We start from the raw sequence: 63,178 nt of genomic DNA on the forward strand, positions 1-63,178 counted from the left end.
GATCATATGATAATCGCCTTTCTCTGATTGACATATTTAGGTTAGCTTAATACCCTCTAGTTCCACCCATTTCCTTGACAATGGCATGATTTCATTTTTTGATAGCTGCATAATGTTCATACACACACACACACAACGCACACACATATATATCATATCTTCTTTATCCATTCATCTATCAATGGACATCTGGGCTCTTTCCATAGTCTGGCTGTTGCAGACATTGCTGTTATAAACATTGGGGTCCATGTGCCCTTTTGGATCATTACATTTGTATCTTTAGGGTAAATACTTAGTAGTGCAATTGCTGGGTCATAGGGTAGCTCTATTTTCAACTGTTTCAGGAACCTCCATGCTGTTTTCCAGAGTGGCTGCACCAGCTTGCATTCCCACCAACAGGGTAGGAGGGTTTCCCTTTCTCTGTATCTTCACCAACACCTGTTGTTTACTGACTTGTTAATTTTAGCCATTTTGACTGGTGTGAGGTGGTATCTCACTGTACCTTTGATTTGTATTTCCCTGACGCCAAGTGATGTTAAGCATTTTTTTCATGTGTCTATTGCCCATTTGGATGTTTTCCTGGCAGAAATATCTGTTCATGTCTTCTGCCCATTTCTTGACTGGGTTATTTATTCTTTGGGTGTTGAGTGTGATAAGTTTTTTATAGATTTTGGATACTAACCCTTTATCTGATATGTCATTTGCAAATATCTTTTCCCATTCTGTCACTTATCTTTTGGTTTAGTTGACTGTTTCTTTTGCTGGGCAAAACCTTTTTATCTTGATGAAGGCCGAAGATTTCATTTTTGCCCTTGCTTCCCTTGCCTTTGGCAATGTTTCTTTGGCTTTTTTTTTTTAAGTTTTATTTATTTGACACAAAGAGATAGAGTACAGGTAGGCAGAGCAACAGGCAGAGGGAGAGGGAGAAGCAGGCTGTCTGCTGGGCAGGGAGCCCGATGTGGGCCTCTATGTGGGGCTTGATGTGGGGCTCAATCACAGGATCTGGGATTATGATCAGAGCTGAACCCACTTGCCTTTGGCAATGTTTCTAGGAAGAAGTTGCTGCAGCTGAGGTTGAAGAGGTTGCTGCCTGTGTTCTCCTCAAGGGTTTTGATGATTCCTGTCTCACATTGAGGTCTTTCATCCATTTTGAGTCTATTTTTGTGTGTGATGTAAGGAAATGGTCCATTTTCACTCTTCTGCTTGTGGCTGCCCATATTTCCAACACCATTTGTTGAAGAGAGTCTTTTTTCCATTGGATATTCTTTGCTCTTTGTTGAAGATTAGTTGACCATATAGGTAAGGGCCCATTTCTGACTGCTCTATTCCATTCCATCGATCTATATGTCTGTTTTTGTGCCAGAACCATACTGTATTGGTGATTACTGCCTGTAATAGAGCTTGAAGTCCAGAATTGTGATGCTACCAGCTTTGGTTTTTTTTTCCCCCAACATTCCTCAGGCTACCTGGGGTATTTTCTGGTTCCATACAAATTTTAGGATTATTTGTTCTGGTTCTGTGAAAAAGGTTGATGGAATTTTGATAGGGTTTGCATGGAATGTGTAAATTGCTCTAGGTAGCATAGACATTTTCACAATATTTTTTTTTCTTTCAGTCTATGAACATGGAATGATTTTCCATTTCTTTGTGTCTTCCTCAATTTCTTTCATGAGTGTGCTATAGTTTTCTGCACAAAGATTCTTTGCCTCTTTGGTTAAATTTATTCCCAGGTATCTTATGATTTTGGGTGCAATGTAAATGGGAGCAATTCTGTAATTTCTCTTTCTTTTTTCTTATTTTTATTGTATGGAAATGCAACTGATTTCCATGCATTGATTTTATATCCTGCCATTTTACTGAATTCCTGTATGAATTCCACAAATTTTGGGGTGGAGTCTTTTGGTTTTTCCACATACAGTATCACATCATCTGCAAACAGTGAGAGTTTGACTTCTATGCTAATATGGGTGCCTTTTTTTTTTCCTGTCCAGTTGCTGAGGCTTGGACTTCTAGTACTATGTTGGAACAGCAATGGTGATAATGGACATCCCTGATATGTTCGTGGCCTTAGGAGAAAATTCTCATTTTTTTCTCCATTAAGAAGAGATTCACTGTGGTTTTCTCATAAATGGCTTTTATGATATTGAAGTATGTATACTCTGTCCCTCCACTGTGAAGAGTTTTAATCAAGAAAGGATGCTGTACCTTGCAAATGCTTTTTCAGCATCTATTCAGAGTATCATATAGTTCTGGTTCTTCCTTTTTTTAATGTAGTGTATCACATTTGTTGATCTGTGGATGTTGAACCAACCTTGCAGACCAGGAATAAATCCTACTTGGTCGTGGTGAAGCATCCTTTTAATGTACTGTTGGATCCTATTGGCTTGTATTTTGGTGAGAATTTTTGTATCCATGTTCATCAGCGATATTGGTCTCTAATTCTTCTTTTTGGTGGGTTCTTCATCTGGTTTTGAGATCAAGGTAATGCTGGCCTCATAAAATGAGTTTGGAGGTTTTTCTTCCATTTTGATTTTTGGAAACAGCTTCCGAAGAATATGTAGCAATCCTTCTTTAAATGTCTGGAAGAATTCCCCTTGGAAACTATCTGGCCATGGGCTCTTGCTTTTTGGGAGATTTTTTGATGACTGTTTCAATTTCCTTGTTAGTTATGGGTCTGTTCAAGTTTTCTATTTCTTCCTGTTTCAGTTGTGGTAGTGTATATGTCTCTAGTAATGCATCCATTTCTTCCAGATTGTTTAATTTGTTGGCATATAGTTAGTTGCTCCTAAAATGTTCTTATAATTGTTCATATTTCCTTGGTGTTGGTTATGATCTCTCCTCTTTCATTCATGATTTTATTAATTTGGGTTTTTTCTCTTTTCTTTTCGATAAGTCTGGCCAGGGGTATATCAATCTTATTAATTTTTTAAAGGATCAGCTCCTAGTTTTGTTGACCTGTTCTACTGTTCCTTTGGTTTCTACTTCACTGATTTCTGCTTTAATGTTTATTATTTCTCTTCTCTTGTTGGGTTTAAGCTCTATTTGCTGTTCTTCCTCCTGCTCCTTTAGGTATAGGGCTGGTTGTGTATTTGAGACCTTTCTTGTTTCTAGAGAAAGGTTTGTATTGCTTTATACTTCTCTCTTAGGACTGCCTTTGCTGCATCCCAAAGATTTTGAACAGTTATGTTTTCATTTCCATTTGTTTCTATATATTGTTTATTCTTCTTTAATTTCCTGGTTGACTCATTCATTCTTTAGTAGGATGCTCTTTAGCCTCCATGTGTTTGAGTTCTTTCCACCTTTCCTCTCATGGTTGAGTTCCAGTTTCAAAGCATTGCAGTGTGAAAATATGCAGGGAATGATCTCAGTCTTTTGGTACTTGTTGAGACCTGATCTGTGACCCAGGATATGATCTGTTTTGGAGAATGTTCCATGTGCACTGGAGAAGAATGTGTATTCTGTTGTTTGTGGATGGAATGTTCTGAATATATCTGTGAAGTCTATCTGGTCCAACGTGTCATTTAAAGCCCTTATTTTCTTGTGGATCTTTTCTTAGATAATCTGTCCACTTCTTTGAGGGGGTGTTAAAATCCCCTGCTATTATTGTATTATTGTTGATGTGTTTCTTTGATTTTATTATTAATTGGCATATATAATTAGCTACTCCCATGTTAGGGGCATAAATATTTACAATTGTTAGATTTTGTTGGACAGATCCTTTAAGTCTGATATAGTGTCCTTCATCATCTCTTATTATAGTCTTTGGTTTAAAATCTAATTTTCTGATATGAGGATTGCCACCCAGCATTCTTTTGATGTCCATTTACATGATAAATGGTATTCCACACCCTCAATTTCAATTTGGAGGTGTCTGGGTCTAAAATGAGTCTCTTGCAGACAGCATATCAATGGGTCTTGCCTTTTTGTCCAATCTAATACCCTGTGTATTTTGATTGGGGGCATTTAGCCCATTTACATTCAGGGTAATTATTGGAAGATACAGATTTAGTGCCATTGAATTGCATTAAGGTGACTATTACTGTCTATTGTCTCTGTTCCTTTCTGGTCTATGTTACTTTTGGGCTCTCTCTTTGCTTTGAGGACTGCTTTCAATATTTCTTGTAAGGTTGGTTTGGTGTTTGCAAATTCTTTTAGTTTCTGCTTTCCTGGAAGCTTTGTATCACTTTGCTTTTCAATGACAGCCTCACTGGATATTGTATTCTTGGCTGTATATTTTTCTTGTTTAATATCTTAAATATATCATGCTGGTCCTTTCTGGCCTGCCAGGTCTCTGTGGATAGGGGTCTGCTGTCAATCTATTGTTTCTACTGTGGTAGTTTACAGATCTCTTGTAGTGAGCTGCTTTCTGAGTTTTCTCTTTGTCTCTGAGATTTGTAAGCCTTATTAATAGATGTTGGGGTGCTGACCTATTTTATTGATTTTGAGGGGGTTTCTCTATGCTTCCTCGCTTTTGATGCCTGTTTCCTTCCCCAAATTAGGGAAGTTTTCTATTACAATTTACTTTACCTTATGCCCCCCCCCCTTTTTCTTCTTCTGGGATCCCAATTATTCTAATATTTTTCACTTTATGGTATCACTTATCTTAAATTCTCCACTAGACCTCCATGATCCACTCCCCACCCTGTGATCCAGTAGTTTTTTATCTCTTTTTTTCTCAGCTTCTTTATTCTTTATCATTTGGTCTTCTATATCACTAATTCTCTCTGCCTTATTTATCCTAGCAGTTAGAGTCTCCATTTTTGATTGCACCTCATTAACAGCCTTTTTTATTTCAATTTGGTTACATTTTACTTCTCCACAATGGGATTCTTAGTGTCTTCCATGCTTTTTTCAAACACAGTATCTTTATAATCATTATTCTGAACTTCAGTTCCAACATATTACTAATGTCCATAGTGATTAGGTCTCTGTCAGTTGGTGCTGCCTCTTGTTCTTTTTCTTGAGGTGAGTTTTTCTGCTTTGTCATTTTTGACCAGAGAAGAATAGATGAATGAGAGAACAAAATACTAAAATGATAACAATGACCCCAGAAAAAATATACACTAAGCAAATCAGAAGAAACCTGAAACCTGAGGGAAAAGAAAAAAAAGAATATGATCAGGTTGTTGAATAGAACAGAGCCATACACTAGATTTTTGGGTGTGTTTGGTCTGTTAGAAGAAATTGCCTCCCCAAATTTTAAAGAAAGAAAAACATATATATACAAAAAAATACTGTTAAATACAATTAAGGGATAAAATATGACTGTAAAAATGAATACTTAAAAAGAGTTTTAAAAAGGAACTAATAAAAAGTTGGTTGAAAAAGGAAAGAAGAAAAATTTTAAAAAGAAAAGAAAAAATAAAAAAGAAAATTAAAAATATTAAAGTGGAAAGACTAAAGAATCACGGGGAAAAGCTATGAATTCTATGTGCTATATTCCCTAGTGCTGGATTTTTGCAGTTCTCATTGATCTATAAATTGGTCTTGGCTGGATGTTCTTGCTGATCTTCTGGTGGAGGGGCCTGTTGAATTTATTATCAAATATCTTTGCTCCAGTTGGAGTGGAACTGTCTTTGCTAGGCGCCAAGCTAAGTAGTCTGCTTGGGTTTGCTATCCATAGCTTTTGTTTCCTGAAGTCTTTCTGTGCAGCTTTAGAGGATGAGAATGAAAATAGAATGAAAATGGTGGCCTCCCATCTCTGGTCTGGGGAGATCCAAGAGCTCAGGGCTCCACTCTTCAGTGTGCTTTCAGAGAAGAGCAGTCAATCACTCCTGTATGCCTGGTTTCTCTCTGCACTCCTCAGCCAGTGACCAAGTGTTTCTATCTTGGGCACACCATCCCATTTGGAGAATCCAAACCCAGCAGATTCCTGAGGCCCGCTCCTGTGTCACTCCTCCCAAGGGAGGAAGTGGAGTCTCCCTGGATCTGCTGCTTTTGGGGTCCTTGCACATAGAACTCTAACTGGTTGTGTCTCAGATAATGGTTTATGGTAACCCTGAGCTGAAAGCCCACATCTGGGCTTACTCTTTGCAACTGGCTTTTCTGCTCTAATACCTGGGAGCTCTATTGCACTCAGACACCCCCAGTTTTTCTGTGACCCTAAGGGTCCTGAGACCACTATCCCTCAGCAAGCGTTCCCCCCCTCCCAGCTTAGACACCAGAGAGTGCCCTTCACTAGAACAGACTTCTAAAAGTTTCAATTTTGTTCTTATTTTTGTTTTTTTCTTAAATTTTAATTTAATTTTATTTACTTGAGAGAAAGGGTATGTGTGTGTGTGTGTGAGAGAGAGAGAGAGAGCACAAGCAGGGGGATCTATAGAGGGAGAGGGAGAAGCAGGTTCCCCACCAAGCAGGGAGCCCAATGTGGAGCTTGATCCCAGGATCCTGAGACCATGACCCTGGCGAAAGGCAGACGCTTCACCAAGTGAACCACCCAGGTGCCCCAAATCTTCCAATTTTGTGGTCCTCTGCTCTACCACTTGTGGTAGTGGACTGATGGAGGCTCCCTCCCCCTGCAGTCTGTCTTCCCATATATTGCCTCAGATTCACTTCTGCATACATCCTATCTTCCAAGAAGTGGCAGTTTTTCTGTTCACAGAGTTTTTGCTATTCCTATCTTCTCTCTCCAGTTGAGGTTTAGGTGTTCAGAATGGTTTGATAGCTATCTAGCTGAATTCCTGGGATCGGATGAAATTTAGGTCTCGTACACCTCCACCATCTTGGACCTAGCCTCCTATGTGAAATTCCTTACTGCATCTGGAAATGAGCACAAGGGAGTGGATGTGGTCACTTCTATGTAGAGGGGACAATGAGAAGAAGACCTAAATGGGGTTATGCAGAGCCTCAACATTTAAAGGTTAAGCATAAGAGAGTTTGTGGCAGAGTGGCTGGTGCAGTGGAAAGAACACAGGAACAATGACACATTGGGGGACAGATGTGGTGTTTGCAGGACAGGTGCAGATGATCTGACCTACTAAATGTCCTTGATGCTTGTGCACAACACTTTTCTTGCTAACAATATTGTCAAGATGAGGTCATAGGAAAGATATTTCAATTCCCAAAAGTTAAAAGAACATATCAAGATAGTCATGGAGACCCAAGATATTGTCAAACATACAGATCTTTCAGTGAAAAGCAAAGAGGTAATCTACAGATTGTTGAGTTTGTTTCCATCAATGGTAGAAAAGACAATTTATAGTCCATTGTTTTGATGTAAATAAAAGAAAGCTTCAACCCCATTGAAAAAATTGTCTCAATATTATGAGCTTGAATATATTTTTAAAAGATTTTTATTTATTTATTTGACAGAGATTACAAGTAGACAGGGAGGCAGGCAGAGAGAGTAAGGGAAGCAGGCTTCCTGCTGAGCAGAGAGCCTGACATGGGCTTGATCCCAGGACCCTGGGATCATGACCTGAGCTGAAGGCAGAGGTTTTAACCCACTGAGCCACCCAGGTGCCCCAAGCTTGAATATTTTTAAAATGAGAAATTTTGATATTTTAGGTTCAACACTTTCATTTAATATGTGCTGTCAAATATGTCACATGGACAAAGTTGACTGGGATGCTGTCAGAGTCTCCAGGTTCCTTCTTTGAAGTCTGCAATCTTGTTGCACTGGTTGCCCCACTATCCAACCAGCAAATTGGCCTTGAAGTCAAGGGAGGGCCATGTGGATGCATGACTTCTAGCGATGACATACAGGAGACTGGATGGTGGCTGGCTCTGTCCACTGTGTCTTCACTGCAGTCCAGGCTGAGTCCTGCTAACTGCTCTCTCATTGCCCTGTTACCACATCATGCTGTCGACCATCATCACCTCATCTCTCATTGCCCCACGGCCCTGTCCCCGTGTGCTTTCTCCCTGTAGCCCCATCCTCCGTTATGTTGTCACTACATTACCCCATCATCCCACCACCCCATCATGTCATTGATCCCCTTGTCTCAACATCTCGTCACCCAGTCCCCAAAACACCCCATTGTTCCAAATTCCCATTATCTTTGTCCATTCACCCCCCTCGACCTGTCACCCCATCTACCCATCTTCCAGATGTCCCATCCTCAAGTCTCCTCATCATCCCTGGCGCTATCACCTTGTCACCCCAATGTCCCATCGTCCCATCATCCTATCTTCCCCAAGCCCCACTGCCCCATCACCACATCTGCTATCACCTCATCATCCCTTTATTCCATCACCCTGCACCCCCATTGTTCCATCTTCCCTTCCTCCCAGCTTTCCATTGTGTGCCCTCCTCCCTACACTGAGCCGGTTGAGCCCATGGCATCAGGCGCACACATGACCTCAAAGCTGGAAAGGCCACTGAACACGCTTTCGCTCCAAGTCTCAATTCCCTTCAGGAAACTGATTCTTGCTGACAATGGTCTGGCTGCAGTTTCCGCGTGAAAGCAAGTCTCAGGATCGTGCCCAGCAACTGCAAGGTGCAGGACGCACCCCTGGCTGAAAATGTCCCCAGTGAAAGTGCCCCACAGACGCTACTCAGTGAGGAAGGTGGTGGAAAGGTTGGGTTTGTGTGGACTATGAAAGCCGCAGGGAAGTGGTGCCTGCCAGCCAAGTCAGCCCTGGATCACTAACAGCTGAGGAAAATGACACCCATGTGCTTCCTAGAGAATCACTGACCTCTTTCATGGCCAACCTCATTCGGCTAGTCGCAGGAGCCCAGCTCTGCTGCACCCCTGCCTGCTCCCTCGCTGGGCATCCATAGCCCAGCCTAGAGTGCACAACATCCTCATACTATGAGATAGCTGAAAATTGTCCCCTCTCACACGTGCCTGAAGGACAGAACTTACCTCAGAGTTCCTTGGGAAAGATGGACCATCACCCAAATCCAGAAGACACAAAGCACCTCTTTCCACCACTAGATTCTCCCGCAGGTCTTCAACCTCTTCAGCGCAGACCATAGCCAAGCTGCCTGGAGCCACGCCGCCCTCCAAGACCTCCTCTCCAGCCTTCATCGCTGCCTGGGACACAGGAAGCCCAGGGAAGAAGACAACCCTGTCTGTCTGTGTTTGGGGATTGTGGTCCAGAAGGATTTCCAAAGCATTCATCTCTATTTGAAGGAGAAGAAACATAGCTGCTGTGCCGGGAAGGTTGTCAGAGCGGAAATGGAGAGGCCTTTTTCCTCCTTTCACAATCCACAAGTACAGGAGAAAGTGATAATCAGGCCTCTCCCTAATCAGTGATATTGTTTGCTGAGCCCTCTAAAACATTTTGTGATTAGCAGAAGAAAAAAAAACCCTATATTCCTTTTTTTTTTTTAGTTTTTCATTCATTTTTCCATAGAACAACTATTGTATCTGTTTCTGAGTAAGAGGTATCAATTCTGATTATCATCTGATGAAAAATGAATTATACAACTCACTCATTATTACATTGTTCACATTTTAAGTAAAAATAGACTTTCTCCAACCCAGTGTACATGTTGTGGTCCAGATAGAGGGGAATATAACAAGTCCAATCCTTGGTCTGAATTGTTAAGTTTTGTAGAAAAACCAAACTCCTTGGTGGCTCAGCTGATTAAGGCTCTTCCTTTGATGTGGATCATGATCCCAGAGTGCTGGGATTGAGTCCTGCATCCAACCCCTTGCTCGGCAGGGATTCCACCTCTCCCTTTGCCTGTTGGTCCCCCTGCTTGTGCTCCCTCTTTCAAATAAATAATAAAGTCTTTAAAAAAAACTCTAAGCAATAAACCCATTTACTTAATATGTTATGTTAAATGGTGTAATCAGAAAAGGCAAAAATGGAAATCTCTCAGCAGACTCTGGAAGCAGAATGTACAGAAATAAAAACAAAGCATTAGATAACTCCTACAATTGACTGGTAGACATCTGAGTGCAAACAGATATTTGAATCTGCCATTTATAAGCAGTTCCATCAAATTAAAGCCCAGGATTGGAAGTGGTCACTAGGAAATAGAGTATAGAATAGAAAAGAATTAATTCTCTTATGGTTTCTGTCTGATACTTTTACTTCCAAGTACAAAAGCACAAACTGAAATCAACTTTGTGTGAAAGTTCTAGACCTTTTGGGAACACTCCTAGAAGAGGCCTTGTTCTCTTCTTTTCCTCGTGGTGACTATTTCTGGTTATGAGGGAATTTCCCTGTTACAATGATGCAACAGTTGCTATACTTAAATTGAAATAGAAAGCAGGATAATTTCATTCTGTGGCCTGTCAAATTACTTACTGAGGAAGAGTGCCACCTCCTGTCCAGGTGGACTAAGACTGTGATAAAGTCTGGAGATCTGGCTTGTGTTCTCTGCCTCAGGCTGTCCCTGCAGATTTTTCTCCAGAATGGGGGGAATAAAAACCCAATTTTACCTGGAAAGAACTAACCCTGTTAATGCAGTAAGTTTTTATATATTTTTGGAAAACATACGTTTTTTTTTTAAAAAAGATGTATTTATTTTGGGGAGATCGAGAAGGGCATAGTCTTGGGGAGAGTGGCAGACAGAGAGAATCCTCAAGCAGGCTCCCTGCTGAGTGTGGAGCTCTAGGCGGGCTTGAGCCCACGACCTGGGAGATCATGACCTGAGCCCAAACCAAGAGAGTTATAAACTTAACCAACTGAGCCATCCAGGTGTCCCTGGAAAAACATACTTTTTAAATGAGCAGTGAGTTTCACAGCAAAACTGAGTATAAGATATCAACACTTTTCCCAGTTCCCTGGTTCTGTATTTGCATAGTGTTCCCTTAAATCAACATTCCCCCACCAGAGTTCTTACAATGCTTCCAAGGGTGTAACAGGTAGTTCTTAGGGCTGTGAACCAGTCTTCAATATCATAATGGTCTGTGGCTCTCCAAGCTCAATCTTGGAGCAGTCTAACAAAACCTTCTTCCTTAGTATTTTTATTCGCTCACTGGGATTTCTTGGGTATCACACAAGAAGCATAGACAAGGAATTTGTGGAAGGAACATGAAATGTCTGCAGAGAGTGCAACAGAGATAGGGATGACACGTTGCTGTGATTGGAGGACTTTCTCTCCACCTCTCCTGAATCTCAAGGGCATGCTTGGATGGGTGGTCTTTGCTTACTCTTGAGCTGCCATTGGCTGTCTTCTGAGCTTCATGTGGTGCATGTTTTAGACTGAAACATAAATAGGTTACGATTATGATATATTTCTATAAACCATAGTGAACACATCAGTAATTATATCTAGCGCTAAACAGGAAAAAATATTTTAACAATAACTTGATGCCTATCTAGTCACAGATGGGGTCAAAGATTATTTTCTTACGTAGGTCAACATTACAACTCAGTACACTAAACATAATTCCCTACTAAAAAATTTTACTCATCAATTGCTGTTAATAATTGGAATGATTTTAAATATTCAAATACATTGAATTCATTATTACATGTTTGTAGAAATTGTTCATTTGCATATGTGTATTATATATATGACAAATTATGTAAGTGAATTTAAATTGCGGGTCTCATCAAATTTAGTTAAACCGTTACACATCAATGTTTTAAAATTTGACTTTTAGCTTAAAATTGTTAGTCATTCTTAACCCTGCATAGGTAAGAATAAAAAGAGTAAACTTCACACTTTCTTTTGTATGTACAGGCTCAGATATAAGTACAAAACGTAACTGTATACATACTGTATCCATGCTATTAGCTTTCCTGGAAGTTCAATTAAAAACATCAAAGGAGTCTCTGGGGGCAAGGGCAATCATGAAAAACATGTATACGGAGTTGGGAAACCGTTTGCAAACCCAAGGAGAAAGTGCAGAAAGGAAATCAAAAAGAGAAGCAGAAAGAAAGGGAAACGTTCAGAAATCAAAAATGCGTATGTCCCTACTTAAGCCACATGCACAAGAGAAGATATTCAGAGAACATATAGCCACAGGTCCCAGACGTGCCCACCCCAGCCAGGCCAACAGCACCTGCAGGATCCCCGATGGCCCTGCTCTGCTCCTTCTTGGTGGCCCTGGTAGTGCTCAGCTGCCACTCCCTCGGCTCTCTGGGATGTGACCTGCCTCAGGACCATGGCCTGCTGCACTGGAGGGCCTTGATGCTTCTGCAACAAATGAGGAGACTGTCTGCTAGCTCCTGTGACAACTACACAAATGACTTTGGCTTCCCCCAGGAGGCGTTGGATGGCAAGCAGCTGCAGAAGGCTCAAGTAATCTCTGTCGTCCATTTGACGAACCAGAAGACCTTCTACCTCTTCTGCACAGAGGCCTCACCTACTCCCTGGAACATGACCCTCCTGGAGGAATTGTGCTCGGGACTTTCTGAGCAGCTGGGCCACCTGGAAGCCTGTCCCCTGCAGGAGGCCGGGGTGGGAGAGATGCCCCTGGTGAACGGGGACTCCATCCTGAGGAACTACTTCCAGAGAATCTCCCTCTATCTGCAAGAGAAGCAATACAGTCCTTGTGCCTGGGAGATGGTCCGAGCAGAGATCATGAAACCCTTGTATGCATCAACAGCCTTGCATAAGAGATTGTGGAGCAGAAATTGACACCCCTTTCAAGATGGAAATGATTCTCTCTGAAGAATACTATCACACTCCCATGTGTCCTGTAGTGTCAAAGACTCTCATTTCTGCTGTCATCATGACATGAACTGAATCAATCTGTCACATGTATTCAAGAGTATTAGGCAACTTGAAGTCAATGTTACAAACACCTGTCGCCCTCAGATGACCATGCTCATCTTCCTATTTATCTATTTATTGATTTCACTATAAGATTTAAGTTATTTTTTATTGTATTATATTAGTTTACCTACCCTTTGTGGTTAAGAGAATCGTGTATGTTTTACATATATTAAATTCTTTATTTTCTGTTGATTAATTGTTTCTATAGAAAACTTCTTGCATTTTTTTCTTATTGAAGCAGGAAACAAGTCTGATTACACCTGATGAAAGCACGGATTGTACCACTCTCTCACTCGTGATTTCGTTTTCACATTAGAAGTAATCGCGTCGACTTCCTGGAAGTCACTTTGCATGCTGTCGTCACGGGAAAGGCAGACTTCACAAGTCCAATGCTGTCTCTGTGTCTTGGATTTTGTAGAAAAAATAACCATGGAACAATAATTGTAGTGAACTAATATCAGTTATGTTAAAGGGAAGAGTGAGAAGAAAAGAAAATAGGAATTCTGTAAGTAGAAAAGGAAACAGACATGTCAGGAAATAAAATAAAAAGCACCAGATACATTCCACATCACATGGTAGACACCCAAGTGCGAATATTCATTATGCAATGGATTGTTCAGGGGGCACCTGAGTGTCTCAGTTGGTTAAGTGTCTGCCTTAGGCTCAGGTCATGATGCCGGGGTCTTGGGATCAAGCCCTGTGTCGAGCTCCCTGTTCAGCTGGGAGTCTGCTTCTTCCTCTCAAACTCCCGTGCTTGTGCTTGCTGTCTCTCTGTGTGTCATATAAATCAATAAAATCTTTAAAAAACACATAGCAACACAAACAAAAGGGATCCTTGATCCTGCCATTTAGAAGCCATTCCATTCACATAAAGCCCAGGGAAGGAAGCGGTTGCCTGGGAAGATAGTGTAGAATGAGAAATGGTGCCTCAATCCTCCCCTGGTTAAGGAAGAAAAAAGTTACACTGCAAACAATGGTGGAATGGCCATAAGGCAGTAGCATAAAAGCGAATATTGATTAAAAGTCTATTTCAAAGCCGAGAAAGGTTTCAAGGAATTGCATCATAGCAAAGGATGCATGGAAAGGGTCCATGAAGCCAGGAAGTAGAAGGGTTGTGACCACGGGGACCAGCTGTTTTGATGGAATTACTCACCAGAAACCATACTGGTGGCAGAGGAAAAGCGAGGAACAGAACAGAAGCTAGTGACCATAGAAAGAACATAGATTGGGAGATTTACCTTCTTTGGGTTAATTAAACTTCCATGAAAAAATGAACTAATAATTGAAATGGGAGATGTCTTCAAATGTCTTCTAAGTCATGTAAAGCATATCTAAAGAAAAGCAAAGAAAAACGAAAAGGCATGAAAAGTGTACAGGAACATTCTGCAAATGAAAACTACCCTGTTCTATTGAAGACTCATGAATAGAAAGAACTGAAGATGAATGAGGGGCCAGGGCAGCCCCCACTGGTCCGCCAGGCCACCAGAAGCCCTCAGGTGCAGCGCCCATCCCCTCTGCTGGGCTCCTCCTGGATCCCTGTGGCAGCATCTCAGCTCTGGGCTGTGAGCTGCCTCCTGGCCCTGGGCAGCTTCACAGGAGGACCTGTTGCTTCTGACACAAGAAGGAGCATCTGTTCCTTCCCTGACCCAGGGACGGCTCCTCTGGGACATGGTGCGTGTCCGACAGTTCAAGGAGGCCCGGGCCAACTATGTCCCCCACGAGATGTTCCAGCTGGCTTTCACCCTCTTCCTCACCAGGCACCGCCATTTGAAGCCTGAACCCGACCCTGCTGGGGAAACGCCGCCCAGTGCCCCAGGGGCAGCCAGAGCTCTGGATACCTGTGTGGTACCTGTGACGGGAGTGGGGGAGTCTCCCCTGGGTTTGAGGGGCCTGGCCTGGCATTGAAGATGTGCTTCCAGCAAATCCATCTCCATCTGAGACAGAAGAAACAGAGTGACTGCCTGGAAAGGAGTCTGAGTCAAAATCCGGTGACCATCTCTTCTTTTTTTTTTTTTTTTTTTTTTTAATTTTTTATTTTTGATAAACATATATTTTTATCCCCAGGGGTACAGGTCTGTGAATCAACAGGTTTACACACTTCACAGCACTCACCAAATCACATACCCTCCCCAATGTCCATAATCCCACCCCCTTCTCCCAAACCCCCTGCCCCCGGCAACCCTCAGTTTGTTTTGTGAGATTAAGAGTCACTTATGGTTTGTCTCCCTCCCAATCCCATCTTGTTTCATTTATTCTTCTTCTACCCACTTAAGCCTCCATGTTGTATCACCACTTCCTCATATCAGGGAGATCATATGATAGTTGTCTTTCTCTGCTTGACTTATTTCGCTAAGCATGATACGCTCTAGTTCCATCCATGTTGTCGCAAATGGCAAGATTTCATTTCTTTTGATGGCTGCATAGTATTCCATTGTGTATATATACCACATCTTCTTGATCCATTCATCTGTTGATGGACATCTAGGTTCTTTCCATAGTTTGGCTATTGTGGACATTGCTGCTATAAACATTCGGGTGCATGTGCCCCTTTGGATCACTACATTTGTATCTTTAGGGTAAATACCCAATAGTGCAATTGCTGGGTCATAGGGCAGTTCTATTTTCAACATTTTGAGGAACCGCCATGCTGTTTTCCAGAGTGGCTGCACCAGCTTGCATTCCCACCAACAGTGTAGGAGGGTTCCCCTTTCTCCGCATCCTCGCCAGCATCTGTCATTTCCTGACTTGTTGATTTTAGCCATTCTGACTGGTGTGAGGTGATATCGCATTGTGGTTTTGATTTGTATTTCCCTGATGCCGAGTGATATGGAGCACTTTTTCATGTGTCTGTTCGCCATCTGGATGTCTTCTTTGCAGAAATGTCTGTTCATGTCCTCTGCCCATTTCTTGATTGGATTATTTGTTCTTTGGGTGTTGAGTTTGCTAAGTTCTTTATAGATTCTGGACACTAGTCCTTTATCTGATATGTCGTTTGCAAATATCTTCTCCCATTCTGTCAGTTGTCTTTTGATTTTGTTAACTGTTTCCTTTGCTGTGCAAAAGCTTTTGATCTTGATGAAATCCCAGTAGTTCATTTTTTTCCCTTGCTTCCCTTGCCTTTGGCGTTGTTCCTAGGAAGATGTTGCTGCGGCAGAGGTCGAAGAGGTTGCTGCCCGTGTTCTCAAGGATTTTGATGGATTCCTTTCGTACATTGAGGTCCTTCATCCATTTTGAGTCTATTTTTGTGTGTGGTGTAAGGAAATGGTCCAATTTCATTTTTCTGCATGTGGCTGTCCAATTTTCCCAGCACCATTTATTGAAAAGGCTGTCTTTTTTCCATTGGACATTCTTTCCTGCTTTGTCGAAGATTAGTTGACCATAGATTTGAGGGTCTATTTCTGGGCTCTCTATTCTGTTCCATTGATCTATGTGTCTGTTTTTGTGCCAGTACCATGCTGTCTTGATGATGACAGCTTTGTAATAGAGCTTGAAGTCCGGAATTGTGATGCCACCAACGTTGGCTTTCTTTTTCAATATCCCTTTGGCTATTCGAGGTCTTTTCTGGTTCCATATAAATTTTAGAATTATTTGTTCCATTTCTTTGAAAAAGATGGATGGTACTTTGATAGAATTTGCATTAAATGTGTAGATTGCTTTAGGTAGCATAGACATTTTCACAATATTTATTCTTCCAATCCAGGAGCATGGAACGTTTTTTTTTTCCATTTCTTTGTGTCTTCCTCAATTTCTTTCATGAGTACTTTATAGTTTTCTGAGTATAGATTCTGTGTCTCTTTGGTTAGGTTTATTCCTAGGTATCTTATGGTTTTGGATGCAATTGTAAATGGGATTGACTCCTTAATATCTCTTTCTTCTGTCTTGCTGTTGGTGTAGAGAAATGCAACTGATTTCTGTGCATTGATTTTATATCCTGACACTTTACTGAATTCCTGTATAAGTTCTAGCAGTTTTGGAGTGGAGTCTTTTTTGGGTTTTCCACATATAGTATCATATCATCTGCGAAGAGTGATAATTTGACTTCTTCTTTGCCGATTTGGATGCCTTTAATTTCCTTTTGTTGTCTGATTGCTGAGGCTAGGACCTCTAGTACGATGTTGAATAGCAGTGGTGATAATGGACATCCCTGCCGTGTTCCTGACCTTAGCGGAAAAGCTTTCAGTTTTTCTCCATTGAGAATGATATTTGCGGTGGGTTTTTCATAGATGGCTTTGATGATATTGAGGTATGTGCCCTCTATCCCTACACTTTGAAGAGTTTTGATCAGGAAGGGATGTTGTACTTTGTCAAATGCTTTTTCAGCATCTATTGAGAGTATCATATGGTTCTTGTTCTTACTTTTATTGATGTGTTGTATCACATTGACTGATTTGCGGATGTTGAACCAACCTTGCAGCCCTGGAATAAATCCCACTTGGTCGTGGTGAATAATCTTTTTAATGTACTGTTGAATCCTATTGGCTAGTATTTTGTTGAGTATTTTCGCATCTGTGTTCATCAAGGATATCGGTCTATAGCTCTCTTTTTTGGTGGGATCCTTGTCTGGTTTTGGGATCAAGGTGATGCTGGCTTCATAAAATGAGTTTGGAAGTTTTCCTTCCATTTCTATTTTTTGGAACAGTTTCAGGAGAATAGGAATTAGTTCTTCTTTAAATGTTTGGTAGAATTCCCCCGGGAAGCCGTCTGGCCCTGGGCTTTTGTTTGTTTGGAGATTTTTAATGACTGTTTCAATCTCCTTACTGGTTATGGGTCTGTTCAGGCTTTCTATTTCTTCCTGGTTCAGTTGTGGTAGTTTTTATATGTTTCTAGGAATGCATCCATTTCTTCCAGATTGTCAAATTTATTGCCGTAGAGTTGCTCATAGTATGTTCTTATAATAGTTTGTATTTCTTTGGTGTTAGTTGTGATCTCTCCTCTTTCATTCATGATTTTATTTATTTGGGTCCTTTCTCTTTTCTTTTTGATAAGTCGGGCCAGGGGTTTATCAATTTTATTAATTCTTTCAAAGAACCAGCTCCTAGTTTCGTTGATTTGTTCTATTGTTTTTTTTGCTTTCTATTTCATTGATTTCTGCTCTGATCTTTATGATTTCTCTTCTCCTGCTGGGCTTAGGGTTTCTTTCTTGTTCTTTCTCCAGCTCCTTTAGGTGTAGGGTTAGGTTGTGTACCTGAGACCTTTCTTGTTTCTTGAGAAAGGCTTGTACCGCTATATATTTTCCTCTCAGGACTGCCCTTTGTTGTGTCCCACAGATTTTGAACCGTTGTGTTTTCATTATCATTTGTTTCCATGATTTTTTTTCAATTCTTCTTTAATTTCCCGGTTGACCCATTCATTCTTTAGAAGGATACTGTTTAGTCTCCATGTATTTGGGTTCTTTCCAAACTTCCTTTTGTGGTTGAGTTCTAGCTTTAGAGCATTGTGGTCTGAAAATATGCAGGGAATGATCCCAATCTTTTGATACCGGTTGAGTCCTGATTTAGGACCGAGGATGTGATCTATTCTGGAGAATGTTCCATGTGCACTAGAGAAGAATGTGTATTCTGTTGCTTTGGGATGAAATATTCTGAATATATCTGTGATGTCCATCTGGTCCAATGTGTCATTTAAGGCCTTTATATCCTTGCTGATCTTTTGCTTGGATGACCTGTCCATTTAAGTGAGGGGAGTGTTAAAGTCCCCTACTATCATTGTATTATTGTTGATGTGTTTCTTTGATTTTGTTATTAACTGGTTTATATAGTTGGCTGCGTCCCACATTGGGGGCATAGATATTTAAAATTGTTAAATCTTCTTGTTGGACAGACCCTTTGAGTATGATATAGTGTCCTTCCTCATCTCTTATTATAGTCTTTGGCTTAAAATCTAATTGATCTGATATAAGGATTGCCACTCCTGCTTTCTTCTGATGTCCATTAGCATGGTAAATTCTTTTCCACCCCCTCACTTTAAATCTGGAGGTGTCTTCGGGCTTAAAATGTGTTTCTTGGAGGCAACATATAGATGGGTTTTGTTTTTTTTATCCATTCTGATACCCTGTGTCTTTTGACAGGGGCATTTAGCCCATTCACATTCAGGGTAACTATTGAGAGATATGAATTTAGTGCCATTGTATTGCCTGTAAGGTGACTGTTACTGTATATGGTCTCTGTTCCTTTCTGATCTACCACTTGTAGGCTCTCTCTTTGCTTAGAGGACCCCTTTCAAGATTTCCTGTAGAGCTGGTTTGGTATTTGCAAATTCTTTCAGTTGTTGTTTGTCCTGGAAGCTTTTAATCTCTCCTTCTATTTTCAATGATAGCCTAGCTGGATATAGTATTCTTGGCTGCATGTTTTTTCTCGTTTAGTGCTCTGAAAATATCATGCCAGCTCTTTCTGGCCTGCCAGGTCTCTGTGGATAAGTCAGCTGCCAATCTAATATTTTTACCATTGTATGTTACAGACTTCTTTTCCCGGGCTGCTTTCAGGATTTTCTCTTTGTCATTGAGACTTGTAAATTTTACTATTAGGTGACGGGGGTGTGGGCCTATTCTTATTGATTTTGAGGGGCATTCTCTGAACCTCCTGAATTTTGATGCTCTTTCCCTTTGCCATATTGGGGAAATTCTCCCCAATAATTCTCTCCAGTATACCTTCTGCTCCCCTCTCACTTTCTTCTTCTTCTGGAATCCCAATTATTCTAATGTTGTTTCGTCTTATGGTGTCACTTATCTCTCGAATTCTCCCCTCGTGGTCCAGTAGCTGTTTGTCCCTCTTTTGCTCAGCTTCTTTATTCTCTGTCATTTGGTCTTCTATATCACTAATTCTTTCTTCTGCCTCATTTATCCTAGCAGTGAGAGCCTCCATTTTTGATTGCACCTCATTAATAGCTTTTTTGATTTCACCTTGGTTAGATTTTAGTTCTTTTATTTCTCCAGAAAGGGCTTTTATATCTCTCGAGAGGGTTTCTCTAATATCTTCCATGCCTTTTTCGAGCCCGGCTAGAACCTTGAGAATTGTCATTCTGAACTCTAGATCTGACATATTACCGATGGTGACCATCTCTTCTTATTCAAATGAAGACATAAGGAAAGGGAAATGATAAAAAGGAAGAAAGCAGGAAAGCAGGAAATGGTATTCTTGACCTACAGCACTAAGTCATATGCCCATGAGATCCATCTTTCTAAGGACTCCTCTTTCTGCCTCAGCAATACAACATGTTGAGTTAAGTTACTCAGCATTGTGGGTAAAATGTGTCTGTGACAGGGCTGTCCCTAAGGGCCTCCGTCCACAGGACAGAGCTAGCCTGAAGTTGTTCATGTGTTCACTTATTGCAGGATCCTCTGGTTTCTGGATCAACACTGAACCAGTTGGAACGTTTTTCCTTACGTCACAGCTGCAGCAACAAGAACAAAACCAACAACCACCAATTGCAAGAAGACGGAAAACAACAACTCTTCTTAGATCCACTCACAGCTGAGGTCCCAGGGCCAGTCTCAGCGCTTGTACCAGGAGAAAAAGGAGCACGCAGACAATCATATGTGCCAGGAGCAGGCAGTGATAGAAACTCGAGCTGTTACAGAAACCTGGCTCAAGGCTCTGTGTGCTTCCACTGGGCAGTTACAATGTCCAGTCCTCCCTAGTCAGTGGTGCCCACAGGTTTGTGATTTGTACCTTCGGAATCTCTGCTGGGCTGCCCCTGTGAAGATAGAGGGAAGTCTGCTGGCTTTGCCAGCAGGGAGAGGGGGAAAGCAATCACTCTAGAATAGTCAAGAGTCTACCTCTTCAGACGGTAGATGCCAAGGGGCTCTGTGACCAGGAGCCTGAAGGAGGGAAGTCAGGAAGAGGGAACAGCAGACTTCCCACTGGAGATGCTGGGGTGAGTCTGGACTCTCAAATAATGCACATCCTGGAGACATTAAATCGCAATGTGTCTTGCATATTTTGAAATCAAGGCACGGTGCTGAAAGTCCTTCCGTCTCACGTGAGTGTGAAATGAGAAGATGCCCTAAAGCTTCAGAGTACCTTTGACATTTAAGTCTGAGAAGGAGTAGGGGAGCCTGTCAGGGGCACAGAGATGGGGAAGCCAGTGCAGGTGGGACACAACCAGGAAAGAATGATCTGCAGGAAGTGTGGCAGAAGGGAAGATTCAGAATTTCCCAAGAGGAACCTCAGGCAGGAATTTATGACATGGGCTACAGGACTGTGCCCTGCATCTGAATTCTGCTTTCACCTGGTTGTTTGATCGTGAAAACCTCACTTGAATGCTCTGTAGCTCAGTTTCCCCAAATGTAAAGTGGGGTGTAAATATTCCTAGAGCTGTTGTGATAATGAAATGGCACATTTCAAAGCATCTAGCATCTTCCACTGACTGAGAACTATTATCTTATGTTTTCCCTAAAATTAATTGGCTCTTAGCCTTTTCCTTATAACTGACTGCAAAGGGCTAATCCTCCTAAATATCATTGTGGAAAAAAAAATACCCATTGGGAACAGGTGGCCTATCTGGAGGGTTGGCGGCTCTGGGAACGCATGAGAAACAATAGAAATGACCGCTGGGCCGCCATCTTCCAGTCCCCACCCCCCCGGCCCCCTTTCCTAACCCTTGACTCTCCTGCCATAAGGATGTATACCTAGGTCATGTCTCTACAAGTAACCCGATACCTATGCAAGAAACCGGAACATCAGGACTCCCTCAACATTCCAATCCCTGAATACCAAACCTTATATGGCTGTGAACCTATTCCCTCTCTTAACCCAGATAAAAGACCCACTCGACCCCCTCCCATGGCGACTTCCCTGACTCCTCTTTCCAGAGTCGCAGAACCTCGCATAAGGGTGCACACTTCCTCCTGGCGGGACTTTCCTGGCTCCCCTTCTCCTGAGCCCTGAAACTTCACCAGAGAGCGCCTTAAATAAATCTTGCCTTGTGTCTACCTCCCCTGGTGTCATGTGTATCTCACCTGTCAAACCTTACACTATCCACTGAATGTAATTAGATACACAATAATGTAATATGTATACATATACACTGTACCTTTGTCCGCATACTCTACACGTTCTGGTACAGCACATGTCCCCTTCCACCCTGCTTCCCCAGATCCCATCCTTTCACTCTCCAATCACAGAGTTTCCCTCTCCCCCAGTGGAGAAACCTCCTGTGAGCTCCCCTCCCCACTCCCTCCTCAGGAGCCTCTCCTGCCCATTCACACAGCTGCTTCCTTTTCCTTTGTGGTTTCTGTCTGGCCCTTTTACTTCCAATTACCAAGCCACAAAGAAGAACTCAAGTTGTTTGAAATTTCCAGATTTTTTCAAAACTCTCCTAGCAGAAGCCTTGTTGTTTTTTTTTCTCCTGGTGACTATTGTTGACCTGAGGGAATGTCCCCACTGCAGTGATGTCACAGTGGCAGGAGCAGAGAGGAGATAGGAGCAAGAGGCTGCTGTTCTGTGGCCCGTCACATTCTTTACATGGGAGGCTGCCAGCGAGGGGGCAGGGTGGGCTAGACAGTGACCAGGTGTGCACACGGGCTCGTGTTGTATGTAGAAGTCCGTCCCCTGGTGGGAGATTTTCCTCCAGAGCAAGCAAAGAAACACAAACAACTAAAATGTTTCCTGGAATGAATGGACTCTGCTAGTGTTAAAGCCATGACCTTCAATAAAAATACCTTATTTCTTTTTTCTTTCGACCCTCCTTCTTCTTCTTCTTCTTTTTTTTTTTTTTTAACAAAAACAGCTGATAGGTTCCTAGTAAAAGTGAGCATAAGGTCCAGAGATTTTCCACATCCTTCCTGCTCTGGAGCTTCAAGGTCTCTCCCACATTTCAGCATCCCCCCACCAGAGGGAACACTTGTCCAATTGCTTCCAACAATGTAACAAGTAGTTTGAGGGTTGGGAATAAGGCTTCAACATGCCATGGGCTGTTTTGTCGAAGTTGCTGGTGTTTGAGCCTTGTTTTGATGCCGGCTTTGGAAATCAAATATACATAGATTCTACATAATCATTTAATTCTTCAAAATGTATTCATGGAATCAGGAATTCTATCTGGTACTAAATAGAGAAAATATTTATAATAAATTGTTGAGTATCTAGCATCAGGTGAAGTTAAAAATCATTTTCTCATTGAGGCCATACTAAAATACAGTACAGTAAAAACAAATATCCAATAAATGTTTGAAAAATTCATTGGCTATTAGCAATTTGAAATGATTCTCAGAATCTAGGGACACTGATAGTATTGTCTTTCTAGAAATACTTAATTTGCATTGTACTTTCATATTTCCATTTAAGTAAGAAAAATGTAGAAGTCACTCATCATATTCAGATATCCAGTAAAGAGTAATTAGGTTTAAAATATAGCTTTTAGTTGAAATTTTTCATCCATCTTAATTCTGAATTAAACAGACTAAAATGGACTCTGTCTTTCTTAATCTATAAAGCAGAGCTATCAATACATAACAATATAGAATTTAGATCTGTGTTACCACGTTTTTTTGGAAGGTTCAATTACATAAATATTCGAAATACTGTGACAGGAGGCGGCAATAGGAAAAAGAAACAGTGGAGAAACCGATGCTCTAAACCCCAGAAGAAAGTGTAGAAAGGAAAGCAAAAAGAGAAGTAGAAAGGAAGGGAAATGTTCAGAAATTGAAAACGCCTATGTCCCCTACTTAAGCCACATGCACAAGACAAGAAGTTCAGAGAATCTAGAGCCACAGGTCCCAGACAAGCCCACCCCAGCCAGGCCAACAGCACCTACAGGATCCCCGATGGCCCTGCCCTGCTCCTTCTTAGTGGCCCTGGTGGTGCTCAGCTGCCAGTTGCTCGGCTCTCTGGGATGTGACCTGCATCAGGACCATGGCCTGCTGCACTGGAGGGCCTTGATGCTCCTGCGACAAATGAAGAGACTGTCTGCTAGCTCCTGTGACAAATACACAAATGACTTTGGCTTCCCCCAGGAGGTGTTTGACGGCAAGGCGCTGCACAAGGCTCAAGCCATCTCTGTCCTCCATGTGACGAACCAGAAGACCTTCCACCTCTTCTGCACAGAGGCCTCACCTACTCCCTGGAACATGACCCTCCTGGAGGAATTGTGCTCGGGACTTTCTGAGCAGTTGCGCCGCCTGGAAGCCTGTCCCCTGCAGGAGGCAGGGGTGCAAGAATTGCCCCTGGTGAATCGGGACTCCATCCTGAGGAACTACTTCCAGAGAATCTCCCTCTATCTGCAAGAGAAGCAATACAGTCCTTGTGCCTGGGAGATGGTCCGAGCAGAGATCATGAAACCCTTGTATGTATCAATAGCCTTGCATAAGAGACTAAGGAGTGGCAAGTGAGACCCGTTTCAACATGGAAATGATTCCCTCTGACTAATAACATCACACATTCCGGAGTCCTGCCATCTCAGAGACTCTCATTTCTGTGGTTGCAAAGACATGAACACAGTCAATTTGCCAAGTGTTTTTAGGACATGTCAACTCTACAAGAAATAGTTGCTTACAGATGACCTTGCCTATGCTTATTTATCTATTTAAATATTTATTTACATAAATATCCATAAGATTCAGTTTTTTCATATAATATGATGTACACTTTTACATAGTAGAATATAATAAAATATATTTATAATATGTAATCAGTTTATCATTTTCTTTCTTTATGGAACTTTAAAACAAAAGGGTTTTCAAGGAGGCACACCAGGTATGATTGTGTAACTCCGTTGGAAACTGGACAGCAGAATGCATTTACTGTCACACTGCATTAACACTGGAAATAACAACTCACTTTCTTTAAGACAATTTGCACGTTGACTTTAGGCTATAGGACATAAAAAATACAGATCCTGATATCTACATCTTTGGTTGTAGGGACATATAAATATGGTTGCTATAGGGATGGGATCTAAAAACCTCCAATTTAATGTTTTGACGATGAAGGAAAGGAAGTGACTTCTCTCACCTGCTGCCTGAGCAGAGAGGTAGAAGCACACAGGAAGTGCACACAGAAAATCTGCGGGCCCCTCAACAGGTCACTGACAGACATGGAGACACGTATGTCCAGTGTCGGGGGCAGGTGAGCTGGCAGTTGACAAGAAACGGCACGGCTGAGGTCCACATCTAGCAGGCAAAGACAGAAACAGAGGTGGTCATGCAGGGAGACCGTGTCATGTGAGAAACAGACATAAACTTGATTCGGAGGCTCTTCAACCAATGAAGGGACAGGAGAGAAGAGCCACAAAGGAGACAGTGGACTCTTGGCCATAGCACATGGTAAGGGAGGATGCTGATGAGGGTTTTTGCAGAAGTAAATGTGTTTCAAAGACCATCAGCAGATTCCTGGAAGATGTGGATTGAAACTGCCTGTGATGTCAGAAACACAGAAGCCTTTGCTGACCTTCCTGAGAGTCAGTTTGGTGGAATGCATAAGCAGAGACCACCCTGGAGCAAGTGGGAGCATGAATAAGAGAAGTCAGTGCATTTGTCTTGGAGAAGAATATTGCATGGGTTCTGGGAATAATGGGGTTTGTTATTCTGTGCATCGTTTGTACTTTTATGTCATTTCTTTTTCCCTGAGTGGTTTCATGGATTCTATGTTCCGCAAATCATGTTAATATGTTTAATGTTGTATTTCTTTTTCATCACGACTGAATTTCTGACCGTGATTTATCGTGTCTTGGTTCTTACTTCCTTGCACATCAGCGAGCTGCTCGGCTTTAAGAATTCACTTGGCAGGAATGGATAACTCATTCAATCCTACATCAAATTATCTATTACTATGGATAAGATCATGTTTCCTGGAATTATTTGGCATCATTAATTAGGTTCCTTAACCCCTCCTTGTGACCCTGTTTACTAAAGTGGCATAATATCACATTGCTTTTTCTAGAGAATTTGATGTGGTAAGAATTCTTCTCTGTTGCTCACTGCTAGTATTTCCTCATGTTCGGAATACCACAATGTTTGGTGGATAGCCACATCACGAGATTCTCCTGCACATAAAGACTGACAGACTTTCTTCAAAAATGACGGTGGGAAGCTGGGTCAGGTATTCTCTCTTCTCATATTTACATCAATGAGAAATCATTGGTTGAATGATCTGAAAATACATGAATTATAGAAATCCATGGAGCAATAGTGAGCTGTGTATAATTCAGGAGTACAAACAGGTTTAACAATTAGGACAGAAGAGCATGAATATTCACTGAACTCATGCACTGAAACAAACCTAGCACTGCATCTTCTGTAGGGAACGGCATAAATATGGTAGCAATCGTCTTATTAATTCTGACAACTATATATGGGAATATTGTTTGTCTCCTCTTCCAAAATTCGTGGGAACAGTGGTCCTACACTTCAGTACCTGACTTGTAAAGGAGGCTGCCTCCCAAAGTGGAATTCTGTTGTGACTTCTACGAAAGGCTGACCCATTCATCCCCCATTGGCAAGAAACTTTTTTATTTATCATCAGTGATGAGACGGTGGCTTCTACGAACGTCTGAAAGTTGAGAATAAATATCTAGTTGGAAGTGCAGAAGAACATGCTATTTCCTTAGCCTTCTGGCACCCACGCTGCCCTCTACCCTCCCCCAACCCTCATTCCAGAACACACTCCCCTGTCCTAACAGTTACCTTCCTTGCCAAGGCAGAAGTTTCCCAGCCCCTTGGCATTCACTCTCTTGACCTCTCAGCCTGTTCACACAACAGCTTTCTGTTCTGCTGTCATCTAAGCTTAAAGGTTTTCCAAAGGAGCAGCAGAAGAAAGCAAGTAGACAACAAAAATGCATTGAAATCTCTAGGTTTTGCAGAAGCAACTGCTAGAGAGGTTTTGCTCGGATTTCCAATCAATATGATGGAACAGCAGCTGGGGCTGAAAGGAAACAGAAATCAGGATCAGGTTGAAGGGTGGCCTAGTGAAGCTCGTCTCCTGGAAGACTGCTTCTTGGTGGCCAAATGCGTCAAGGGTGGTGACCAAAATGGGACCTCTTCTGAGAATGTCCCTTCCAGCTACATAAAGCCTACTTGTGGACATCCAGAGATTCTAATGCTGTCATAAACCCGTTTCCTTACTCTGTCTATAACAAAGCTTAAGTCTTGTCCTGATAAACCCTATAGCCATAGTCAGTTTTAATCCCAATGTTCTTGATTATTAAATACTGGAAAGTGTTGGAGAACTAAGCAGCTAAGGCCAAATGCAAGGGGAAGGGGAGTGAGTACCCCTGCCAACATTTTTTTAAAAATTTCATTTCTTTATTTGAGAGAGACAGAGAGGCAGAGCATGAGAGCAGGGAAGGTCAGATGGAGCAGCACACTCCCCACTGAGCAGGTAGCCTAATGTAGGACTCTATCCTAGGACCATGAGATGATGACCTGAGCTCAAGGCAGATGCCTGAAGGACTGAGTCAGTTGTTTTCGGGATGCCAACTTTCCATTCCCAGGCATTGCTATTCAGCCTGCCAGGGGACATAGAGGAGGCAGGGCTCAGGGTTGGGTGCCCAGGGACAGGCTGGGAGACTCACCCTGCCCTATTGGCCACAAGCAGCCAAGGTCTGGCAGTGACAGAAGCCAGAGTGTGCACTTGCCATCCCTCCACCCTCCTGTCAGCTGATTCCTGTGCTGTGGAGTTCAAGGCCCCCAGAAATCCGGTCCCACACAGAAACATGCTAATTCCAGGGCTCCTGCACAAAGAATTCTGGAGCTCAACTGTGCCTGTGTTGTAGCACTCCCCAAGTTCTTGTTACACCAGGAGTAGGACATTCCTTTGCTCAGAAAACCACACTGACATCTGGAAACCTGAAAGTGTTGAAAGTCAGCAGCAGTGTGGGAACCTGGAAGGAGAACAGAAATGGGAAAGTGTCCACTGGATTAATTACTTATCCTCAGGAGGTGGAATAGTAGGACCGTAGGGCAGCATTGAGTCAACTGTATCTCTGTGTCCTTCCTGAGACAGAGAAGGTTCAAGTGGACACTGGGAGCACAGAATTCTTCTAGGCAGATGTGGCCCACGGTAGGGTCCCCACCGTGGTGACCCTGACAGGACAACAGCCTGCAACGTTTGGAAGGGGAAGGTTCAGTCTAGTGCCAGTTGCAAACATCTATCTCATTGGCAGAAAAATCTAATGTCTCATGAGTACTCATTTAATTTTTAATTTTTATTTTTTTAATTAACATAATGTGTTCTAGCCCCATGGGTACAGGTCTGTATTTACACGCTTCACAGCTCTCACTGTAGCACATACCCTCCCCAATGTCCATAACCTCACCTCCGTCTCTCTAACCCCCTTTCCCCCGGCTACCCTCAGTTTCTTTTGTGAGATTAAGAGTCTCTTAATGGTTTGTCTCCCTCCCTATCCCATCTTGTTTCATTTATTCTTTTCCTACTCCCAAACTGCCCATGTTGCTTCTAAACTTCCTCAAATCAGGGAGATTATACGATAATTGTCTTTCTCTCATTGAATTCATTCAATGGGCTTAACCTCTCTAATTCCATCCCATCATTGCAAATGGCAAGTTTTCATTTCTTTTGATGACCGCATAGTATTCTATTTTATATATATACACCACATCTGCTTTATCCATTCATCTGTTGATGACACCTAGGTTCTTTCCGTAGTTTGGTTCTTGTGGACACTGCTGCTTTAAACATTTGGGTGCACGTGCCCCTTCGGAGCACTATATTTGTATCTTTAGGGTAAATACCCACGAGGCCAATAGCTGGGGTGTATGGCAGCTCTATTTTCAACTATTTGAGCAACCTCCATGCTGTTTTCCAGTGTGGTTGCACCAGCTTGCATTCCCACCAACAGTGTATGCAGGTTCCCCTTTCTCCCCATCCTACCCCGCTTCTGTCATTTCCTGACTTGTTAATTTTAGCAATTCTGACTGGTGTGAGCTGGTATCTCATTGTGGTTTTGATTTGTATTTCCCTGATGCCGAGTGAAGTGGAGCACTTTTTCATGTGTCTGTTGGCCATCAGATGTCTTCTTTGTGGAATTGCCTGTTCATGTCCTTTGCCCATTTCTTGATTCGATTACCTGTTCTTTGGGTGTTGGGTTTTCTAAGTCTTTATAGATTTTGGATATTAGCCCTTTAATTGATATGTCATTTGCAAATATTTTTCCCATCCTGCCAGTTGTCTTTTGGATTTGTTAGCTGTTTCCTTTGCTGTGCTGAAGCTTTTGATCTTGATGAAGTCCCAACAGTTCATTTTTTTGCCCTTGCTTCCCTTTCCTTTGGTGATGTTCCTAGGAAGTAGTTGCTGTGGCTAAAGGTCAAAGAGGTTGCTGCCTGTGTTCTCCTCAAGGATTTTGATGGATTCCTTTCTCACATTGAGGTCCTTCATCCAGTTTGCTCTATTTTCGTGTGTGGTGTAAGGAAATGATCCAGCTTCATTTCTCTGCTTGTGGCTGTCCAATTTTCCCAACACCATTTGTGGAAGAGGCTGTCTTTTTCCATTGGGCATTCTCTCCTGCTTTGTCAAAGATTAGTTGGCCATAAAGTCGAGAGTCTGTTTCTGGGCTCTCTATTCTGTTCCAATGATCTGTGTGTCTGTTTTTGGGCCAGTACCATACTCTCTTGATGATGACAGCTTTGCAATAGAGTTTGAGGTCTGGAATTGTGATGCCACCGATTTTGGCTTTCTTGTTCAGTATTCCTCCAGCTATTCAAGGTCTCTTCTGGTTCCATATAAATTGTAGGATTTTTTGTTTCATTTCTTTGAAAAAATGGATGGGCTTTTGATAGGGATTGCATCAAATGTGTAGATTGCTTTAGGTAGCATAGACATTTTCACAATATTTTTTCTTCCAATCCATGAGCGTCGACCATTTTTCCATTTCTTTGTGTCTTCCTCAATTTCTTTCATGAGTACTTTATAGTTTTCTGAGTAAGAATTCTTTGCTGCTTTGGTTAGGTTTCTTCCTATGTATCTTATGTATTTGGGTGCAGTTGTAAATGGAATTGATTCCTTAATTTCTCTTTCTTCTGTCTTGTTTTGGTGTAAAGAAATGCAACTGTATTCTGTGCATCGAATTTATATCCTCATGCTTTACTGCATTCCTATACAAATTCTAGCAGATTTGGATAGGTGTCTGTTGGGTTTTCCACATATAGTATCATATCATCTGCAAAGCGTGATAATTTGGCTTCTTCTTTGCTGATTTGGATGCCTTTAATTTCTTTTTGTTTCCTGATTGCTGAGGCTAGGACTTCTACTACTATGTTCAATGGCAGTGGTGGTAATAGACATCCCTGCCATGTTCCCTGACCTTATTGGAAAAACTCTCAGTTTTTCTCCACTTAGAATGATGTTTGCAGTTGATTTTTCATGGTGGGCTTTGATGATATTGAGGTATGTACCCTCTATCCCTACATTTTGAAGAGTTTTGAACAGGAAAGGGTGCTGTACTTTGTCCAATGCTTTTTCAGCATCTATTGAGATTCTCATATGGTTCTTGTTCTTTCATTGAGTAATATATTGTATCACATTGATTGAATTTCAGATATTGAGCCAACCTTGCAGCCCTGGAATAAATCCCACTTGGTCGTGGTGAATCATTCTTTTAATATACTGTTGGATCCTTTTGGATAGAATTTTGGTGAGAAATTTTGCATCTGTGTTCATCAAGGATATTGGTCTGTAATTCTCTTTTCTGATAGGAACCTTGTCTGGTTTGGGGATCAAGCTAATGCTGGCCTCATAAAATGAGTTTGGAAGGTTGCCTTCCATTTCTATGTTTTGGAACAATTTCAGGAGAATAGGAATTAATTCTTTTTTAAATATTATGTAGAATTCCCCCGGGAAACCACCTGGCCCTGGGCTCTTGTTTGTTTGAGGTTTTTTGATGACTGTTTCAATGTCCTTACTGGTTATGGGTCTGTTTAGGTTTTCTCTTTCTTCTTGGGTCAGTTGTTGTAGTGTATATGTCTCTAGAAATGCATCCATTTCTTCCAGATTGTCAAATTTACTGGCATATATTTGCTCAAAATATTTTCTTATAATTGTTTGTATTTGTTTCGTGTTGGTTGTGATCTATCCTATTTAATTCATGATTTTATTTATTTGGGTCCTTCTTGTTTTCTTTTTTTAAGGCTGGCCATGGGGTTATCAATCTTATTCATTCTTTCAGAGAACCCGCTCCTAGTTTCATTGATTTGTTCTATTGATTTTTTTGGTTTCTATTTCTTTGATGTCTGCTCTGATCTTTAATATTTCTCTTCTCCTGCTGGGTTTAGGCTTTCCTTGTTGTTCTTTCTTCAGGTCCTTTATGTGTAGGGTTAGGTCGTATATGTGAGACCTTTCTTGTTTCTTGAGAAAGGCTTGTATCGCTATATATTTTCCTCTCAGGACTGCTTTTGCTGTGTCCCACAGATTTTGAACCATTGTGTTTTCATCATCATTTGTTTCCATAAATTTTTTAATTCTAATTTCCTCGTTCCATTCATTCTTTAGAAGGATGCAGTTTAGTCCCCATGTATTTGGGTTCTTTCCAAATTTCATCTTGTGATGGAGTTCTAGCTCAGAGCATTGTGGTTTAAAAGTGTGCAGGGAATGATCCCAAGGTGAGATACCAGGTGAGACCTGATTTAGGACCCAGGATGTGATGTATTCTGGAGAATGTTCCAATTGCACTGGAGAAGAATGTGTTTTCTGTTGCTTTGGGATGGAGTGTTAAGAATCTTTTATGTCCCTCTGGTCCAATGTGTCACTCAAGGCCTTTATTTCCTTGTTGATCTTTTGCTTGGATGATCTGTCCATTTCAGTGAAAGGAGTGTTAAGTCCCCTACTATTATTGTATTCTTGTCACTGTGTTTCTTTGATTTTGTTAATAATTGATTTATATAATTGGCTGCTCCCATGTTAGGGGCATAGATACTTACAATTGTTTGATCTTCTTGTTGGACAAACCTTTTGAGTATGATACAGTGTCCTTCCTCATCTCCTATTAGAGTATTTGTTTTGAAATCTAATTGATCTGATATAAGGATTGCCACCCCAACTTTCTTTTGATGTCCATTAGCATGATAAATTTTTTCCACCCCCTTTATATCTGGAGGTGTCTTCGTGTCTAAAATTAGTTTCTTGCAGGCAGCATATTGATGGTTTTTTTTTTTTTTTCCATTCTGATACCCTGTGTCATTTGCTTGGGGTTTTCACCCCATGTACATTCAGGGTAACTATTGATAAATATGAATTTAGTGTCATTGTATTGCCTGTAAGGTGACTCTTACTTTATATTGTCTCTGTTCCTTTCTGGTCTACTACTTTTGGGCTCTCTCTTTGCTTAGAAGACCTCTTTCAATATTTCCTGTAGAGCTGGTTTCCTGTTTACAAATTGTTTTTGTTTTTGTTTGTCCTGGGAGATTTTTATCTCTCCTTCTATTTTCAATGATAGCCTAGCTGGATATAGTATTCTTGGCTGCATGTTTCTCTCTCTTAGTGCTCTGAATATATCACACCAGTTCTTTCTGGCCTGCTATGTCTCTGTGGATAAGTCTGTTGCCAATCTAATATTTTTACCATTGTAGTTACAGATTTGTTGTCCCGGGATGCTTTCAGGATTTTCTCTTTGTCGCTAAGACTTGTCAATTTTACTATTAGCTGATGGGGTGTGGACCTATTCTTATTGATTTTGAGGGGGTTTCTCTGTGCCTCCTGGATTTTGATGCTTGTTCCCTTTGCCATATTAGGGAAATTCTCTATAATAATTCTCTCCAATATACCTGCTGATCCCCAATCTCTCCCTTCTTCTTCTGGAATCCCAATTACTCTAATGTTGTTTTGTCTTATGGTATCACTTATCTCTTGAATTCTCCCCTCAAGGTCCAGTAGTTGTTTGCCTCTATTTTGCTCAGCTTCTTTATTCTGTGTCATCTGGTCTTCTATATCACTAATTCTCTCTTCTGTCTCATATATCCTAGCAGTAAGAGTCTCTAGTTTTGATTGTACCTCATTAATAGCTTTTTTTGTTTCAACTTGGTAAGATTTTAGTTCCTTTATTTCTCCAGAAAGGGCTTTTATTTCTCCAGACAGGGTTTCTCTAATATCTTCCATGCCTTTTTTTTTGAGCCCAGTTAGCACCTTGAGGAACATCATTCTGAACTCTAGACTGAGATATTATGAAAGTCCATATTGATTAGGTCCCTAGCCTTTGGTACTGCCTCTTCTTTATTTTTCTTTTTTTTTTTTTTTTTTTTTTTTTTTTTGGTAGTGCATTTTTCCACCTTGTCATTTTATCCAGATAAGAATATATGAAGGAGTGAATAAAATTCTAAAAGGGTGGCTAGGACCCCAGGAAAATGTGCTCTAACCAAATCAGGAGAGACCCCTAATCATGGAGGGAAGATACAGGGAAAACAGGAGTTCAGCAAAAAAAATTAAATAAAAAAATATAAAAAAGAAAATATATATATTGGATTGGTGACTAGAACAGAGTCACACACTTATTTTGGGAGTATTTTGGTCTCTTAAAATAAACTATCTCCCCAAATTTTAAAGAATGAAAAATACACACACACACACACATACATACATACACTAAGGATAAACAAGATGAAGGGATGGAATATGACTATAAAGATGAATGTTTTAAAAAACAATTTCTAAAAAAGGAGTTGATAAGTGGAGAGAATTTGTTCAGGCTGGAGACTAGAATAAAGACCTGTGTAGATTTAGGGTATATTTTGACCTATTAGAAGAAGTTGTATCCCAATTGTTTAGAAGAAAAAACCCTATGTGTATACAAAAGTAAAGATAGATACACCAAAGGATAATATATGAGTATAATAATGAAGGTTCAAAAAAGATTTTTTCTTATAAAAGGTATTGTTAAGATAAGCTAGTTAAAAAATGTTAAGAAAGGAAAGAGTAAAGTCAAAAAAATTTTAGCTTAAGAAAAAAATAAAATTAAAAAAATAGTTAATTTTGCCAGACTAAAGAACATGGGGAGAAAGTCATGAAATACATGCTTTTCTTGCTCCTCCTCTGGAATTCCACTGTTCTCCTTGGAAGAGAATTTGGTCATGGCTGAATTTCTTGCTGATCTTCTGGGGGAGGGGTCTGTTGTAGTGATTCTCAAGTGTCCTTGCCTGAGGAGGAATTGCACCGCCCTTACCAGAGGCCGGGCTAAGGAATTCGCTCAGGTTCACTGTCAGAAGCTTTTGTTCCCTGAAGGGTTTCCATAGAGTTATGTAGGATGGAATGAAAATGGTGGCCTCGCAATCTCTGACCCAAAGGAGCCGAGAGCTCAGGGGCCCACTCCAGAGTGTGCCTTTGGAGAAAAGCGCTCAATCACTCCCATCTCCCTGGCCTCTGGCCGCACTCCAAGCTCCCCCAGCCTGTGACCAAGCGTTGCTGGCACACAGCCCTACCTGGAGTCTCCAAACCCAGAAGATCCCTGCTCTTTTCTGAGGGGGTCTTTTAGGTTCTTGTGGGGTCCCTGCTCACAGAGCAGTTGTCAGCCTAAGCCATGGATCACAGTTTAAGGTAGGCCCGAGTTGAGAGCTCACTTCTGGGCTCTGTCTCTGTAGCTAGCTTCCCTGCTCTAATACCTGGGAGCTCTGCAACGCTCAAACACCCCCGACCCTTCTGTGTCCCCACAGGACATAAGACCACACTATCCGTGCATGGACGTCACCCCAGCTTAGCCTCTGGAGCGATGTGCCTCAGTGGAACAGACTTTTAAAAGTTCTGATTTTGTGTTCTATTGCTTCACCACTTGCCGGGAGCTGGACCCTCCCCATGAGGTCTATCTTCCAATTGCTTTGGATTCACTTCTCCGCAGGTCCCACCTTTCAGAAAGTGGTCAATTTTCTGTTTCTAGAATTGCTGTTCTTCTTCTCTTCAATCTCCTGTTGGGTTGGTAGGTGTTTGGATTGGTTTGATAAACTACCTAGCTGATCTCCTGCTACCTGATGTAAAGTCAGCCCACTACTTCTCCACCATCTTGACTCCTCCCCACTCTCATGAGTGTTTAAAAGGGATCCAGACAACATGTCTTTGGAACTACAAAGTTCCAAAGTCATGTAGGTGACTCCACCCACACCTCCGGTTGCCATACACAACCACAGTCAACAAGCCTTTGGTATCTACAGTGCGATCTAGAATCCTTGATCCCTCACCGTCTCCACCTGACTGAATTCATGCCATGACCTCTCCTGGGTCTCAAAACCTCTGTCCATCTCTATTCTTCACATCGTTTAACAGCTGCTTCCAGACAAGCAGTTATCTCACAACTCCTTTGTGTTCCACCTTGGATATTGGTTCGATCTGAATATTCTCCCTCTGGGTTTCTATTTCTCTCCAAACAGCTGGATAAATAAGCAGAATCCAAATGGGGTTACTGAGAAAACAGACGTAATGGTTTCAAGGATCTGAGAATGGTTAGACTGCTTTCACCTTTAATGTTATCATCTTAAAAGATCCTCATCATTATTCTAATCCAGGTCCAGAGCAGAATCATTTGGATCCTTCAGTTCCCCTCGCCTTCCTATTGGATTTCTCAGGCAAACTTTTCCAGCCTGAGGGGACTTATCAGGTAGGTAGAGCTCTCAGGCAGGGCGAGGATCCTGTCTCCTTCCAGACGAGGTAAAGAGATGAGTCCTGGGTGCCAGTCTCTTATGAGCTGGTTGGTGTGACTCCTCTCATCTCTCCTCAGAGCCGAGTACATGTGGATTGAATGAAAGGAAAATGAGGTGGCTCCTCTTGTAGAGCTGAGGGCCTCATGGGGACCCAAGAGTTGCTCTTGTGGGATCCTCTGGCCAAGGCAGACACTTTCCTGACTTGCAATACTCAGCACAGCCTTCATTTCCCCCATCTGCCAGAGCTGCTCGTCCCCAGTATTGCTATATCAAATTTGGCTGACGCACACTCTGCCATTTTCTTCGCGGACAGGCCACTCTTTCACTTTTGTCATATTCAGACAGAACAGTTGTCTTCTCCCCCCCCCCACATACACACACAGCTGTCATGTTTGCTTTTGAGGAAAGTTGACATGAGAAACAGAAAAACTGATGTCTTAAAAATGAAAGAGAAGGGCAGCCCCTTGGCCCTCTCCTTCCTTCCTCTGTGTGATCCTCACGATGACCTAGAACATGATCAGGACAAGCAACTCAGAGTATGTCCAGTAAAGCATGTGGAAATACTAAGTTATTTACATTCTCTTTGTTGTTACTTAAGTTGAAGATGCAATACCATGAATAAGGAAAGGTAACAAGGAAGCGTGTCCCTGACACCATAGCCTGAGCCTCACCCCCCCACATTCTGAGCACCAGACAGATGGCCAGATGAAGCTGCCTACTGGAAACACAGAGTCTGAATGAGCTAGTGAAAGTCATTACTTTCTTTGATGGAAGTTTCTGGTGAGACACCCAGTGAATTCCCCCTGTGCTTAACTGAGAAATTTGAACCTAACAAGTGTTCTCTAGTTTCAGGAAAATTTGAACCATGGGGGATCCTGGGTGGCTCAATTGGTTGAGGATATGATGCTTACTCTAACTTCAGGTCTTGATGTCAGACTGTGAGTTCAAGCCCCATGTCAGGGTCCACCCTGTGTGTGGAGCTTACTTTAAAAAATGAAAAATGGGAAAATTAAGAGCTGTGATTGCACAATAAATGTATTTCGTTATTCAAGGTGAAAGGAGATAGTCATTCTTTTCTCTACTTGGAGAAAACAAACATTTGCCCTCAGCACCTGAGAAGTTGACACCTTCTTCTGGTCAGGAGAGAAGGTCCTCTGAGAGAAGGTCCTCTGACCTGAGAGAAGGTCAGGAGAGAAGCACTGAGAGGGTCCCCAATACAAAGACTCCAGGAACAAGGGCAAAGATCTAGGGACAGTAAGTGCTTTGCTAACAAGGAAACCAGCCCCTGCACAGTAGCAGAATCTAGAATTGTCCAGACATGGTGAGCCTGTCCTCAGGAGAGAGCCCACGAGAGCCTGGATGGAGGACACTCAGTCACTGCAGAGGAATGAGGTTAGTAGAGGTGATAACTACCTTGTCAGTGAGGTACTACTGGGAAAATCCAGTCATCTGGAATTAGAACCTTGACACCTCCTCTTCCCAACAAGAACCAGGCTTCCTGCTGGGGGCACTTGCAATGCCTTAGAGGGTTCTAACAAAACCTTGGTATTTATTGTCTTTCATTGGTTTTTTTTTTTGGATATTACTGAAGAAACAATGGCATAGAATTCTTGGAGGACACAAACTGTCTGTAAGGTCAGTGTGACAAATCTAGGAATAACAGGAATCCTTCAGGATTGGAGGAGTTTCTCTCCATCATTTCCTGGGTCTCAGTCTTACCTGGTCAGGTGATCTTTCTTATTGGTGAGCCACTAGTGTTGTCTTGTGGCCATTGCTGATGTCTGAGGCCTGTTGTGATGCAGGTTTTGGAAATGAAAACACAAATACATTAAATATTATGATTTAGCTCTACAAAACTCATTCAACACCTCAGTAATTATCTGATGTTAAACAGAAAAAACATTTTGACAATACCTTCCATAGTACATAGTAGCAGGTAAAGTTAAAGATGAGGTTGTCTTGGTGCGTTGGGAGCTCAGTCAGTTGGGTGGCCACTTTAAGCTCAGGTCATAATCCCAGGGTGCTGGGATGGAGCCACGCATCAGGCTCCCTGCTCGTTGGAAGCCTGCTTCTCCCTCACTGTCTGCCCATTGCTCTATCTACTTGTACTCTCTCTGTATCTTTCTCTCTGTCAAATAAATAAATAAAAATCTTTAAAAAATTATTTTGTCATATGAGGCAACATTCAAATTCAGTGCACTAAAAAAGACATATTAAGTAATAATTCCAGTTTTCACTTGCATTTAGCAATCTGGATTGATTGTAAATGTTCAGGTACACCGAATTCATTATGTCCAATTTGAAATTGTTAATTTGCATATGTACTCCATATACTTCACTGTATACATGTAAAGAAATTATAAGTCACACATCAAATTTACTTATATACATAAGCATCAATAGCTTTAAAATATAACTATTACCTTAAATTTTTTAATCATTCTCGACCCTGAATTGGATAAACGTTACACTTTTTTTTTATCTTAAAACACAGACAAAAATACAATATATAATGATATATACTGTGTCTCCCTTCTCTTAAGTTTTCTTCAGAGTTGCAATTAAAAAAAAAAATCCAAAAAGATTCTGGAGGCAAGGATAATACTTAAAGAAAATAATACATGGTTGAGAAACTCATGCTCCAACCCAAGTAGAAAGTGTAGAAAGGAAAGCAAAAAGAGAAGTAGAAAGTAAGGGAAACCTACTGAAATTGAAAAATCCTAAGTCCCCTACTTAAGCCTCACGCACAAGAGAAGATGTTCAGAGAAGCTAGAGCCACGGGTTCCAGACATGCCCACCACAGCCAGGACAACAGCATCTGCAGGATCCCCAATGGCCCTGCCCTGTTCATTCTTGGTGGCCCTGGTGGTGCTCAGCTGCCACTCCCTAGGCTCTCTGGGATGTGACCTGCCTCAGAACCACGGCCCGCTGCACTGGAGGGCCTTGATGCTCCTGCAACAAATGAGGAGACTGTCTGCTAGCTCCTGTGACAACTACACAAACGACTTTGGCTTCCCGCAGGAGGTGTTTGATGGCAAGTTGCTGCAGAAGGCTCATGCCCTCTCTGTCATCCATGTGACAAACCAGAAGACCTTCCAGCTCTTCTGCACAGAGGCCTCACCTGCTCCCTGGAACAGTACCCTCTTGGAGGAATTGTGCTCAGGACTTTCTGAGCAGCTGGGCCACCTGGAAGCCTGTCCCCTGCAGGAGGCGGGGGTGGGAGAGCTGCCCCTGGTGAATGGGGACTCCGTCCTGAGGAACTACTTCCAGAGAATCTCCCTCTATCTGCAAGAGCAGCAATACAGTCCTTGTGCCTGGGAGATGGTCCGAGCAGAGATCATGAAACCCTTGTATGCATCATCAGCTTTGCAAAGGAGACTAATGAGTGGGAAGTGACACCCATTTCAACATTGAAATGGTTCTCTCTGAATAATAATATCACACTCCCATTGTCCTGTAGTGTCAAGGACTCTCATTTCTACTGTCATCATGACATGAACGGAATCACTTTGTCACATATGTTCAGGAGTATGAGGCAACATGAAGTCAACGTTACAAACACCTGTTGCTTTCAGATGACCATGCTGATCTGCCTATTTAACTATTTATTTATTTATTTCACATTTAAGTTATTTTTTATTGTATTATATTAGTTGTATCTTCCCTTTGTGGTTAAGAGAATTGTATATGTTTTATGTGTATTAAATTCTTTATTTTCTGATCATTAAATGTTTCTATAGAAAACTTCTTGCGTTTGTTTCTAATTGAAGCAGGAAACTAGTCTGATTACAACCTGATGAAAGAATGGACTGTACCACTCTCTCAGTCATTACTTTGTTTTCACATTAGACGTAATCGCATCGACTTCCTGGAAGTTACTTTGCATGCTGTCGTCACGGGAAAGGCAGACTTCCCAAACCAATGCTGTGTCTGTATCTTGGATTCTGTACTAAAACTAACCTTGGGACAAGATTGTAGTGAAGTAATATCAGTTATGTTAAAGGGAAGAGTGAGAAGAAGGGAAAACATGAATTTTGTAACTAGAAAAGGAAGCAGACATATCAGGAAATAAAATAAAAAGCACCAGATACATTGCTCATCACACGGTAGACACCCAAGTGTGAATATTCTTTAGCAAATGGATCGTTCAGGGTCACCCAAGTGGCTCAGTAGATTAAGTTTCTGCCTTAGGCTCAGGTCAGGATGACGGGGTCCCGAATCAAGACCTGCGTCAAGTTCCGTGTTCAGCTGGGAGTCTGCTTCTACCTCTCACACTGTCCCTGATTGTGTTCACTGTCTCTCTCTGTGTGTGTCATATAAATAAATAAAATCTTTAAACAAAACAAAAAAAACAAATCAAAAGAAACAACATGGATCCTTGATCCTGCCATTTACAAGCCATTCCATTCACAGAAAACCCAGGGAGTGAAGTGGTTGCCTGGGAAAAGAGCGTAGAATGAGAAATGGTGCCTCAAGCCTCCCCTGGTTAAGGGAGAAAAGAGCCACACTGCAAACAAAGGTGGAATGTCCCTCAGGCAGTAGTATAAGAGTGAATATTGGATAAGAGTCTATTTCAGCACCAGAAAGGCTTTGCATCATAGCAAAGGGTGCATGGAAAGTGTCCATGAAGCTGGGAAGTAAAATGGTTGGGACCAAGGGGATCGGCTGTTTTGACTGAATTAATCACCAGGCAACCATACCGGTGACAGAGGAAAGGTGAGGAACAGAACAGAAGCTAGTGACTATAGATAGAGTATACATCTGAGAGATTTACCTTCTTTGGGCTAATTGAACTTCCATGAAAAAATGAAAAAATAATTGAAATGGTGGATGCCCTCTAATGTCTTCTAAGCCATGTAAAGCATATCTAAAGAAAAGCAAACAAAAATGAAAAGGCATGAAAAGTGTATCGGAACATTCTGCAAATGAAAACACGCTCTCCTATTGAAGACTCATGAATAGAAAAAACTGAAGATGAATGAGGGGACAGGGCACCGCTCACTGTTCCCCCAGGCCATCAGAAGCCCTCAGGTGCAGCACCCAGCCGCTCCATGGGGATCCTACTCGTTCCCCCGGCAGCATCTCAGCTCTGGGCTGTGAGCTGCCTCCTTGCCCCGGGCAGATTCACAGGGGGAACCACTGCTTCTGAACAGAGGAGGAGCATCAGTCCCTTCTCCGGAACCAGGGACACCTCCACTGTGACAAGGTGGGTGGTTGCCAGTTCCAGGAGGTCCATGCCAAGTCTGTCCTCCACGAGATGCTGCTGCTGAGCTTCACACTCTTCCTCACCTGAACCCATCCCTGCTGGGGCAGCCAGAACACTGGAAACCTTCGTGGTACCTGCGATGGGAGTGAGGGAGCCTCCCCTGGGTTTGAGGGCCCTGCCCTGGCCTTGAAGATGTGCTACCAGAAAATCCATCTCCATCTGAGACAGAAGAAACAGAGTGACTACCTTGGAAGGAGTCTGGGTCAAAATCAGGTGACCCAACTCTTCCTCTTCAAATGAGGACATAAGGAAAGGGAAATGATAAAAAGGAAGAGAGCGGGAGAGGGACCTAGAAATTATATTCTTGACCTACAACACTAAGCCACATAGCCATGAGTTCCATCTTTCTAAATCCTCCTCTTTCTGCTTCAGCCATATAATGTGTTGAGTTAACTTACTCAGCATTGTGGGTAAAATGTCTCTTTGGCAGGACTGTCCCTAAGGGCTTCCGTCGGCAGGACAGAGCTAGCTGAAGTTGTTCACGTTTTCACATATTGCAGGATCCTCTGGTTTCTGGATCAACACAGAACCTGTTGGAACATTGTTCTTGATGTCACAGCTGCAGCACCAAGAACAAAGCAACAGCCCCCAAATGCAAGAAGACAGAAAACAACAACTCTTCTTAGATCCACTCACAGCTGAGGTCCTAGGGCCATTCTCATCTGCAGTACCAGGAGAAAAAGGAGCTCTCAGACAATCACACTGGCCAGGAGAAGGCACTGGTAGGAACTCGAACTATTACAGAAGCCTGGCTCAAGGCTCTGTGTGCTTCTACTGGACAACTACAATGTCCAGGCCTCCCTAGTTGGTGGAGCCCACAGTTTTTTTTAGTTGAACCTTTGGAATCTCCACTAGTCACCCTCTGTGAAGAGCAGAGGGAAATCTATGGCTTTGCCAGCAGAGAGAGAGTAAAGCAATCACTCTAGAATAGTCTGAGGCTACCTTCACAGTGCTAGTGGCCAAAGGGATCTGTGTCCAGGAGACTGCAGGAGGAAAGTCAGGAAGAGGGGACAGCACACTTCCCACTGGAGATGAGTCTGGACTCCCCAACAATGCACTTCCTGGAAACATTAAGTCGCAATGTGTCTTCCGTATTTGGAAATCGAGGCACGGTGCTGAAAGTCCTTCTGTCTGACATGAGAGTGGAATGAGAAGATTCCCTAAAACTTCAGAGAATCTTTGACATTTAAGGCTGAGAAGGAGAAGGGGAGCCTGTCGAGGGCACAGCGATGGGGCAGCCAGTGCAGGTGGGACACCACCAGGGAAGGATGATCTCCAGGAAGCGTGGCAGAAGGGAAGATTCAGAATTTCCCAAGAGGAACCTCAGGCAGGAATTTATGGCATGGGCTATAGGACTGTGCCCTGCATCTGGAATTCTGCTTCCAACTCGTTGTTTGATCATGACAACCTCACTGGAGCTCTCTGCAGCTCAGTTTCCCCAGATGTAAAGTGAGGTGGAAATATTCTTAGAGCTGTTGTAATAATGAAGTGGCACATTCCAAACATTTAGTATCTTCCACTGAGTGAGAGTTTAACAAATGGGGATTAAATTCTCATGTTTTCCATAAAAAAAGTGATCTTCTCTTAGCCTTTTCTGTATAACTGACTGCAAAGTGCTGATCCTCTAAAATATCGTTGTGAAAAAAAGTAAAATAAAATACCCATTCAGAACAGGTGACTATCCATTGAATGTAATTAGTTACACAGGAATGTAATATGTATATGTATACACTGTGCCTATGTCCGCATACTCCATATGTTCTGGTACAGCACATGTCCCCTTCCTCCACGCCCTCCGAGATCCCATCCTTTCACTCTCCAATCACAGAGTTTCCCTCTCCCCAGTGGAGAAACCTCCTGTGAGCTCCCCTCCCCCTCCCTCCTCCGGAGCCTCTCCTGCCCATTCACACAGCTGCTTCCTTTTCCTTTGTGGTTTCTGTCTGGCCCTTTTACTTCCAATTACAAAGCCACAAAGAAGAACACAAGTTTTTCGAAACTCCCAGGTTTTTTGAAACTCTCCTAGCAGAAGCCTTGTTGTTTTTTTTCTCCTGGTGACTATTGTTGACCTGAGGGAATGTCCCCACTGCAGTGATGTCAGAGGGGCAGGAGCAGAGAGGAGATAGGAGCAGGAGGCTGCTGTTCTGTGGCCCGTCACAGTCTTTACAGGGGAGGCTGCCAACGAGGGGGCAAGGTGGGCTAGACAGTGACCAGGTGTGCACATGGGCTCGTGTTGTATGTAGAAGTTTGTCCCCTGGTGGGAGATTTTCTTCCAGAGGAAGCAAAGAAACACAAACACAAGCAAACACTTCCTGGAATGAATTGACTGTGCTAGTGTTATAAGCCATGACCTTCAACAAAAATACTTTTTTTTCCCCTTTTCTTTTTTCTTTCTTTCTTTCTTCTTCTTCTTCTTTTTTTTTTTTTTTCAAAAACAGCAGATAGATTCCTAGTAAAAGTGAGCAGAAGGTCCAGAGTTTTTCCCCATTCTTCCTGCTGTGGAGCTTCAAACTCTCTCCCACATTTCAGCATCCCCCCACCAGAGGGAACACTAGTCCAGTTGCTTCCCACAATGTAACAAGTAGTTCTAGAGTTGGGCACAAGGCTTCAACAAGCCATGGGCTGTCTTTTAGACGTTGCTTTTCTTTGAGCATTATTTTGATGTGGGCTTTGGAAATAAATACAAATAAATTCTACATAATCATTTAATTATTCAAAACTTATTCATTGCATCAAGAATTCTATCTGGTATAAATAGAAAAAATATTTTGAGAATAACTTGATGAGCATCTAGCAGCAAGTGAAGTTAAAAATCATTTTCTTATTGAGGCCATACTAAAATATGGTACATGAAAAACAAACATCCAATAAATAATTGAATAATTCATTGGCTGTTAGCAATTTGGAATGATTCTCATTATCTAAGGACACCGATATTATTATATCTTTTTACAAATTCTTAATTAGCATTGTACTTTTATATTTCCATATAAGTAAGAAAAAATTGAGAAGTCATTCATCATATTTAGATATCCAGTAAAGAATAAATAGCTTAAAATATAGCTCTCAGACTATGGACTCTGAAAAACAATTTGAGGGGTTCAACGTGGCGGGGAGATAGGAGCTTGGGGAACCAGATGGTGGGTATCACTGAGGGCACGGATTGCATGGAGCACTGGGTGTGGTGAAAAAATAATGAATACTGTTTTTCTGAAAATAAATTAATTAATTAAAAAATATAGCTCTCAGTTGAAATTTTTGTCCATCTTAACACTGAATTAAATAAACGGAGTAAAATGAACACTTTCTTTTCTAATCTATTAAGCAGAACTATACATACATAACTATATAGATTGTAGATCCATGTTACCAAATTTTGTAGGAAGGTTCAAAAACATAAATATTCAAAAGACTGTGACAGGAGGCAGCAATAGGAAAAAGAAATGGTTGAGAAACCCATGCTCTACAACCCAGGAGAAAGTGTAGAAAGGAAAGCAAAAAGAGAAGTAGAAAGGAAGGGAAACGTTCAGAAATCGAAAACTCCTGTGTCCCCTACTTAAACCACACGCACAGGAGAAGATGTTCAGAGGAGCTAGAGCCACGGTTCCCAGACGTGCCCACCCCAGCCAGGCCAACAGCATCTGTAGGATCCCTGATGGCCCTATCCTGTTCCTTCTTGGTGGCCCTGGTGGTGCTCAGCTGCCACTCCCTTGGCTCTCTGGGATGTGACCTGCCTCAGAACCGCGGCCTGCTGCAGTGGAGGGCCCTGATGCTCCTGCGACAAATGAGGAGACTGTCTGCTAGCTCCTGTGACAACTATACAAACGACTTTGGCTTCCCACAGGAGGTGTTTGACAGCAAGGCGCTACAGAAGTCTCACGCCCTCTCTGTTGTCCATGTGATGAACCAGAAGACCTTCCACCTCTTCTGCACAGAGGCCTCAACTGCTCCTTGGAACACGACCCTCCTGGAGGAATTGTGCTCAGGACTTTCTGAGCAGCTGGATCGCCTGGCAGCCTGTCCTCTGCTGGAGGTGGGAGTAGGAGAGCTGCCCCTGGTGAACAGGGACTCCATCCTGAGGAACTACTTCCAGAGAATCTCCCTCTATCTGCAAGAGAAGCAATACAGCCCTTGTGCCTGGGAGATGGTCCGAGCAGAGATCATGAAACCCTTGTATGCATCAATAGCCTTACATAAGAGACTAAGGAGCAGGAAGTGACACCCCTTTCAACATGGAAATGATTCCTTCTGACTGATAACATCACATATTTTGGAGTTCTGCCGTGTCAGAGATTCTCATTTCTGCTGTCGTGAAGATATGAACACAGTAATTTGTCACGTGTTTCCAGGACATGTCAACTCTACAAGCAGTAGCTGCACAGATGACCTTGCTCATGTCTATTTATCTATTTAAATATTTATTTATGCAAATATTGATAAGATTCTGTTTTCATATAACATGGTGTCCACCTTTACATAGCAGAATATAATAAAATATATTTATAATATGTAATCAGTTTATCATTTTTTCTTTATGGAACTTTAAGGACAAAAGGGTTTTCAAAGAGGCACACCAGGTCTGATTGTGTAACTCCATTGGAAATTGGACAGCAGAATGCATTTACCGTCATACTGCATTAACATTGGAAATGACAACTGACTTTCTCTAAGACAACTTGCATGTTGACCTTAGGCTATAGGACACAATAAATACAGATCCTGATGTCTACCTCTTTGGTTGTAGGAATATATATATAGTTGCTGTAGGGACGGGATCTAAAAACATCCTCCTACTTAGTGTTTTAATGAAGAAGGAAAGGAAGTGACTTCTCTCACCTGCTGCCTGAGCAGAGAGGTAGAAGCACACAGGAAGTGCACACAGAAAATCTGCGGGCCCCTCAACAGGTCACTGGCAGACATAGAGACATGTATGTCCGGTATTGGGGGCAGGTGAGCTGGCAGTTGACAAGAAACGCTATGGTTGGGCGCCTGGGTGGCTCAGTGGGTTAAGCCGCTGCCTTCGGCTCAGGTCATGATCTCAGGGTCCTAGGATCGAGTCCCGCATCGGGCTCTCTGCTCAGCAGGGAGCCTGCTTCCCTCTCTCTCTCTTTGCCTGTCTCTCCATCTACTTGTGATTTCTCTCTGTCAAATAAATAAATAAAATCTTTAAAAAAAAAAAAAAAAGAAACGCTATGGTTGAGGTCCCCATCTAGCAGGCAAAGCCAGAAACAGAGGTGGTCACGCAGGAGACTGTGCGTGTGAAAAACAAAGAAAACTTGATTCTGAGGCTCTTCAACCATTGAAGGGACAGGAGAGAAGAGCCACAAAGGAGACGGTGGACTCTTAGCCATACAGCACAGGGTAAGAGAGGTTGCTGGTGAAGTAAGGAAGTAAATGTGCTTTAAAGGAAGTAAATGTGCTTCAAAGACCATCAGTGGATTCCTGGAAGATGTGGATTGAAACTGCTTGTGATGTCAGAAACACAGATGCCTTTGCTGACCTTCCTGAGAGTCGATTTGGTGGAATACACAAGCAGAGACCACCCTGGAGCGGGTGGGAGCATGAATAAGAGAAGTCAGTGCATCTGTCTTGGAGAAGAATATTGCATGGGACCTCGGAATAGTGGGGTTCATTATTCTGGGCATGGTTTGCCCTTTAATGTCATTTCTTTTTTCCTGAGTGATTTCATGGATTCGATGTTCTGCACATCATGTTAATATGTTTAATGTTGTATTTATTTTTCATCATGACTGAAATACTGACGATGGTTTATCCTGTCTTGGTTCTTACTTCCTTGCACATCAGTGAGCCTCTTGGCTTTAAGAATTCACTTGGCATGAATGGATAACTCATTCAATCCTTCATCAAATTATCTATTATGACAGATAAAATCATGTTTCCCAGAATTATCAGCTTAATTATTAGGTTCCCTAAGTCCTCCTTGTGACACTGTTTCCTACAGCAGCATAATACCCCATTGCTGTTTTTTAGAGAGTTTGATGTTTTAAGAATTCTTCTCTGTTGCTCGCTGCTAGTATTTCCTCACGTTCAGAATACTACAATGTTTGGTGGATATCCACATCACGAGATTCTCATGCACATAAACAGTGACAGACTTTCTTCAAAAATAAAGGGGGGAAGCCCGGTTAAGCATTCTCTCTCCTAATATTTAGAGCAATGGAAAATCATTGGTCCAATCAGCTGAAAATACATGAATCATGGAAATCCGTGGAGCAATAGTGAGTTGTGCATAATTCAGGAGTAAAAGCAGGTTTAACAATTTTGACAAAATAGCATGAATATTCACTGAACTCATGCACTGAAAGGCACCTAGCAGTGCATCGTCCTACAGAATGGCTAAATATGGTAGCGATGGTCTTATCTTAATTCTGACAGCTATGTATGAGAATATTGTTTGACTCCTCCTCCAAAATCTTGGGAACAGTGTTGCCTACACTGCAGTACCTGACTTGCAAAGGAGGAAGCCTCCCAAATTGGACTTCTGTTGTGAATTCTTGAAAAGGTTGACCCATTCATCCCCCATTGCCAAGAAGGGTTTTTATTTTTCACCAGTGCCTTCTGTAAACATCTAGAGTTGAGAATAAATATCTAGTTGGAAGTGCAGAAGAACGTGCTATTTCCTTAACTTCTGGCACCCACCCTTCCCTCTACCCACCACCCCATTCTCATTCCAGAACACACTCCCCTATCCTAACAGTTACCTTCCTTGCCAAGGCAGAAGTCTCCACAGCTCCCTTGACATTCACTCTCTTGACCTCTCAGCCTGTTCACACAACAGCTTTCTGTTTTGCTGTCATCTCAGCTTAAAGGTTTTCCTAGGAGCAGCACAAGAAAGCAAGTAGAAAGCAAAAATGCATTGAAATCTCTAGGTTTTGCAGAGCCACCTGCTGGAGAGGCTTTGCTCCCATTTCCATCCAATGTGATGGAATAGCAGCTGTGGCTGAAAGGAAACAGAAAGCAGAACAGGTTGAAGGGTAGCCTAGTGCAGCTCCCTCTTTGGGAGGCCGCCCCCTGGTGGCCAAATGTGACAAGGATGGTGTCCAAAATGGGACCCCTTCCTGAGGTTGTCACTTCCAGCTGCAAAAAGCCTACTTGTGGACACCCAGAGATTCTAATGCTGTCATAAACCCATTTCCTTACTCTGTCTACGACAAAGAATAAGTCTTGTCCTGAAAATCCCTATCGCCATAGTTTGTTTCAATCCAGTGTTATTGATTATTAAATACTGGAAAGTGTTGTGGAACGAAGCAGCAAAGACCAAATGCAGGGGGCAGGGGAATGAACATCCCTGCCAACACTTTTTAAAGATTTTATTTCTTTATTTGAGAGAGACAGAGAGGCAGAGCCTGGGAGCGGGGAAGGTCAGGTAGCAGTACACTCCCCACTAAGCAGATAGCCTAATGTAGGACTCGATCCTAGGACCATGAGATGATGACCTGAGCTCAAGGCTGATGCTTAAAGGACTGAGCCAGTCAGGCGCCCCAACCCCAACCAACTTTCTACTCCCAGGCATTGCTATTCAGCCTGCCAGGGGAGGTAGAGGAGGCAGAGCTCAGGGTTGGGTGCCCAGGGACAGGCTGGGAGACATCACCCTGCACTACTGGCCACACACAGCCAAGGTTTGGCAGCTTCAGGAACCAGAGTGCCCACTTGCCCTCCCTCACCCTCCCTGTCAGCTGATTCCTGTGCTGTGGAGCTCAAGGCCCCCAGATATCTGGTCCCACACAGAAACATGCTAATTCCAGGGCCCCTCAGCAAAGAATCCCGGAGCTCAACTGTGCCTGTGTTGGAGCGCTGCCTAAGTTCTTGTTACACCAGGAGTAGGACACTCCTTTGCTCAGAAAACCACAGCTGACTCTGGAAACATGAAAGTGTTGGAAGTCAGCAGCAGTGTGGGAACCTGGAAGGAGAATGGAAATGGGGAAGTGTCCACTGGTTTAGTGACTTATCCTCAGGAGGTGGAACAGTAGGACAATAGGGCAGCATCGAGTCAACTGTCTCTCTGGGTCCTTCCCCAGACTGAGACGCTTCAAGTGGACGCTGGGAGCACAGAGTTCTTCTAGGCAGATGTGGCCCATGGTAGTGTCCCCACCACGGGTGACCCTGACAGGACAGCTGCCTGCAATGTGTTTGAAGAAGGAGGGTCAGTCTAGTGCCAGCCGCAAACATAGATCTCATTGGCAGAAAAATCTAATGTCTTTTGAAGTCTGTAATTGTGATGCCACCAACTTTGGCTTTCTCTTTCAGTGTTCCTCTGGCTATTCGAGGTCTTTTCTGGTTCCATTAAATTGTAAGATTCTTTGTTTCATTTCTTTGAAAAAAATGGATGGGCTTTTGATAGGGATTGCATCAAATGTGTCGATTGCTTTGGGTAGTGTAGATATTTTCACAATATTTGTTCTTCCAATCCATGAGCGTGGAACATTTTTCCATTTCCTTGTGTCTTCCTCAGTTTCTTTCAGGAGTACTTTATAGTATTCAATATGAATTCTTTGCCTCTTTGAGTAAGTATATTCCTAGGTATCTTATGGTTTTGGGCGCAATTGTAAATGGGATTGATTCCTTAATTTCTCTTACTTGTCCTGTTTTGGTGTAAAGAAATGCATGTGATTTCTGTGCATTGATTTTATATCCTGAGACATTACTGAATTCCTATACAAATTCTAGCAGATTTGAACTGGTGTCTTTTGGGTTTTCCACATATAGTATCATATCATCCGCAAAGAGTGATAGTTTGAGATCTTCTTTGCCAGTTTGGATGCCTTTAATTTCTTTTTTTTTTTAAGATTTTATTTATTGTATTTGACAGACAGAGATTACAAGTAGGCAGAGAGAGAGGGGAGGAATCAGGCTCCCTGCTGAGCAAAGAGTCCGAATCCGGTCTCGATCCCAGGACCCTGGGATCATGACCTGAGCCAAAGGCAGAGGCTTTAACCCACTGAGCCACCCAGGCGCCCCACCTTTAATTTCTTTTTGTTGCCTGATTGCTGAGGCTAGGACTTCTACTACTATGTTCAATAGCAGTGGTGGTAATGGACATCCCTGCCATGTTCCCTGACCTTATTGGAAAAACTCTCCATTTTTCTCCACTGTGAATGATATTTGTGGTGGGTTTTTCATTAGATGGATTTGATGATATTGAGGTATGTACCCTCTATCCCTACACTTTGAAGAATTTTGAACAGGAAAGGATGCTTTACTTTGTCCAATGCTTTTTCAGCATCTATTGGGAGTATCATATGGTTCTTGTTCTTTCTTTTAGTAATGTATTGTATTACATAATGTAGTGTATCACATTGATTGATTTGCGGATGTTGAACCAACCTTGAAGCTCAGGATTAAATCCCACTTGGTTATGGAAAATCATTCTTTTAATGTACTGTTGTATCCTATTGGCTAGTGTTTTGGTGAGAATTTTCACATCTGTGTTCATCAAGGATATTGGTCTGCAATTCTTTTTGATGGGATCCTTGTCTGGTTTTGGGATCAAGGTAATGCTGGACTCATAAGATGAGTTTGGAAGTTTTCCTTCCATTTCTATTTTTGGAGCAGTTTCAGGAGAATAGGAATGAGTTTTCTTTAAATGTTTCTAGAATTCCCCTGGGAAGCCGTCTGGCCCTGGGCTCTTGTTTGTTTGGAGAGGTTTTGATGAGTGCTTCAATCTCATTACTGGCTATGGGTCTGTTCAGGTTTTCTCCTTCTTCCTGGTTCAGTTGTGGTAGTTGATATGTCTCTGGGAATGTATCCATTTCTTCCAGGTTGTCAAATCTGGAAGATTGTCATATTTTCAAATCTGCTGGCATATAGTTGCTCATAATATGTTCTTATAATTGTTTGTATTTCTTTCATGTTGGTTGTGATCTCTTCTCTTTCCATTCATGATTTAATTTATTTGGTTCCTTTTTGTTTTCTTTTTGATCAGTCTGGCCCAGGGGGTTATCAATTTTATTCATTCTTTGAAAGAACCAGCTCCTGGTTTCATCGATTTGTTCGATTTTTTTTTTTTTTTTGGTGTCTATTTCATTGATTTCTGCTCTGGATCTTTATTAATTCTCTTCTCCTGCTGGGGTTAGGCTTTCCTTATTGTTCTTTCTCCAGGTCCTTTATATGTAGGGTTAGGTCGTGTATGTGAGACCTTTCTTGTTTCTTGAGAAAGGTTTGTATCGCTATATATTTTCCTCTCAGGACTGCCTTTGCTGTGTCCCCCAGATTTTGAACCATTGTGTTTTCATCATCATTTGTTTCCATTAATTTTTTCAATTCTTTTTTAATTTCCCGGTTGACACATTCATTCTTAAGATGGATGCACTTTAGTCTCCATGTATTTGGGTTCTTTCCGAATTTCATCTTGTGATGGAGTTCTAGCTTCAGAGAATTGTGGTGTGAAAGTAATCAGGGAATGATCCCAATCTTTTGATACCAGTTGAGACCTGATTTAGGACCCAGGATGAGATGTATTCTGGAGAATGTTCCATGTTCACTGGAGGAGAATGTGTTTTCTTTTGCTTTGAGATGGAATGTTCTGAATATATCTGTTATGTCCCTCCGGTTCAGTGTGTCACTTAAGGCCTTTATTTCCTTTTTGATCTTTTGCTTGGATGATCTGTCCATTTCAGTGAGGGGAGTGTTAAGTCCCCTACTATTATTGTATTCTTGTTGCTGTGTTTCTTTGATTTTGTTATTAATTGATTTATATAATTGGCTGCTCCCATGTTAAGGGCATAGATACATCCAATTGTTAGATCTTCTTGTTGGAAAAACCCTTGGAGTATGATATAGTGTCCTTCCTCATCTCTTATTAGAGTCTTTGTCTTGAAATCTAATTGATCTGATATAAGGATTGCCACCCCAGTTTTCTTTTGATGTCTATTAGCATAGTAAATTATTTTCCACCCCTTCACTTTAAATCTGGAGGTGTCTTTGGGTCTCAAATGAGTTTCTTGTAGGCAGCAATTGATGGGTATTGATTTTTTACCCATTTTGATACCCTGTATCTTTTGCTTGGGGCATTTACCTCATTTACATTCAGGGTAACTATTGAGAGATATGCATTTAGTGCCACTGTATTGCCTGGAAGGTGACTCTTACTGTGTATTGTCTCTGTTCCTTTATGGTCTACTCCTTTTGGGCTCTCTCTTTGCTTAGAAGACCCCTTACAATATTTCCTGTAGAGCTGTTTTGGTGTTTACAAATTGTTTTCGTTTTTGTTTGTCCTGGAAGGTTTTTTAATCTCTCCTTCTATTTTCAATGATAGCCTAGCTGGATATAGTATTCTTGGCTGCATGTTCTTCTCCTTGAGTGCTCTGAATATATCACACCAGTTCTTTCTGGCCTGCCAGGTCTCTGTGGATAAGTCTGTTGCCAATCTAATATTTTTACCATTGTATGTTATAGACGTCCTGTCCCTTGCTGCTTTCAGGATTTTCTCTTGTCACTAAGACTTGTAAATTTTACTATTAGCTGATGGGGTGTGGACCTATTCTTATTGATTTTGAGGGAAGTTCTCTGTGCCTCTGGGATTTTGATGCTTGTTCCCTTTCCCATATTAGGGAAATTCTCTACAATATTTCTCTCCAATTTACCTTCTGCTCCCCTCTTTCTTTCTTCTTCTTCTGGAATCCCAATTATTCTAATGTTGTTTCGTCTTATGGTGTCACTTATCTCTTGAATTCTCCCCTCGTGGTCTATCATTGTTTGTCTCTCTTTTGCTCAGCTTCTTTCTTCTCTGTCATCTGGTCTTCTATATAACTAATTCTCTCCTCTGCCTCATTTATCCTAGCAGTAAGAGCCTCTAGTTTTTATTGTACCTCATTAATAGCTTTTTTAATTTTAACTTGGTTAGATTTTAGTTTTTTATTTCTCAGAAAGGGCCTTTATTTCTGCAGACAGGGTTTCTCTAATATCTTCCATGTCTTTTTTGAGGCCTGCTGGCACCTTGACAATCAAAATTCTGAACTCTAGATCTGACATATTACGAAAGTCCATATGGATTAGGTCCCTAGCATTCAGTACTGCCTCTTGTTTGTTTGTTTATTTGGTTTGTTTTGTTTTGTTTTTTGCAGTGTATTTGCCCACTTTGTCCTTTTATCCAGATAAGAATATATGAAGGGTGAGAAGGACCCCAGGAAAATGTGCTCTAACTAAATCATAAGAAACCCAAATCATGGGGGGAACAAATGGGGTACAAAGAGTTCCGATAAAAAAATTAAATAAAGAAAAATATATATATATATATATTAGATTGGTGACTAGAACAGAGTCATCCACTTGAAGTTGGAAGTATTTTAGTCTCTTAAAAAACACTATCTCCTGAAATTTTAAAGAATGAATAAAATACACACACACACACACACACACACACACACTAACAGTAAACATGATGTAGGTATGGAATATGACTATAAAGATGAAACTTTTTAAAAAGAATTTCTAAAAAAGGAGTTGATAAGATAAGTGGAGAGACTTTGCTCAGGCTGGAGAGTAGAACAAAGACCTGTGCTAGATTTAGGGTATAATTTTGAGCTATTAGAAGAAGTTGTAACCCAAAATTTTTTAAAAGAAAAAATCCGTATGTGTATACAAACAATAAAGGTAGATACAATGAAGGATAAAATATGACTATAATAATGAAGGCTCAAAAAAGTTTTTTTTCAAGAAAGGTATTGTTGAGATAAACAGGTTTAAAAGTTAAAAGAGGAAAGGGTAAAGGTTAAAAAAAATTTAGCTTAAGAAAAAAATAAAATTCAAAAGAATTAATTAACTTTACAAGACTAAGAATCATGGGGAGAAAGCCATGAATTCCATGCTTTGCTTGCTCCTCCTCTGGAATTCCACTGTTCTTCTTGGTAGTGAACTCAGTCTTGGCTGAATTTTTTGCTGATCTTCTGGGGGAGGGGCCTGTTGTAGTGATTCTCAAGTGTCTTTGCCCAAGGTGGAATTGCACCGCCCTTACCAGGGGCCGGGCTAAGTAATCCGCTGTGGTTCCCCTTTGGAGCTTTTGTTCCCTGAACACTTTCCATAGAGTTCTGGAGGATGGCATGAAAATGGTGGCCTCCAAATCTCTGGCCCAGAGGAGCTGAGAGTTCAGAGCACTACTCCTCAGTGCACCCTTGGAGAAAAATGCTCAATCATTTGCATCTCCTTGGCCTATAGCCCCGCTTTGAGCTCCCCCAGCCTGTGACCAAGCAACTCTGGCACACAGCCCCGCCTGAAGTCTCCAAACCCAGGAGATCCCTGCGCTCTTCTGGGGATCTCCCAGGACCTTGTGGGGTCCGTGCTCACAGAGAAGGGGTCTGCCAATGCCACGGATCACAGCTGAAGGTAACTCCGAGTTCGGAGCTCATTTCTCAGCTCAGTCTCTGTAACCGGCTTCCTGGCTCTAATACCTGGGAGCTCTGTGACGCTCAAAGAATCCCAACCCTTCTTGAACCCCTCAGGATGTGAGACCACGCTATCCCCGCCTAGGCTTCACCCCGGCTTACCATCTGGAGTGATGTCCCTCAGTGGAACAGACTTTTATTTTATTTTTTTAACTTCTTGTTTTTTCATTTATTTATTTTCAGCATAAGAGTATCATTATTTTATCACCACACCCAGTGCTACATGCAATCCAGGCCCTCTATAATACCCAACACCTAATACCCTGACCTCCACACCCCCCCGCCACTTCAAACCCTTCCGATTGTTTTTCAGAGTCCATAGTCTCTCATGATTCACCTCCCCTTCCAATTTACCCCAACCTCCTTCTCTCTAACTCCCCATGTCCTCCATGCTTTTTGTTATGCTCCACAAATAAGTGACTTTTAAAAGTTCTGATTTTGTGCTCCATTGATCCACTGCTTGCAGGGAGCCAGATCATCCCCCTGCAGTCTATTTTTCCATCACTTTAAATTCACTTCTCCACAGATACCACCTTTAAGAAAGTGGTTGATTTTCTGTTTCTAGAATTGCTGTTCTTCTTCGATCTTCTGTTAGAGTGTAGCTGTTTGGAATGGTTGGATAAACTATCTAGCTGATCTCCTGCTACCTGATGTCATCTCAGCCTGTTACTTCTCTGCCATCTTGACTCCCCCCCACTATCATGAGTGTTAAAAGGGATCCTGACAACTTGTCTTAGGAACTTCAAGTCACTCATGCATCCTCCCACACTCCCTGTTGCCACACACAACCACAGTCAACAAGCCTTTGACATCTTCAGTGCAATCTAGAGTCCTTGATCCCTCACCCTCAACACCTGACTGACTTCATGCCATGGACTCTCCTGGTTCTTGAGTCCTCTGTCCATTTCTATTCCTCACATGTTTTAACAGCTGCTTCCAGACCAGCCATTATCTCACAACTCCTTTGTGTTCCACCTTGGATATTGGTTTGATCTGAAGCATTCTAAATCCAGGTTTCTTTTTCTCTCCAAACAGCTGCAGAAATAACCGGGATCCAAATGGGGTTAATGAGAAGACAGAGGTAATTGTTTCAAGGATCTCAGCAGGGTTAGACTGCAGTTAGCTTTAGTGGTGTCATTTGAAAGATCCTCATCATTATTCTAATCCAGGTGCAGAGCAGAATCATGTAGGATCTTTCAGTTCCCCTCGTCTTCATATTGGATTTCTCAGGCAGCCTTTTCCAGGCCTGAGTGGACTTAACAGGTAGGTAGAACTCTCAGGCAGGGTGAGGATCCTGTCTCCTTCCAGAGAGGGTGATCAGCTGAGTCCTGGTCACCAATCTCTTATGAGCTGGTTGGTGTGACTCCTCTCATCAATCCTCAGAGCTGAGTACATGTGGATTGAACAAAAGGAAAATGAGGTGGCTCCTCTTGTAGAGCTGAGGGCCTCATGGGGACTCAAGAGTTGGTCTTGTGAGACCCTCTGGCCGAGGCAGTCACTTTCCTGACTTGCAATAACTCAGTACAGCCTTCATTCTCCCCGTCTGCTGGAGCTGCTCATCCCAATGTTGCTGCATCAAATTTGCTGACGTACACTCCGCCATTTTCTCAGTGGACAGGCCACCCTTTCACTTTTGTCACGTTCAGACAGAACAGTTGTCTTCCCCCCTCCCCCACACACAGCTGCCACGTTTTGCTTTCGAGGAAAGGTGACATGAGAAACAGAAAAACTGATGTCTTAAAAATGAAAGAGAAACGCGAGGCAGCCCCTTGGCCCTCCTCTTCCTTCCTTCTATGTGATCCTCGTGATGACGTAGAACATGATCAGGACCAGCAAGTGAGAGCATGTCCACTAAAGCATGTGGAAATATTAAGCTATTCAAATTCTCTTTGCTGTTGTTACTTAAGTTGAAAATGCAACACCGTGAATAAGGAAAGGCAACAAGGTGGTTTGTCCCTGACACCATAGCCTGGGCCTCACCCCCCCCACATTCTGAGCACCAGACAGATGGCCAGATGAAGCTGCCGACTGGAAACACACAGTCTGAATGAGCCAGTGAAGGTCATCAGTTTCTGTGCTGAAAGTTTCTCCTGAGAGACCCAGTCAGTGAAATCCCTGTGCTGAGCTCAGAAAGTTTCGACGTAACACGTGTTCCCTAGCTTCAGGAAAATCTGAACCATGGGGGATCCTGGGTGGCTCAGTTGGTTGAGGATGATTCTAACTCTAACTTTGGGGCTTGATGTCAGACTGTGATTTGAACCCTATGTTGCGCTTACTTTAAAAAAAAATGTGGGTGAGGGGCACCTGGGTGACTCAGTGGGTTAAAGCATCTGCCTTTGTCTCAGGTCATGATCCCAAGGTCCTGGGATCGAGTCTTGCTTTGGGCTCTCTGCTCAGCAGGGAGACTGCTTCCCTTCCTCTCTCTCTGCCTGCCTCTCTGCCTATGAAATAAATAAAATCTTAAAAAAAAAAAAATGTGGGTGGAGCTTACCTTAAAACAATTAAAAAAAAGAAAATTAGGAGCTGTGATGGCACAATATATGTATTCCCTTATTCAAGGGGAAAGGATTATAATTGACCTTTTCTCTACTTGGAGAAAACAAACGTTCACCTTCAGCATCTGGTGGCTGTTGACACCTTTGATACCTGGTCAGGAGAGGAGGAGGTGAGCACTGAGAGGGTCCCTGACACAAACACTCCAGGGGCAAAGGCAAGGGCAAGGATCTAGGGGGAGTAAGTGCTTTCCTAACAAGGAAACCAGCCCCTGCACATCAGGGGAATCTAGAGTCCTCAGGACATGGCCAGCCTGTCCTCAGGAGTGAGTCCAGGAGAGCCAGGTGGAGGACACTCTGTCACTGCACAGGAGTGAGGTTAGTAGAGGTGATTAACTACCTTGTCAATGAGGTGCTGCTGGGAAAATCCCATCATCTGGAATTAGAACCTTGACACCTCCTCTTCCCAAACAAGAACAAGGCTTCCAGCTGGGGGCACTTGCAATGCCTTGGAGCGCTCTAACAAAACCGTGTTATTTATTGTTGTTCACTGGTTTTAGTGGATATTACATAAGGAACAATGGCACAGAATTAAAGGACACAAACTGTCCTCAAGATCAGTGTGAGAAATCTAGGAATAACAGGAATCCTTTAGGATTGGAGGAGTTTCTCTCCATCATTTCCTGGGTCTCAGAGTTTTACCTGGACAGGTGATCTTTCTTACTGGTGAGCTGCCAGTGGTGTCTTGTGGCCATTGCTGATGTCTGAGGCCTGTTGTGATGCAGGCTTTGGAAATGAAAACACAAATACATTAAATTTTATGATTTAGCTCTACAAAACTCATTCAACACCTCAGTAGTTATCTAGTGTTAAACAGAAAAAACATTTTGACAATACCTTCCAGAGTATGTAGTAGCAGGTGAAGTTAAAGACAGGGTTCTCATGGTGCCTGGGGGGCTCAGTTTTGTGGCCGCTGTCAGCTCAGGTCATGATCCCAGGGTGCTGGGATGGAGCCTCGCATCAGGCTCCCTGCTCCTTGGGAGCCTGCTTCTCCCTCACTGTCCGCCTGCTGCTCTACTTGTACTCTCTCTGTATCTTTCTCTCTGTCAAATAAATAAATAAAAATCTTTAAAAAATGATTTTGTAATATGAGGCAACATTCAAATTCAGTGCACTAAAAAACACATGTTAAGTAAATAATTCCAGTTTTCACTTGCATTTAGCAATCTGGATGGATTGTAAATGTTCAGGTACACTGAAATCATTATTTCCTTTTAGAATTTGTTAATTTGCATATGTACTCCATATACTTCACTGTATACATGTAAAGAAATTATAAGTCACTCATCAAGTTTACTTACATACATAAGCATCAATAGCTTTAAAATATAACTTTAAGCTTAAAATTTTTAGTCATTCTGGACCCCGATTTCGATAAACATTATACTTTTTTTTTTAATCTTGAAGCACAGACAAAAATACATTAAATAATGATATATACTGTGTCTCCCTGCCATTAAGTTTTCTTGGAAATTACCATTAAAAAACATCCAAAAAGATTCTGAAGGCAAGAATAATACTTAAAGAAAATAATACATAGTTGAAAAACCCATTCTACAAACCCAAGTAGAAAATGTAGAAAGGAAAGCAAAAAGAGAAGTAGAAAGTAAGGGAAACGTTCAGAAACTGAAGACTTCTATATCCCCTACTTAAGCCTCACGCACAAGAGAAGATGTTCAGAGAAGCCAGAGCCACAGGTCCCAGACGTACCCACCCCAGCCAGGCCAACAGCACATGCAGGATCCCCAATGGCCCTGCTCTGCTCCTTCTTGGTAGCCCTGGTAGTGCTCAGCTGCCACTCCCTCAGCCCTCTGGGATGTGACCTGCCTCAAGACCACAGCCTGCTGAACTGGAGGGCCCTGATGCTCCTGCAACAAATGAGGAGACTGTCTGCTAGCTCCTGTGACAACTACACTAATGACTTTGGCTTTCCCCAGGAGGTGTTTGACGGCAAGCAGCTGCAGAAGGCTCAAGCCCTCTCAGTCATCCATGTGATGAACCAGAAGACCTTCCACCTCTTCTGCACAGAGGCCTCACCTGCTCCCTGGAACATGACCCTCCTGGAGGAATTGTGCTCAGGACTTTCTGAGCAGCTGGGCCACCTGGAAGCCTGTCCCCTGCAGGAGGCCGGGGTGGGAGAGATGCCCCTGGTGAATGGGGACTCCATCCTGAGGAACTACTTCCAGAGAATCTCCCTCTATCTGCAAGAGAAGCAATACAGTCCTTGTGCCTGGGAGATGGTCCGAGCAGAGATCATGAAACCCTTGTATGCATCGACAGTCTTGCATAAGAGATTGCGGAGCAGTAAGTGACACCCCTTTCAAGATGGAAATGATTCTCTCTGAAGAATACTATCACACTCCCATGTGTCCTGTAGTGTCAAAGACCTCCATTTCTGCTATCATCATGACATGAACTGAATTAATTTGTCACATGTATTCAGGAGTATTAAGCAACTTGAAGTCAACGTTACAAACACCTGTCGCATTCAGATGACCATGCTGATCTGCCTATTTAGCTATTTATTTATTTCACTATTTATAAGATTTGTTATTTTTTATTGTATTATATTAGTTGTACCTACCCTTTGTGATTAAGAGAATTGTATATGTTTTACGTATGTTAAATTGTTTATTTTCTGTTCATTAAATGTTTCTATAGAAAACTTCTTGCGTTTGTTTCTTATTGAAGCAGGAATCAAGTCTAATTACACCTGATGAAAGAATGGATTGTACCACTCTCTCACTCGTGATTTGGTTTTCACATTAGAAGTAATCGCATCGACTTCCTGGAAGTCACTTTGCATGCTGTCGTCATGGGAAAGGCAGACGTCACGAGTCCAATGCTGTGTTGGTATCTTGGATTTTGTAGAAAAAAAACTTTAGAATAATAATTTTAGTGAACTAATATCAGTTATGTTAAAGAAAAGAGTGAGAAGAAGGGATAATATGAATTCTGTAAGTAGAAAAGGAAGCAGACCTGTGAGGAAAAAACTGAAAAGCACCGGATATGTTCTACATTGCACTGGTAGACCCCCAAGTATGAATATTCTTTACAAAACGGATCGTTCAGGGGCACCCGTGGTTGAGTTGCTAAGTGTCTGCCTTAGGCTTCAGTCATGATGCTGGGGCGTGGGATCAAGCCCTGTGTCGAGCTCCCTGTTCAGCTGGGAGTCTGCTTCTCCCTCTCACACTGCCCCTGCTTGTGCTCCCTGTCTCTCTGTGTGTCATATAAATCAATAAAATCTTTAAAAAACAAAAACAAAACAAAACAAAAAAACCAAAAACAAATGGATCCTTGATCCTGCCATTTACAAGCCATTCCATTCACATAAAGCCCAGGGAAGGAAGCAGTTGCCTGGGAAGAGAGCGTAGAATGAGAAATGGTGTCTCAAGCCTCCCCTGGTTAAGGGAGAAAAGAGCTACACTGCAAACAAAGGTGGAATGGCCCTAAGGCAGTAGCATAAGAGCGAATATTGGTTAAGAGTCTATTTCAAAGCCGAGAAATGCTTCAAGGCATTGCATCATAGCAAAGGGTGCATGGAAAGGGTCCATGAAGCTGGGAAGTAGAAGGGTTGTGACCACAGGGACCACCTATTTTGACGGAATTACTCACCAGAAACCATACTGGCGGCAGTGGAAAGGCGAGGAACAGAACAGAAGCTAGTGACTATAGATAGAATATAGATTGGGAGATTTACCTTCTTTGGGCTAATTAAACTTCCATGAAAAAAATGAACTAATAATTGAAATGAGCGATGTCTTCAAATGTCTTCTAAGCCATGTAAAGCATATATAAAAAAAGCAAAGAAGAATGAAAAGGCATGAAAAGTGTACGGGAACATTCTGCAAATGAAAACTAACCTGTTCTATTGAAGACTAACGAATAGAAAGAACTGAAGATGAATAATGAGGGGCCAGGGAACCCCGCACTGGTCCGCCAGGCCACCAGAAGCCCTCAGGTGCAGCGCCCATCCCCTCTGCTGGGCTCCTCCTGGATCCCCCTGGCAGCATCTCAGCTCTGGGCTGTGAGCTGCCTCCTGGCCCCGGGCAGCTTCACAGGGGGACCTGCTGCTTCTGAACAGAGGAGGAGCATCAGTCCCTTCTTCTGAACCAGGGACACCTCCACTGGGACAAGGTGCATGGCTGCCACTTCCATGAGGTCCACACCAAGTCTGTCCTCCTTGAGATGCTTCAGCTGACCTTCACCCTCTTCCTCACTGGGCCCCGCCGTTTGCTGCCTGAACCCGTCCCTGCTGGGGCAGCCAGAACCCTGGAAATCTGTGTGGTACCTGCGATGGGAGTGGGGGAGCCGCCCCTGGGTTTGAGGGCCCTGCCCTAGCCTTGAAGACATGCTTCCAGAGAATCCATCTCCATCAGAGACAGAAGAAACAAAGTGACTACCTTGGAAGGCGTCTGAGTCAAAATCCGGCGACCCATCTCTTCATATTCAAATGGAGACATAAGGACAGGGATATGATAAAAAGGAAGAAAGCAAGAAAGGGACCTGCAAATGATATTCTTGACCTACAACACTAAGCCACATAGCCATGAGCTCCATATTTCTAACGACTCCTCTTTCTGCTTCAGCCATACAATGTGTTGAGTTAAGTTACTCAGCATTGTGGGTAAAATGTGTGTGTGACAGGATTGTCCCTAAGGGCCTCCATCGCAGGACAGAGCTAGCCTGAAGTTGTTCATATGTTCACGTATTGCAGGATCCTCTGGTTTCTGGATCAACACTGAACCATTTGGAACACTTTTCATGACCTCATAGCTGCAGCACAAGAACAAAACCAACAACCACCAATTACAAGAAGTCGGAAAACAACAACTCTTCTTAGATCCACTCACAGCTGAGGTCCCAGGGCTAGTCTCAGCGCTGGTACCAGGAGAAAAAGGAGCACGCAGACAATCATTACTCACCAGGAGCAGGCAATGGTAGGAACTTGAGCTGTTACGGAAGCATGGTTCGAGGCACTGTGTGTTTCCACTGGGCAGTTACAATGTCCAGTCCTCCCTAGTTGGTGCAGCCCACTGGAATCACCACTAGGCTGCCCCTGTGAAGAGCAGAGGGAAATCTGCTGGCTTTGCCAGCAGAGGGAGAGGGAAAGCAATCATTCTAGAGTAGTCTGAGGCTACCTCTTCACAGTGCTAGAGGCCAGGGGGATCTGTGACCAGGAGCCTGAAGGAGGAAAGTCAGGAAGAGGGGACAGCGGACTTCCCACTGGAAATGCAAGGGTGAGTCATGTCCTGGAGACATTAAATCGCAATTTCCTTTGCGTATTAGGAAATCGAGGCACTGTACTGAAAGTCCTTCTGTCTCACATGAGTGAAATGAGAAGATGCCCTAAATCTCAGAGAATCTATAACATTTAAGGCTGAGAAGGAGAAGAGGAGCCCGTCAGGGGCACAGCGATGCGGCAGCCAGTGCCGGTGGGAAACAACCAGGGAAGAATGAAAAGTTTCAGAATTTTCCAAGAAGAACCTCAGGCAGGAATTTATGACATGGGCTACAGGACTGTGCCCTGCATCTGGATTCTGCTTCCAACTCGTTGTTTGATCATGAAAACCTCACTTGAACACTCTATAGCTCAGTTTCCCCAGATGTAAAGTGAGGTGGAAATATTCCTAGAGCTGTTGTGATAATGAAGTGGCACATTTCAAAGCATCTAGTATCTTCCACTGAGTGAAAGTCTCATCTTGACAGATGAGAACTATTATCTTATGTTTTCCCTGAATATTGATCTTTTCATAGCCTTTTCCCTATATCTGACTACAAAGGGCAGATCCTCCAAAATACTGTTGTGAAAAAAAAATAAAATACCCATTGGGAATGGGTGTCCTATCCATTGAATGTAATTAGTTACTCAGTAATGTAATACGTATACATATATACTGTGCCTATGTCCGCATACTCCATATGTTCTGGTACAGCACATGTCCCCTTCCTCCACGCCCTCCGAGATCCCATCCTTTCACTCTCCGATCACTGTGTTTCCCTCTCCCCAGTGGAGAAACCTCCTGTGAGCTCCCCTCACCCCTGCCCCCTCCGGAGCCTCTCCTGCCCATTCACACAGCTGCTTCCTTTTCCTTTGTGGTTTCTGTCTGGCCCTTTTACTTCCAATTACAAAGCCACAAAGAAGAACACAAGTTGTTTGAAACTTCCAGGTTTTTTCGAAAACCTCCTAGCAGAAACCTTGTTGTTTTTTTTCTCCTGGTGACTATTGCTGACCTGAGGGAATGTCCCCACTGCAGTGATGTCACAGTGGCAGGAGCAGAGAGGAGATAGGAGCAAGAGGTTGCTGTTCTGTGGCCCATCACTGTCTTTACAGGGGAGGCTGCCGGGGAGGGGGCAAGGTGGGCTAGACAGTGACCAGGTGTGCACACGGGCTCGTGTTGTATGTAGAAGTCTGTCCCCCGGTGGGAGATTTTCTTCCAGATCAAGCAAAGAAACACAAGCAAACACAAACAAAAACTTTCCTGGAATGAACAGACTCTGCTAGTGTTATAAGCCATGACCTTCAACAAAAATACCTTTTTTTCCTTTTTATTCTTTCTTTCTTTCTTTTTTTTTTTTTTTAAACAAAAACAGCAGATAGATTCCTATAAAAGTGAGCAGAAGGTCCAGAGTTTTTCCCCATCCTTCCTGCTCTGGAGCTTCAAGGTCTCTCCCACATTTCAGCATCTCCCTACCAGAGGGAACACTTGTCCAGTTGCTTCCAACAATGTAACAAGTAGTTCTAGGGTTGGGAACAAGGCTTCAACATGCCATGGG

The 63,178-nt window shown here is 42.4% G+C and overlaps 5 protein-coding genes and 1 long non-coding RNA gene across 6 annotated transcripts; 5 read left to right on the top strand and 1 right to left on the bottom strand.

Moving 5' to 3' along the window:
* Nucleotides 1-9,252: 9,252 nt before the first annotated feature.
* On the bottom strand, nt 9,253-37,267 carry LOC101675542. The gene is made up of 6 exons (XR_006606659.1): nt 37,101-37,267; nt 36,906-36,974; nt 24,571-24,728; nt 14,464-14,559; nt 12,757-13,956; nt 9,253-11,103 (listed from the first exon to the last, which is right to left on the bottom strand). It is a non-coding gene; the product is annotated as an uncharacterized LOC101675542 (long non-coding RNA).
* On the top strand, nt 11,885-12,487 carry LOC101675243 (interferon alpha-1/2-like). The gene has a single exon (XM_045079672.1). The coding sequence runs from the start codon at nt 11,924-11,926 to the stop codon at nt 12,485-12,487; it is 564 nt and encodes a 187-aa protein (XP_044935607.1). The 5' UTR covers nt 11,885-11,923.
* LOC101684645 (interferon alpha-1/2-like) lies at nt 23,375-24,119 on the top strand. Its single transcript, XM_004761836.3, has one exon. The coding sequence runs from the start codon at nt 23,385-23,387 to the stop codon at nt 23,946-23,948; it is 564 nt and encodes a 187-aa protein (XP_004761893.1). The 5' UTR covers nt 23,375-23,384; the 3' UTR covers nt 23,949-24,119.
* A 731-nt stretch (nt 37,268-37,998) lies between the features above and the next one.
* LOC101684365 (interferon alpha-1/2-like) lies at nt 37,999-38,774 on the top strand. The gene has a single exon (XM_004761835.2). The coding sequence runs from the start codon at nt 38,019-38,021 to the stop codon at nt 38,580-38,582; it is 564 nt and encodes a 187-aa protein (XP_004761892.1). The 5' UTR covers nt 37,999-38,018; the 3' UTR covers nt 38,583-38,774.
* A 5,243-nt stretch (nt 38,775-44,017) lies between these two features.
* Nucleotides 44,018-44,913, top strand: LOC101675758 (interferon alpha-1/2-like). The gene has a single exon (XM_004761811.3). The coding sequence runs from the start codon at nt 44,105-44,107 to the stop codon at nt 44,666-44,668; it is 564 nt and encodes a 187-aa protein (XP_004761868.1). The 5' UTR covers nt 44,018-44,104; the 3' UTR covers nt 44,669-44,913.
* A 13,177-nt stretch (nt 44,914-58,090) lies between these two features.
* On the top strand, nt 58,091-58,906 carry LOC101684074 (interferon alpha-1/2-like). The gene has a single exon (XM_004761834.3). The coding sequence runs from the start codon at nt 58,150-58,152 to the stop codon at nt 58,711-58,713; it is 564 nt and encodes a 187-aa protein (XP_004761891.1). The 5' UTR covers nt 58,091-58,149; the 3' UTR covers nt 58,714-58,906.
* Nucleotides 58,907-63,178: the final 4,272 nt, after the last annotated feature.

This window comes from Mustela putorius, unplaced genomic scaffold, assembly GCF_011764305.1.
Source record: "Mustela putorius furo isolate JIRA1106 unplaced genomic scaffold, ASM1176430v1.1 tig00000421_pilon_pilon_pilon, whole genome shotgun sequence".
Taxonomy (NCBI): domain Eukaryota; kingdom Metazoa; phylum Chordata; class Mammalia; order Carnivora; family Mustelidae; genus Mustela; species Mustela putorius.

Excerpts from the sequence above, each read along its gene's own strand:
- LOC101675758 (XM_004761811.3), top strand. The coding sequence starts at position 44,105 with ATGGCCCTATCCTGTTCCTTCTTGGTGGCCCTGGTGGTGCTCAGCTGC.
- LOC101684365 (XM_004761835.2), top strand. The coding sequence starts at position 38,019 with ATGGCCCTGCCCTGTTCATTCTTGGTGGCCCTGGTGGTGCTCAGCTGC.
- LOC101684645 (XM_004761836.3), top strand. The coding sequence starts at position 23,385 with ATGGCCCTGCCCTGCTCCTTCTTAGTGGCCCTGGTGGTGCTCAGCTGC.
- LOC101684074 (XM_004761834.3), top strand. The coding sequence starts at position 58,150 with ATGGCCCTGCTCTGCTCCTTCTTGGTAGCCCTGGTAGTGCTCAGCTGC.
- LOC101675243 (XM_045079672.1), top strand. The coding sequence starts at position 11,924 with ATGGCCCTGCTCTGCTCCTTCTTGGTGGCCCTGGTAGTGCTCAGCTGC.